Below are 72089 nucleotides of genomic sequence, written 5' to 3'. Positions count from 1 at the left end.
AAAAGCAAAAGCGAGTTATCCTCCAGGGCAGTGCCTGCATGCACGCTGCATGACACACTGCTTCCTGACATAGCCAGCGTGCTGCTTTGTTCATAAAGAAAAACAAAGACAAAAAGCCCTACACACGTATGTTGTTCACTTTTATTTGTACTCTGTGTCTAATCAGGCCTGATCTGTCCCCAAGGGGAAAACATAAAGGCAAACTTTAACTCCGCCAGCAAGGGCAGCCCAGACTTTGCAGACATCTGACAGTTATTATAATTAGCTATGAAAGACAGCGAAGACACTTTGGGGCAAATAGCTCTTACATTTGGAACAATGAAGTCGAGCAAGGTTCCCATCCCACCCCTTCCACGGGGGGAGGGGGAAAGGCAAGGCAACGAGGGGAGTGCTAGTAAAGGGTTATGGCTGGACTGAAAACACACAACTAGTGTGCAATATCTGGACTCGCTCAGCGTGAGGAGAGGCTTTCTGATAAGCAACTTTACCTCTAGATTGCAGTTTGCATTCACTCAGATTCCTGACGGGGTGGGAAAGGGTGTGGGTCTCTTTACGGTAGAACGGCAGAAGGTCGGGGTGGAGGGGGAGCGGGGACGAAGGGGGCAAAAAGAAGAGAATATCCATAGCAGGAGACATTGAAATTGTTTCCCAGAGCTTTACTGGCCATATCTCCTTAAGCCCAAGTTGCTTTCTGGGCAAGATTTATGAGAGTTCTCAAACAGAAGCAACAGACAAAGCAGCGCTTTTTTTCTCCTTCTTCCTCGGAAAACAAATTCAGCCCAAATGAATAACCGTGTAATAAACAGCACTGATTTGTATTTTTGCCCTTTTCCTTGCCCCCACATGCTTGTAAGACCTTTAAAAAGGTCTTTCCCCCCTGTCTGCACGATCCTTCTCACCCCTCCTTCCCTACTAAAAGTTCGATTCTGAAAACTACGATCAGAAGGGAAAAAGCAAAGACAATAGAAATCTGACTCGGTCCTGGCTGGGCTGGATCTCTAATAATGCATGAAGTGAAAGCAGTTTCTAAGTGAAAGATGAGCAGACTTCTTTTTTTAAAAAAATAAAAAATTAAGTGCAATAAGGAGAAATTGTTGAAAGATTCCAGACGCTACTAATTATGGCTTAAATAAATCTTCCTGGACAGATGTTTGCTTGCTCCCACTGCAGGGAAAGGAACGTTAAAAGAAGCATTTTTTAAAAAAGGATTTGACGTGAATCTCCCACATATGAATTTTTTTTTTTTTTGGTAAATACACTGTTATATTCTTTGTCTGCCCTCCTGTTATCTCCCCCTCCCCCACCCGCCGCCCACTGTGAGCTGAGACACCTGAAGGCTAGACACAATGATCAACAGAGCACTGCGCTCGCCTGTCTGGATTCCAGCCAGATTTTTTTTTCCCCTTCCACAATCAAGGAGCCTGCACGCAATGCACGGCAAGCCCCTTGCTCTGCTATGTGCAGATCAGACAGAAGTCTGAACCGTGCTGCAGAAAAGATTAAAGACAAACACAAGCCTTCCCTCCTTATGTCAGCCAGGCTCAGTTTCAACTTTGTTGTGATTTGCAACAAAATAAAAACCAAAATAAGAAACTTTGTAAACATATATACACATTATTGTACAAAACATATGCACAGGCACACACACTTTCCAACACAGTGTAACTAGGGACATCCAGTGTTTCCCATTTTACTGTGATTTTTCCTTTGGGTTTACAGTCAATGCAGTATTTTATGTTAAGTTCATGCATCACTTACATAATTGCTGTGTAGCTCAAATGTATGTAATGATTTTGTATGTGCATACGATATATTTCATAAAGGGAAGTAGCTACTGTACAGATACCCACTCCTGAATGCCCATCAAGCAGAAATCTTACAAAATACTTGTGTTTAAAGAGATTAGCAGGAGCTCTGAGACAGTTTTATGATAGTTTTAAAAGAGGCAGTAGCAAAATGCTTTGTGAATAGGTTGCCTTCAAAGCGAAGAAGGGGAGCGTGGCAGGGGACTGAGCTGGCCCTGCAAGCCCTGGCCTTGCTGCTGCCACAGCCCAGGGAAATGCCGAGTGGCCCAGTGCCATCGTGCCACAAAGTTGGGCTTGGGAATGCAGCACTCCCCAAAATAGTTACTCTCCATTTGGTGTGGCTATGGGTGGGGTTAGCAGAGACATACAGGGGAAAGGCAGATTCAAAGCCTGTATTCTATTTAATTTTTAAACGTATGCTGTGCAGATCGACCTATTTTCTAAATTCTTTGGAATTTCATTGTCTTGTGATACGAATTATGGTGTGATAAACATGATGAATAATATTTGCTTTTAAATGTGAACTTTGTATGAAAAAGACCTAAAAAAAATACATTTTAAAACACACAACAACATGCACACATGTACAGTGTTGTTAATTTACTCCCTGAAAATGCTTAAACTATATTTTAATCACTCTAACAGGTATCCTAATGGAAATATAAGAAATTTTTTAGCTTTTTTTCTCTAATATTGCTTAGAAACACTATGAGAAAAGGAACCTAGCATAAGTATCCCATAAATTTAATCTTAAAAAAACTTCCTTTCCAAATAGCAGCGGAGACATGCAAACAAAAGATTGCATGCAGTGGCAGCAATATCCACTGCAAAGTAAAAATTCCTGAATAGAGATGTCAGGAAAATTAAGTTAATTAATCAAGAGCTGTGGTCAAATTTTTATTCCTGCATTTTATTTTTTTGTAAATAAGGGATTTAATGCTTTTCTAAAGGAACAGCTTACACTGCTTATAGGAAATATACAAGCTACACAATGGTCATACATGAGGAGTATACATTTGTGAATTATATGTAGACATGTTCAGCAATATTAAGGTGATAATTTCCTTTCTATTTTTCCTGGCATGTTATGTTTTAAAACAAAATTTGTCACTTGTTTCAAAAAATGTGTTTTGAAATAATGCCTGCAGCTAAATTATGAAGTGCTCCCTTTCATTTTCTTAAGGTTATGACAAGGCAATCATATTTTTATCCTTTCCTAAAGGCTGAAATCCTATGCAAATCAGTTTCTCTAAACTTCAGAAGTGATTTACAAACTATCTTGTCTTAGAAGGGTGTTTCAACTGGCAATTTATGCAATGTTTGTCAGTGTAGAAGTAATGTCTAATCACATGAGAGATAAGCATTAAGCTGGAGAATATGAATACAGGGTCCTTGCCTCCATGTTTAGTTCAACACTGTCCCCTTCTCCCAGTAAGGTCTCTTGGGCTTTGAGAGTGCTGGGTACAAAAGTCCTGCCTACAGTAGGGAGGAGATACCTGACCAGTGTTGCTTTAAAAATGACATTATCCTCTCCTGCTGTTTTCCACATACCTGCAATTTGGAGCTGTGCGTTTCAGTTTTTTGCAAAAAGAATTTATTCACCTTGTGTGAAAATTGCTGAACTCTGTTTTTTACTGACTTCTTTAAACTTTTTAATAGTTGATGCTGAAATAATGAAATCATGGAAGCCCATGCATATTTATGACTCCATTCCTTAAAAATTTGATAAGTATTACAGCTTGTCTATTAGCCTGTGGCCTAAATTTGGTTGTGCAAATTCCACGGTGCTACTCCCACAAACTTCAAGTTCTTTCCTTTTTTTCCAAGTGATTTCCTTTTTTAAACTCTCCTCTCCCCTCTTCCCCCCATGCTTCCTGTTGCATTGGCTTGTTTGAGCCTTTCCTAGTTCTAACAGAGGTGTGACTTTTAGTCCTAGGAATAAAGCACTGAGAATTACATCCAAAACTTTCAAAAGATTGGTGTTTCACTTATACCTCTACAGAGCTGAAGTAACTTGAGAACCTACCAGAAACACAGACAGTTTCAATAAGGTAACAGGGTCAAAGGAGCTCATGCATTACAGATAGGAAGAGAACTGCACATTGTATTTTTGTAGATAAAAAGCACAGACTGTTTTAATGTATACGTATTTCTGTTCGATATTTTAGCAAACTGTTGCAAAGCTCAGACTAGAGCAAAGTCAAAACTACTTTCAGCATGGTACAGTTAGACCAGATGGCCACGTGTTCTTTTCTTATTTAGATGAGACTTTTCCTTTCAATAACATCTTTCTTCCTGACCTGCTTAAAAATTCCAGCGAATGAAATCAGCACAGGATTTTCAATTCTAATTGACCATGTGCAGAGGAAAGGCCAGTAGAGAAATCAGTAGGACCATTGTAAGGCACACTGCATCAATCTCTCCTTTGTCCTGAATCTTTTCTAGTATGAGCTAAAATAATTAAGTATATTTCATTTATATTATTTTTACAGCAGCAAATCTATTAACATTCAAGCAAAATTCATAGTGTGTTCCTCTTTTAGAAATGCATGTAACAAGGAAGATGTATGTCTGATACCAGACAAGCAAGTACTAGACATCATTTAATGGCCAAATATTAAAACAAAACAAAACCCTCTAAAACTGGAAACAGACCTCCCAAAACAAACTCAAGGAAAGAATGACCAAAAAGACTGTAAGGTGTGGGTGAATTAAAGCATGAACTGCTTTACCTTTCCTAATGAAGGAAGATTTAAAGGATATGGTACTTTAAGAATTTTTTGAAAAGCACATTTTAGAAGAGTCTGAAAAATGTATTTTTCCACTGTCCAAAATACTGACCCTTAAAACATCTGTAATCTTCAAATACTTCAAATTTATCTACATAGACTTTACGCACACACATCCCACCCACACTGCATTGGTTGTGATCAGCCTCAGTTTTGTCTGTGTGATCCACATGTGAGGTACAGACTGTAATAATTGTGTGCATCACACACAAACATTACCTACAGAAATACACACCCAGAGGACATCATTGCAGCCTTACCTACTATTTTATTTGTATTTAGTGAGATGTGTGTGAAGCAATATAACAATATTTGAGATTTAACAAGTAGAGTATGCAAAGGATGCACAAAGTCCTATCTATGTGTTTACGTGGCCCATGGATAAGGTAAGTGGGTAAAAGGAATCCTTCAGAAGAAAAGGGGGTGGGGAAGAAGACTAATTGAGAGCAATATGAAGCAACTTTGGTTGGTTAAACAAAGTAGCAACAGACTTATGGCTGTACTATTTTGTACAAATTCCCTCTACTCACAGTTTAGTTTAACATTATGCTTGAATGGTTGGTAGTTTCATATTGTCACTATAAGCTTAAATCAATAAACAACACCTGTAGAATATAAGTTCTGAAAAAGAGTTATGAAAATGGCTTCACTGAATAATCTGAAGAAAAGAACAATTTTGTTAAAACCCATATAATTTTTAAACTTAAGGTGAAAGAATCCAGGAGAAAATTCAGTGGGCAGCATGGCCTTTGCTATTTGTCAAGCATGCAGTCCAAATAACATTTGCATGAAGAAACATGCCTGAGAACATAAAACAAAGCACAGACCTTGGGTCTGGCCAGGCAGACATGGTAAAAGGTCTGATTTCAGCTCTCCAGCAAGATGTTTCATAGCCCTGAGCAAGTCATTTAACTGCCTGGCTTCTCATCTATGTCACATTATCAGAATTTAAGTTTTGAATGTGTGATTATAATTACGAGGTCAGCAATGACATACCACAGAAATGGATTCAGGAGAGACCTCAGATGCTTGAAAACAACAAAAAATACTAGACTGAACAATGCTCTTTTATTTTTGTAATTAAGTGAGATCGTTTTTGCTGGGGTATTTCTACAACAACAAAGATATAAAAAGACAAGATACAAAGTCTCTTTCTCTAGAGATCAACGTCATTCCGTACATGCTTAATTTTGTGAAAGTTCTTCATGTGCTTGGACTTTCATTTCTTATTTTTTACTAACTTGCAACAAAATATCAGAATATAGGATAAATGGAAGATACTGCTCCATCTGTAAAGATGCTCCAGATTCAACACTCATGCGAGGCCTACCACTAAAAAGCTCCAGTAATGACTTATTTAACAGACTGCCCCAAGGTACCAGTGAGACAGAGCAAGTGAAATGCTGCACTGCACGACCAGAGTTCAATCCTGGGCCCTAGACACGTCCTGCTCCTGGTGTTCTGCATCAAGGAGCTGACCCTGAAATGGCGTCGAGCGTTTTCTTACTTACAAAACCTGAAGGCCACCTAGAGAACCGCCTCGAAGCTCAGCATGTGCTCAAAGCATCGTGCTGAAACAGGCCTTAAATTTCTACAGAGCACGCTGCTCTGAAAAGTAAACACCTCTGCTGGGTTCTGCCGCTGTTAAACTGCGCTGCCACGTTCACCTTTCTGTTTCTATTGACGGTGCTTTGAGTCCCACCACGGAACAGACCAAGTTAGAAACCCTTCAGCAGCAGCGCTAAAAATCACTGCGCAGGAACAGGAATCAGAGCCTGCACTGGCCAAGAGACTTGACAGGAAACCCTTTGAGGCCACCATTTTGTGACTGAGTAATGACCATGTCACACACATGGAACTGGAAACTTTGCTTTCTCTCCCTGGGGAAATATGAGGGATCTCTGTGCAAAACAGAAAAAACATGAAACATTTCTTATTAATGTTTTTACTAATCAATATTCATATACAGTACGAAAGGAACACTCAGACTTTCGGCTATCTTGCATCAGTGCTGCTCACAAGATGCAAAACTTAATGAAAAAGACAATGTGACAGAGCTGCTGAACATCTCAGCAGGTTTACAGAAAGGGTAGGGAAGTGAAAAGAGGGTGAGAGGAAAATATCCTGCATGGAAATACAGCCTCGTGCAGTGCTCAGAACAAGGAGAGGAAGTGAGCAAAACGTGCACAGTTACATGCAACACTGATGGGCTGTATTTCACCAGCCTATTTTTACTGTTGAGGCTCCAGACTATATTAGGAGTCTATCCAGTCTGTTAAGCCATGGGATGTGGATAATGGGATCAGATAAAATGATTAAAATCAGTTTGGTCTCTTGCTTTCATCTGCTAAGTGTAATAGATGCATAACTGAAAGACTTAATTGTACAATAAAAGTACAAACACCTCTTTGTTTTACCTCTGCATTTTTCCAGTTTAGAGAAATGGATGAGGTTTTCTCTGTTTGTTTGATTGAAAAAAACAACAATGGCAAACAAGATGATTCTTCTCTTGCAGCATCTCAGCTGAAACTAGTTTCATCTATCCAAACAAATAAGCTCAGAAGTAGTTGCAGAAAAAAAACTTTACACCACATCCCATGAGATATTTCACATAGAGTGTCTGGTTAAGAGGCTTCAGAAACAAAGACTGCTTTTAAGGAATTTATAGAGTTCAATAACTGCCTTTTTTTAGAAGTAAAAATCTGATAATTTCCCAGAATATCTTATCCATACACTGAATTTGTACTACTATTTTCAAGCATTATTTTTTTCAGCTTATTTGAAACCATTTTTCTAACAGAAAAATTCGCAAAGAAAAGGATTTAAAAAGATAAGTCTAGCAAATGAAAACAGTGAAGAAAAGCAGTTCCTAAGGTTGATTAAAGGACTTGGAAAGGGTTAAAAATTCAGATCTTTATGTAAGAATTATAAATGAAAGGAGAGTTAAAAAGGGGGAGAAGCGGGGGAAGAGCTAAGCTGCTGGTGACTTGAGTGTATTTATGGATTACTATGTCCTGAAAAGAAGAAAACCAGAGTTGTAAGATGACACTGCAGGGGTTGTCTGGACTTTTCACCGAGTGTAAAGTCTGTTTAGTCAGTGTCTTAATGCCTAATGCTGACCTTTGCCCTCTTCACTCCTCCCTGCTCCAGGTGCAACATTTTTGCAAGTGCTTTAACATTATTGGAAGTTTTTGCAGGTTTCACACACTGCAAAGTGCACAGAGCACTTTACACATCCATTACGCCCACCCAATATCAAGAGTTAGTACATTTTTTTATCCTAAGTACACACAATGATTTGTTTTACACATTTCCCCTTATTAGTATTACTGCATTAAATTAATAAAAACAAAAGCTTCTTTGTAAGGGTATTTGATTTACATAATTCCATACAAAAAGATAAAAAATTAAATATAAACTCATCTCGTGCTCACCAGCACTGTGAATTATACCAGGAGTGTGCAACATATGCCGGCAATGCTATTGATCTCTCTTAAATTAATTCTCTTTGCTATGGAAATGGAAGACAAAAAACAAAACCCATTGCTTCAAAATAGTCAAGGCAATACAGCTCATTTTCCTCAGGAAAAAAAATTGATTTCTTGTAGAGTTATTAATTAGATTCAGAGTGATATAAATTTTAAAGAAAAACAACAGTTTTAGCAAGTAATGATAAAAAGAGCAAAACTACATAAGGTCTGTACAACTTCAATTTTGATTTAAAAAATAAAGAGTGCTATAAATCTATAAATTCTACAGTTTTCAGTAATGAGGGTAATATAAAAACACACACATAATTATTTCTCTATGCTTTATACTTAGTAGATAGCTGCTAAGATTTTTGAGGTCTACAATTTAACTTTTCTGAGGAGAAAGTATAATCTGGGTACCATCATGTTCTAGAGATGTTGTGTTGTTTACCAGGTACTAAATACCAGGTACTAAATGTGGGACACCAGGTACTAAAATTCATCCTTCTCCAGTGCTATAAAGTTTACTGCAAATCCAAGACTGTCCAGTCACGGTTCCTGCACTTTGTGATCCACACTAGCTAACTGTGCCCCCCAAAATTAAAAGTTAGTTTAGAAATTTAAAACTTTTAAACAGCTGACTGACTTCCACACATTCCTTCCTCACTGAGCCATGCTGACAAATGTTCATTGCACTGAGGGAAAAGAAAGGAGGAAAAGGACTGGTTAAAAAGAGGTGAATAGCAGCAGGTAGGGTTTATGGAAAGCCCTACTGGTCTAGCCAGAATAACCCAGGATAAGACATCTTCTATGCACAGCATTACTTCAAGGTGAGACTCACATAAAAAAGATCTCAGGTAAGGGTTTATATTTAGGGAATTGCTATGACAGAGATGTGTTTGCATCTGGACTAAAACATTTATTTTACTGGATTACCTTTCAGATACACTGAGCAGCTGTACTGGTTACAAGACACTGTGCCTCTCTAAAAAAATATTTTGGTGTTTTCCTATGACATCACTAAATAAAAATTAACTTAGGTCATCTTTATTACCTAGATCGTTTTACAGGGTCTGATTTTGGGGGAAATTTTTCTTTAAAACAAAATATGGATCTTAATATAGTAGTTTATTCCAGGAGTAGGCACAGGTGAAGGGGTCAAATATTCTGGAAGTGTATCCTGAAACTGTGTTCTTATGTTTTTCAATTTAATTTGTAACACTGCAACTACAAGAGAATAAAGGTGGGGAAAAAAATGTTGTTTATTGAATGACGGACTATTTCTAGAGCTGGGCAGCTTTATCTCAGCACAAAGAGTGCTCCTGTTCACAGTGCAGCTGCTACCAACTCATCAGCACTCCTTGTTTAAGAGTAGGGTACAATTAGAAGTCAAAACTTTAAAAACCTGAAAAGTTACTGCATCAAGCCATGCAACTGGATTTGATTTCTAGCCAGACTGTATCCCTTTGCTCCCAACACTGTTTACAAGACATATTTAGTGCAGGTGGTACTCTCCTTAATTTCACTGAAGGTCAAGTGTACTTGTCATAATTGTATTTTTTGCACAGCTGAGAATTCAACTACTTCTGCAGACTGAAAACAGACATTGTTTCTGTAAAGAAAACACAGAGCACTGAAGAGTTGGAATTGAAATAAACAGAATGAAGTAAATTCGCACAGTTTTCACCTACTATCTTGTCAAGATCATCACTTTTGAATCTGCTGTGTATCAGTGCAAGCAGCCATTTGGGCCCTTCACTCCCAGAACATCAGGATCTTCTGTCTAGAAAAGTGGTTTCATTTATCTTGCTTTAGGGGGCTACTTTCAATTTTTTTTTCAGGACTACAACCTATGATGAAGGTTTTGCAATATTTGCAAATAACTGACATTACAATGGTTTACAAGTATAAAAGTGAATAAAACTGAAATTAATCAAGATTCTAATTTAAGTAAATAAAAACTATATTACCAAAAATATACATTCATTTTCTGCTATTTTGGAACATCACAATCATGGCTTTCAGAAGAGACTCAGTCTTATTGTCTGTAAGTTCTAAACTGATTTGTTACAATTGTCAGATAGAAAACTAAATCTGCTGAAAAAAATAGCATGGCAGAAATAGCATACTATTCTTATGCTTCAGTTCATTTGCTCTTATGAATTATCAGTCTCTACTACGTGCAATACGTGCACCTAAAATACAAAACATTGTCCACTGAATCTTCTTTTTCCTGTGAATATGGTTCCCTCATTCTCTAACTTACAATCATTCCTAGTGCCTTCACTACACATTTTACCTGAAGAAAGGAAATTAAAGCAAAACATCTCTGAATTGTGCTTCATTATAATTTTTTTTCATGTCAGTTGAAAAAAGCCATAACAAAAAACCGTCAAACAGCCAGGTGTCTCCTTCTGTAATTCTTATGTAACAGTTCAGTCTTGCATAATACTTTAAAAATCCTCCCGTTTTCTTCAAGTAACGGATTTCCTAATATATCAGAGACAAGGAAGAGAATCATCCTTCTTTCCAGATTCTCTTCATGTCTGGACCAGGGTTCAGGTTTGCTTCAAAGCACCAGTTCACAAAATTCTAAAACTAGAGACAGATTCCTCTTGTGAAATCCATTTGCTGATTAGCAGCTTCTTACCCATCTCTTCTACCCCCATCCAATCTGCTTCTCTAAACAACTCTGCCCTGAATTGCTGTACTGCTCTGCAAACAGCAAAATGTAAAGATGTAAAATTTGAAACTAGTTACATAAATACACAATGTTACTCTACATGTTATGAGAGTTTTAAAAATTTTACTTGAAAGCATAAATGCAAGTAAAATAGTGTCTTTTAATGGAGCAGTTTGAAGATACAGAAATACTTTCATTAAATTGACAGGAAAGATCAGGATTTCAAATCTAGATTTTCATTAATGTGGAAACCTCAAAAAACTGGGTTGCAATGTGATTAGTTTTTGTTATTTCCTCAAAACACAAAATAGTACAGTAAAGGAAGCAGCAGAATCTCATGAAATTTTGCTAAGTCAACTTATAGGACACTGGTATTTCAACCTGTGGGATTCATCTGACATTTTGTTTGTAAGTCCAAGCTTCCTCTTTCCTCACCTCACTGGCAAACTTATATTTCAGTTGTACTGTAATTATCAAGTTTTACTGCTTTATTTTATAGTCAAATCTACAAAACACATGGGTTATTTTAGTTGTTTTTTGGGGTTTTTTCTAAAGAGGAGAAAATATCCGTCTAACCACTATCCCATGCCAGTTTTGTACTTATATTCAGGGAATAAATTTTACACAACTTCATTTAGTGAATCATTAATCAGGACTATTCTTTCCATATCCATATTCTAGCTGAATTTTTCAGGCTCAGTATTAAATTTGGGGTAACTTAAGGACTTTTCCATGAAAAAAAAATTAAAATCTATCGTCATGTTAATGTAGGAAGTGAAACCTAAGCCACTTAAAAAGCTGATGAAGTTCCTGTCCTTTTCGAGGAGGAATCAAGATGGTTTTTGCTGAGATACTGGTTTAAATTTATACCACAGGAAAAAATCCTGAACTTTAAGAAATAGCTCAAAGGGAACAGGGACCAGCACTGAACATGTATCAAGTTCATGAATCTACTTTTTAGATGCACAACTGCATTTTTTCTCTGAGGAGATGGCAACACACTTGTACCTTTGTAGCAGCCAGCAGAGGAATCTCCTCTAGCCTCATCCCAGCAGGCTGCAGTGGGGTAGGGCTCCATCATGTTCCCAACACACTCCTGGGGAAAGCAGAATGATGCCTTGCCTGCTCAGGTTGTGAGAACATCAAGGCCATTGAAAGGACCAGTGGGACTTGGCTGAAGTCCCAACTTTTTATTGTATTAAGAAATGGTCTCTCCTCTCTCCTCCTGCAATGCTTCTCTGATGAGTAACTCACCATGTAGTGCCTATATCCTGTCCTTTTCTTTCCTTCTTTGGGATTTACACAGAACAGACAGCAATGATTTCCTGCTGGATGCCCTCAGGATTCACTGCGTGTTTTGGATGTTGCAAAGGAAGAGGAGACAGTCAAGAAAATTTGAGACTTTTATGGGAGAGGGGTTTGTGGCCTTTGGCTACAAGATCTTAATGAGCTTCCTGCTCCTTTTTTTCCTTAGCTCTCTACAACAGGAGGCAGTAAGCATAACGAAGACTAGAATTGTGCACCCCTCCTTGCCAAAGATTTGTCATCCAGTAGCTTTAAATTTAGAAACTTAAATTGGCTGTCATTTCTTTTACTGCACAAATGTAAAATAAGTGATGTTAAGACAGCATTAAAGAGAAACGTGGGGGAGACTGCTTCTCAATTGTTCTGTTTGAAAACTTGTACTTTATTTCATGACAAGCAGTGAGATTCACTGGAAAAGGCATTCTGCACTGAAAGACACTGGGCATGCTTCATTATACGAGAATATTTCCAAATGAAGACCTTCTGTATTGTTTTCCATTTCCTTAAAGAAGGCCTCAGACTGTACCACCTGTCTAAACATATTTACAGTCTCTCCACACGCCTGCAAGCTCACTGTAGTGGAATTTTTCTAAGGGTCAAAGGTAGCACAACTGAAGAGGTTTTGTTTTGGTTTGTTTTTTAAGACACAAGGAGATATCCATGAATTTTCTGCAAATCTAGCTGCAGATATAGCTGGCTCATAAATAGAAACATTTGTTAATCTAATCTAGAGACACAAATTGCCTTGAGTGGCTGCTAACCATTTGATGAACTTTTTAAAAATTTAGTACTACATTCTGCAGTTTGCTTTTGACTTGCCAACTTTTTTCTCTGCTGCTCACTTTTTTCCAAATTTTTTTGTTTCTAAGACATTAGTTGAGCCACAAAAGCAAACCCTGTATCTCCCAGCTTACTTGCCAAGTTATTTTACTATTATTTCCTCATTTAAGGGGGAAATAGGGCTAGAGGTGAATAAACATTATGGATCAGGTGATGCATCCTTATCTGAAGACAGAAGCAAAGATGAGAGATCAAACTTGCCTAAGAAAAGATAAGCAATTACTGAATCACAAATATAACATATTTATAACTTGAATAAGTTGCTCAAAATTTGACAGTTGCAATCTTTTCTGAAATTTCTATTTGGAGGATCCCTCCCCCATTCTCCTGGAAAGACATCTGGCTACCACTGAATGGAGTTTAATGTTTGAACATCCCATCTGGTTTCATCATGTTAACACATGATTCCAAGTCATTCAAGAAGTATGAACAATAGATATTGTATTCCATATAGTGCCATGTGGATTTAATCTTTAAAAGATGGTGGCACTGTAGAACTCAATCTTTTAGTTAAAAGTCAAAACATTTCATGTATGCAAAAGTCATTTCCCACAGCCTCAGAAGCCTCACATTTTATCCTGCTCTAAGACAAGGAGACAATGTCTCCCTCATATAGCGCCATTTCTATTGTTACCTACCAGAATACCTAGCTTTTCCTAAACATGATAGTTAAAAGCAGCATTAAAACAGATTTTTCATGAGAATACTCATTATTTTTGTACGCAAATTACTTCCAGATTGATTAAAAACAAAAGCAGAAGTTTGCTGAGGCAAATGGGAGCTGGGCACTTTTGCCTTCCAGAGCTGGTAACTCTACCTTTCACTGACAATAGCAAAATTCAAAAAAGTCTCCAAAACAAAGTGCTTTAAGTGTAAGTGCTTTCCTCAACAGACCAGCACTACTTTATCTCAGTGATGCTGAAAGAACATCTCATTTCTCTATAGACTCTCAAATTAAATCCAGTTTTCAGTTAATAATGTTTCTTATTCAAATAGTTCTCTCACATTATTTTTTCATAAGGATAATTGACTCAGTGTCCTGTAACACTGATCTTGATACATTTTTTGTATTTCTTAAAGGATGCCTAGTAGGCACAAATGTTCAATAAGTGGCCTATTATGAAAACTTAATAAAAACTTATTTCAGACTAAAAGAGAATTATATAAACAAGTGTAAGCAGGTATTTAAATATTTTCTAGCTGTTCTTTAAGCCACCTAATGAAATGATATTGCTTCATTAGAGCACTTGGGAAAGTGACTGGTTTTACCTGCAAGGGTGGGAAGATGAGGAAAATATAGATATTTTGGAGGAAAACACCTTTTTAGTGGAATGAAGAACGACAGACATGCTTTATATCTCTGGAGCTGGATCATGAAAAGTTTATCCTCAAAACTGTGAGGCCAGAATCAGAGTTGTGTAACAAGTCATTGTAGACATGCTGATTACGGAAGACAATTCTGCGAAGATTGATAAAGGCAATTAGACCATCCAACTTTTTCACAACTCTGTTGATATGCATGTCTTATTTAATATCACCATTTAACTAGCCAGCTCAAAAGTTAGATTAGATGTGTAGATCTAATCTAAAAGTTGAAGTTAGATGTGTGGATCACAAGACATCAGGATTTTCACAGAAACACCTAAATCAAAAGTATTTAAGAGGGTACTGTTGGTGCTTTAATGATCAATTTGTCTGTCTGGAAAATTTCTTTACCAGTTTTACCTGCTGTGTTTCAGCTAACAAAACCTGCCTAGAGGATAGGGGCTACTATATTTAATAAACAGAAAGGGCAAAGAAAGAAAAGATGTGTGCAGATTTATGGAATTGAATGAATTCCTGTGTGACAAACTGGATAAGCTCCCAGCAAAGCAGGGTTGAAGACTAGCTCCATCAGTTGGAAATTCTTTTAAAATCTGTGAAGATCATACAGACTGTTAAGACAGTGGATGATATGCATTGAACAGAGTCACTTCTGGCTGGTTACATCAGGGAAGCTACTAAATTCCCTAAATTCAGGATGAGAACTATAAAACGCAAGATTGGAATAGAGATGGCAAACTTTGGCGATTTTAAATGTGTTCCACTGTTCTATCACCTTTAATAACTAAATCCTTAATACAGCAGTGACTATGTTCACTGATGACCACCTCAGTTTTACAGAACTAAGAGAATTGTTTGCTTCATTTGGCAGTACTTCTATCAACCCTTTTCAAGTAATTCTGGTTGAGTATTCATTCAGCACAGATTTATGCAAGCTATAGCAGACAGCCTGTGTCAGAAAGTCTTCAGAGTGTGTTAGTCTAATTCAAGTACTCTGTATAGAAAGGCATTGCTTTTGAGTACTCAAAACTTATTAATTTAATTCCTTAGGTTGGCAGGCACAAAACACACAATACTTTTCAGTTTATAATCCATCTGCAACACCTGAATTACTAGAAGCTCTTGTCATACACAGAAGAGAAAAAGGGATGCTGAGAAAAGGAATTTAAGGAAACCGAAGTCCTAAACAGAGTCTTTCTAAAAGCATTTTAAAAATTTATTTTAGTTCTGTGCCCTTAAGCCATGAATGTCTTAAAATATGCAAGACCCATGCTTACAAAGAACTAAAATTCTGTCTTCTAGAATTTAGGAAGTTTTAACAAACTTGTTGGTTCTATGTAAGTATTTTGTACTAGTGGAAAGTTTGACTTCTCAGACAAGATCCAGAATTACAGTTGGTTCTACTCAAGATCAATTTCACTTAAGACGTAGCAAGAGAAATTTGAAGACATAGTAAGACTTTCCCAGGGAGATAAAATTGATTTTAATGCTTTACTTCAAGATAGACTGTGGTGGCCCAGCTAGACCATATGAAATTGGTGCCAAGCGATCCTCAATTAGATTAGCAGTACATCCATTTAAAATGGCAGTGATACAATACCTGATAGAGCTCTTGTTATTACATCAATTCTCTAATTTACAAAAATGTGTGGGACATTAATGCTAATTTTTAGTTCTTATATGGCATAAGGAGCATTTATTTCCCAGATCATTGTATTCCATCATTTTGTCCCTACCTATGATGTTTAAATTCAAATGCTAAAGCAGATGCCTTCACAGTCCCATCCTTCTTTAGGGGAGAACAGTATCTTAGCAGTTTGACCTAAGTTTCAGTATTAAGAGAAAACTCAAGTGAGTTTATTTAATTTATCCATTCTTTTTGGATATCACTAAGATTATACATTAAAAGAAAGTAATGGGTGCTCCTAAAGTGAAATCTCACAGTGGCAGCCTGAGTTCTATGATCTGAGTTTGATTATTTGTAACTCATGTTTAGCCTTACAGCCTAAGTGCACTGTGATTCAAATAACTAAATTCCGATTTAAATCTCCTCTTCTTTCAGTAATCTAACTCAGAAATTTGTGCACTGCAGATATTTGATGTCTCACTCTCTCTCCATCTTGCTAACTCAATCTTGTTTTCCACATATAAATGGCAAGCTGCCAATTAGGGAAGTACACATGCTGCAATGCAAAGGAAAATAAGTAGATATGTCTGTATGTATTAACTACAAGTCAGAGTATTGTCTAGTGCAGCTGGAGTGAAAAACACTCCAAAAAAGCTAATTACAACTCCAGTCTTTATTATTATAAGCAAAAGCTTTTGTGAGATAGGGTTACAGTCCTCACTGCAGTTTATTCCTTGTTTTTAAGTCTCTGTTATTCTTTTTCCACTGATTCAAACTCTTGAAAATAAAATTGACTCAAAGCTATTAAAACAATAACAAAAATCTTAAAACAAGGCAATTTATAAAACTATGGTGCAAAGAATAAAATTCTCTTCATTCATTTCATCACCTTTATGGTCTTATAGTTGCTGTTATCCACATGTAGAACACAATTCCAACATAAATGCCAGAATGACAATTAAACAAAACCTATTAATGTAGATTGAAACATTTTTATAAGCTTCCTTAAGGGAAAATCAAGCTACTGGTAAAGCCAGCAGGACAGCAGGTTCATCTGGGCTCCTGTTCCAGATTCGGAATGATGTAATATGAGAAACTCCTCTTTGTTTATTCCCTGATTCCCAAGCTGTGAGAAGCTGTGTTAGGATTATTCCCTTTATTCATTCTACTATAAACCAAAGCAGACCATCTTTTGGACACTGCTATAGAGTAACAGAGAAATCCAGGTAGTTCTGTATGGTATATGATACACAGAGTTATCTATCACCCTCAAACAGCAGTAATTTAGATCAGGATACTGAAGTTAGCAAACCTAAAACCCCCCATATTATCTCTTTCCTCTCTGTACTGACTGCACATGTTCTGCAAGTATATTGAACATCTATAAGCCTGCTAAAAAATATAACTAATTATATTTTATTCATTCTCCTCTCTATTTAAGAGAGACTTAGCATAACTAAATTTTGTGGGCTCTGTAATCTCCACATGACTGTGCTGCATTTTCTCCTCATGAAACGCCTGGCATCTTCTTGTGCCACACTACTCAGCGTAAGCTGCTTTTCTGTAATTTATAGGCCACTCCAGTACAGGGCTGTTGCCATTTTTCATTTCCAAAAGCAACTATATGAAGTGATAGAACTCTCAGAAATGGAAAAAACGTGTCCTACTTTTAACTTAACAGAAAATGGCATTTCATCTTATAGCCCTGCCAGTGCACTTGCTCGCAATGTGATGTGTCATGTAGGTTGAAGAGAATTTCTTTGCCTCAAGGATCAAGTGCCACTTCTCACCAAAAACGTAAGAAGATTTCACTTCATGTTTGACTCCTTATTCACAAGTACTGCAGTCTTTGAATATCGGCTTTTCTGTCAAGCTGGAGGATGGTGATTCATAAAGTTAAAATTCATGTGGAGTGGTACCATTTTAAAAGAAAACTCCTTCAGAAAACATTTCCAGGGATTAGAAGGGAATTTATAGTCAAAAAACAGACACACTGACTCCAAAATAGCTGTTTCACATGTAGCAGTAAATTCACTATTTGAGACAGATCTCCTCATTCTTCCTAAATTTCACTGAAATTCGAAGTAGAACAGGACTAGTTTTGAACTCAAAGTTTTGTGGGCTGGAAAAAGTGAGTTTTCTGCTTACCTGTGGTCATGAAATATTTATCAGTTTCCCAGTTAAAATAGCAATGAATGGTATACAGTGATTCATTTCTTTATGTGAAGGACTTGGTATAAATTAGCAACCTAGCATTCAGTGGTCACATGTATTCAACATACTGAGTAATGCTACTTTATCTCACCCTCATACAAGCACAACAACGTGGCCTCCCACTAAGTTATTTAGTGCTTAATGTAGTGGGCCAGAAGTACCTCAAAGTTGTTTGGCATAATTAACAGCTCAAGATAGAATTAAGTACAAAATTTGTGAGGAAACTTGCAAGCAATCTTATGTGCAACAGTACCAACCTAAAAAATTTCTAATAAAAAGTTTTTAGTCCATTTTGGACACATGCATCTACTTATCCCAACTTTTCCAATTAAATATCGAATGAGACCATCTAATAAAACATAACAATGACCTAAGATCAGTCCCCCAGATAAAGTATATTCATCACATTCCCAGATCCAAAGCTAACTTTCAGGTGTTTTAATAGAGAATTGCAATTGCTATGAGTTATGCAAATTTATTCAGGGGAGGGCAAGGACGGCTTTTGGACTTTGATTAGTGCAGTTTGTGGGGGAAGAGGAAAATAAATGAGATTCAGCTCTGTTTTTAAAAATAATTCTGCTGCCAGAAGATTCCACCATCACAAAATAGGTGATACCTGCAACAAGCAGGAGAAGATAAAGACCTTTCCTTTCTTTTATGACCACAGCTAAGCAAATGTGCAGCTGACAAAGGTCCCTGAGACCCTTCTGCTGGGCCTTCAAAACCTTCATCATGGTATTGTAGATGAGAATGTTAAAGAGATGCTTCTCTTTCTGAGAAACATCTTCAGCCTTTATCAAAGTTACTACAGACTTCCATTTTCCAAGCCATACTAGTGTGGTATTTGATACTGACTGTAGAGGATTTCTCATGGAGAAAACTCCATGTTCCACGGGAATTCAGCAGAAGAGCCTTTTAGCACAGCCTTCATCTTCCATTTTAAAGCTATGAAGAGGGCAAGGCATACACATTAAATGAAATTTTAAAAAGGAGGGGGGAATGTTTCAAAGGGTCTTCAAAGATTTGACTGTTTGAGTTGCGGAATTAATAAAAAATAAAATTCAAAACCTTTAAGTATTTTGAGCTACCATCAAATTTAGGGCAAATCCCTTAAGAGAAATTTCTCATTGTGAATCATGTGCTGGACTTGCTTTTGTTGGTTTCTAACACCAGGAAGTTGCCTCCCAAGTTAAAATACTGCTTTGTTTATTGCAGTATCATAAAAAAATACTATCCAACAAAAGATGTAGTTATTTCTTTACAAAGACACAATACCATTCAATTAGAAAGGTTTATATGATTAAAAGAGAGACACACAAATATTTAACAAATATGTATCTTCCTTTGTCAAGTGGAAGCCAAGTACATGGAGCATGCTTGGGATTAGAAGGTGGAGGATAACTAAAATTTCTTCTTTCAATGGAGTCTAATAAGGTTAGAGATCTGCAGATTAAAAACAACAACCCCTACAAAAGCCTCTCCAAAAAACAAAGCCAAACACCACTAAAATCTTAATGCACACAGCTTTATATACTTCAAATCATCTTGGTATTTTAGGCTGTTGATTTTTTTCCTTACATGAATTCTTACAAAAGGTTCTCAACACATTTTAAGGCAGAAGGATCCATGTAACCCTTCAGTTTTCAAGAAATGAATATGCAAGTCTGCATTTAGTGATTAAAAGGAAAAATTGTTTTAACAGTCAATCAAAAAGAGTAACAAAATGAACACAAAGGATGTCTCAGTTCACCAAGTGAGCTGCTTGTCTTTGCAGAGAGAAATTTTGTCTAGAAGCATTCAAAATGCAGAGTCAAAGCCCTCCTCTGCAATGTCAGAACTCAGCGTCATGAGGCAAAATGTTTTTGCTGGATAGAGAGCAATTTAAAAGCTTTCCCCCTAGTTGAAAAGAATTAACATGTACTGTTGAAACCTCTTCAATGAACCAACACCACCGGCCAGGCTGTAGTGTCCGCACAGCGGCAGCACTGCCAGGCCATGCACTGCTGGGCTGCCTTTGCCAGTGCACCTTGTGCTGGAGGAACAAACAAAAGGCCAAATGGTTTCAGCCAGCCAGAACCACCCCCAGAGTGTCCCAGCCACGGCCTCACTGCAGGTGAGAAGCAGATCGAAACTCTGAAAGTGAAACAAGATGGAGAAGAAGCTTTGACAAGTACAACCTGCCCTAACTTGCAGACAAGAAGTATTTCAATATAAATGTCTATAGATGCTCATTTAATTAGTAAAATGAAGGATTGTATGACATACTACTTCAAAAAACCAACTCACTGCATACACCAAAATACTATTTGGCATATTATATACTTATGAAACAAGTTTGCCATCTCTGTCCTCTTCCTATAATGACTTCAGGGAGGAGCTACTTTACAGAGCCTGGCAAAAAAAGGGTGAAAGTAGTTTAACAGAACTCCCTTCCTGTACCATAAATGAAGGCTTCTACTACACCTATGTTAATAATACAGTCTAGTAAAAAATGAGAACTTTAAAAAAGTAAAAGCACTGGATACTTAAGAGAATAGTGCTTGTTTTTTATGAGACTAGAAAATTACCTCCTTTCAGGGGAAAAGCAGTGGAACAGCAAAGTATCACACTTTTTTATTCTACATCCTTATATGCTTCACCATAAAACCCCCCAAAATACATTTATTTAACTGGTTACATTATATTTAGGTCACCTGGGAGAAATAATGCTTCTGGAAAGGTGCAGTTCATGGTAGCTAAAAAATCCTTCACAAGAACATTTAGGTAAACAAATAAAAATCCTGTTTCATACTCTCATATTCCTATCTCCTGGTTTTTAAAAAAGACACAGGTAGCTGTGTTTAAAGGAGTGAGAACATGAGGCACATTGATTTAGTGAGTCTGAACTTAAACTAGGGCATCAAGAAATAATAGCTGCAGGTATTCCCTTACTTCTCTGCTGCCAAAAAAAGATGCAATTCTACTATTTCTTCCTCTGATTACAGTGGTGCATTTGAGTTTCTAATGGCTAAAGAGGGCATTACAGGAATTTTTTTTTTCAGTTATTGTTCTTTGTAAAGCAAAAGTTTTAACTTCCAGAACGTGCAGGTGAAGTATTGAACAATTTCTCTCCATTTTTGACTCCCAATACTGATGTCACGATAGTGAGAGCACAGTGAAGACTTGTGGGATCTCAGCCTCTCAGGGCTGAGGGGCAGAGTGAACAAGACCACCCCTGGGGGGCTCGGGAGTCCTGGAATGTTGCCAGAAATGTCTGGTGGCTGGACTTTGATCCCACATGGGAGATGACATCAGTATGAGGATAGGAGGATTTCACCGGGGTGAATGGTGAAGGGATAAGTTAATTGGAGTGTGAGATACAGGGTTTAAGATTTCTGTACAGGGGGGTCTAGAGAGGTAAGATGGAGGAATTGGGGCATGCCCTTCTCCTTCTTCTTCTTCCTCTAGGCCTCCATCTTCTGTGGTGATGTTGGCACTCTGGGATTGGACCTTACTAGGGGAACACTGGTTAATAAGGGTAGAGGGTATTGGAGAAAAATGATAAATATTGTATATGTAACTCCGAGTATAAAGATAGGTGGCCACCCCAGGGGCTCCCAGTGTGTGCCCATGGCTGACTGCTGAGCAGAACTCTGTCAGGCCAAGAGAAAATCTTTTAGATAAGCATTTAATAAACACCGAGACCGAGAAAAGATCTGAAGTCCCTTCTCGTCCTTTGGAGCGCGGGTGGCCCAAGGCCATCTTCGGGCTTTTCCAGACCATCTAAACAGCCGAAAATCCGACAAAGACTCTCAGGGCATTTCCCCTCCTTCTGAACCCTTTGTAGGATGCATGACAGAAAGACTTGGGAGAGCCAGGAGGCATCTCACTATACAGCATCACTGAATTAACGCAGCAGTAGGTGTCTGCCCCTTTCAAAGATGTTTTCTAATGTTAGCAGGTATCTTCTGTTCCCTGTTATACAAAGAAGAAACTGAAAGTCTAAACTTCTTTTTTAATCGAATCTCTGAGGTGAACCCCTCTGAAAATTGAATGCCTGAACTCACATATCCTATTGGCTATCCATGGGTTTTATTACCTGATGGCAGTTCAGAACAGTTTTTCTATTTCACCTCTGTTCTGCTCCCTGACAGCCTGGGGAGCTTTTGCACACAGTAGGCCAAACTTTCCGAGAGGCAGCCAATAGCAGCCATGCTGAAAGGAAATTTGGGGCAAATTCTTTAAGTTTTAATCCATCTGCTCGCTTCTACTTTAACACCTTCACAGTAATTCACAGTATTTTTACCCATACAATCTTTATTTAATTTAAGAGGAGGATGAATAGGCATATCCTCTTTAAATTGTATGCCAAAGTAAGTCTATTGCTCAAAAGAAATAAGCAGAGCTTCCCAACGTCTATGAATTAAAGGGATTTTCAAACACTTCCTGCAGTAAATGTGCAGCACCATAAAAATATATTCTTAACATATTTAAATAATGGTATGGAATGTAATTAAAAACTTTTACATTTGAAGTTGAATGAAAATTCATTTTCCTGTACTATTTTCTAGTTAGGTTTCTTATAAGGAGCCTTCTGTTCAATCAGAAATAAATCTTCATCTTTAAAGTAGAAAATAGGGAGAAGGGATGAATCAGGTCCAATCACAAGCACACACACAAAGGAAAGTATGCTAAAAGTAATTAAAAATCCTAGAGGACAAAAAAAATATTGTATTAAAAGGTGAGGTATAATCAGGGAACCTGCAGTTACTTTGAGCCTTGCAACTTTAACAGAGCAGGGTTTAGCTAATGCCCTATTAAAGAGTCCTCCTTCTTTTGGAAAAGGGTACAAGATGATCCTTACAATACCACATAAAGTAAACAGGAAATGTAGAGAGTAACATGGAAACTGCTAGTGATCAAGAGTTCCACTTGGAAAGTATGTACTATAAGACTAAAGATAGCAAAATGTTGCCACCAATACCTAATCCTGTTAGAACTGTAGCTTTTCATGTCAGCACTTTTTAGATTAAACTGAGGTTATATCAGGAATCTTACTCTACATTGGTCTAGTATTTCTTATAGCCATTAATCTCTCTGAAATATGCATTTAAACAACCTACATGTACCAGTGCACACAGCACTGGTAATACATAATCTGACAATTCAAAGAATTTAAACTGTTCACTGATGGATCACCTTTCTTTCTAAAAGAAGCACCCTAAACATGGAAATTTCCACCTTTTTTATGCAAAACCACGCCAAAAACTGAATACAAAGATCAGGCTCAATATAAGAATATTTTCTGGAATATGACATTGAAGATGCTCAAGTTTGGTATTAAAGAGACTTGTGTATTGTTTCTTTTTTAATTAGAAAAATTTCTAACCCTATATGCTGCACATAACCAGTCTAGACACACGATTTTCAAAGGTCCAAAATAAATGAAAAAGTAATGCAATTTTACTCACAGCTTTGCTGTGTAGGGTAAGTTTTTCATGGCAAAGAAAATTCCATTTCCAAAATAAACTTCATTGGGAGCTCATGAGTGATTACAGCTCTGAGCTAGGGAAAAAACTTGATAAAATACCTTATAGTGCCCTGAAAGTGCACCTTCAACAGTTGTCTCTGGCTTTTCCCTGTTACAATAGGCATTTAAAGTGACATCTGAGCTATTTATTTTCAGTAAGAAGCCAAGCACTTGTGTCAAGTAGCACCACATTCCACAGGTTGTCTCATTTAAAGGCTGTAAGTCTAGCTAGATATTGGCATGCATGATTCAAAGGGACAGAACTCAGTACTCAGCAGGAGAGGGAAAGGCATTTAGAAGATAACAGAAGTCCAGTTATGAACTGTGAAAATATAGAAACTTATTGAGGAAAATGGGAGAAGCCTATGCTTAAGGTTACATGCATGTGCTCAAATATCTCACTTAATCAGTCAATAAAAAAAAAAGAATAACTGCCAGGAAACATTTTAACCTGACAAGGTATTGTAAACAGCATGGTCCTCTTTTGGGATATAGTCTGTTGCTGTCATAGTATAAGCTACAGTGAGTGGAAAAAGTTATGGAATACAATGTTGGGGTGTCTTTGAATTTACTGAATTCCTTCCAGAATGCCTTATGGTGGACTATTTAGTATTCATCACCATGCTTCTGTGGAGCAACGGCTGTTAATCTTCTAAAATATACAGAAAAGGAAAAAACATCAGCTCTACAAACAAGCTTATTTTGTCCTATCTTGTCATTTTTAGCTGAAAGCCCAACAGCTCACCTACAGGGGGAAATAAAATAGCTAAAGCAGGAATTTACTGTCCAGTGTATCTAAGAATCAGTGAAACAAATTCACTTTTCTTCTCTTTTCAAGGTCAGACAAGATGACAAACAGTCTGTATTACACAGTTGTATCATGTAGCCAGCATGCCAGACGATGAACCCATAATTCAACAAGCCCAGACTTAAGGTCCAGCATAAACAGAGTTAAATGTGCTTCCCAGTACTTCTGAATATTGCATTCAGTCACTGCTGCTCCCTAGGAAAACAACCAATCCCCCAGCCACACAGACAGAAACCTCCTCCTTTTCCTGCACCTCCAACCTCCCCCTACAGGGTAACCCAAAAAACCAAAGAAATCAGAAGTATGGCAGGCAAGGGCAAGGCTGAATTTTTGTCTGTGCAATGTGGAGTTACTGAAATGTACTTAACAGCTCAGAGAGATAAACTGCACTGCTCTGGTTTTACACTGGTACAGAGGAGATGGGGGTCTAACTCCCCTTTTTGTTGTTTAACTGATTTTAACAGGAGGAATTGGGAGGGGGAGAGAAGGGTTTCCAACTACTTTCTGAAAAGGTATCTTGGAAGGGAAAATGCAGTCTTCAAAAAGGAAGAAAATGGAAAGCTTTTCCTCAGTTTCCTTTCATTTCTTATCTTCCTAAAATACATATATACAGTTTGTTCCAGGAAATGTCTGAAATGCCTTCTGGTAGCTTTTACATAAACATGAAAATCTCCTTTTGAGTTCAAAGAATTTCAAATAATGACAGGGGAAGAGTTCTTGGACTGTAACAGGGATGTAAACAAAGGTCACGAATCACTCTCAATAATTACAATGCATTATCATTACTTTTTGACTTTAGTCTGCTATCACATAACTGAATTAGACATGAGCAAAGCTCTACTGTGCCTCCAGAGCAATCTTTTCCTGTACACTAAAACCAACAGACCCCAGCTACATTTCTCAGCCAGGAGCTAATGTTTCTGGGTACATGTTACTGTTGCTGTTTCATTTGTCAGTAAAGCCTTATTTACTTGCTTCCTGTTATTAATTATGGGAAACAGGATCTCTTCAAACTGTAGGAGAGGCTCTTTCAACTCCTGTCTAGACTTTTCAAGACAAAATATTGATGAGCCCTTTAATGTTTGTGCAGTGACACAATCTGAGCAAAAAAACCCCCATCGTTACCTCAAACAGCTTAAGGCTCCTTATCACACGTTCACAAAAAAAAATCCTTTAAATCACTCGGGCTCACATCCTTATTGTTAGTCACTGAAGTAAGGTTTCCTTTCATAGTTGGATACTTTCTTCATCTGTCACACTGATTAATTAACAGCTCACAGTATGAGCCCTGAGCTTAAATAGCCTACTGAAACGAGGAGGAGAGATCAACTTTAATATTCCATAAAAAGCTGAAGAGGAAAAATGCTTTCCTTACTATGAAGGGATCTGTCTTCTAATAATAAAAAAATTAACTAATTTCTGTTCAGTTACATTACATGAGGAGATGAAAGCACCCAGCTTCCGAAGGGAGATTGCAGGAAAGGATTAGGACAGAAGTTGGAGAAGACTTAAGCATTTTAAATTAAACTGTTGGTCAGAAACAACCAAGTCTTGAACACCAGTGAAATTATTTTCATCATCATTAAGAAAAGCCAGTTTATCAACTCATAATGAGCAAATCTATAAAAACACAGTACCATTGCCTGTAAAGATCTATGGGGAAAAGGCATGCAATTACATGAAACGGAGAGCTGCTAAAACCTTAAAGCTAAAGCTGGTTTTAGCCAAAGCATTTGTTGTTCTCTCACACACACCTCTTCCCCAAACTGTTACAGTCTGGCAATTATTTCAGGAGTTTGACTTTCAACAACTGCAAGTTCTCCCCCTTTTTAAGCCCCTCCAGTACTGCTGAGTGGGCAAAAATTACAGATGCAAGAAAAGCTGACAAATGAGTGCAAGGCCCCTCCTCTCCAGTGCCTCGACAGTCAGAGCCCCTGCCAAAACATGCCTGAAAGCTAGTGAGGAGACAAAGACACAAAGATTCCATTTTTTCAGGGAAAGTAGATTTCATGTAGAAACTACTAGGGAGAAGAATAGCACACGGGCACACGTGTAATCTCAAAAGCAGAGCAGGAATGAATGTTTCAAGAAAAAGTGAAATTACATATGCTTATTGAGTAAGCTCAACAAATGCTATTTGATACACAGCTGTCTTTAAACTGCTAAGTGCTACAGGGGGTAAGAGAGGGAAAGCCCCCATAAAGACAGAAAAACATTTTCAGTCATGGAGAACCCTCAGTTTAACACGATTCAAACTAAGAGTTCACGGCTGTTCCTCTATATCATCTCCTGATAATGCTGTAGTACACAACCAAAACAAAGTCAATCCAGCTTTTTAGCTCAAATCTGTTCAACTGTGTTTACTACTAAAAGATGCTTCACCCAGGGTGTTGTTAATAAAGTTGCAATGAGTTTAAAAGCCTGGCACATAGGCACATCCATGTTTTCAAGCTTTTCATAACAAGTTTACTACTTTCATGGTGCTCCTCACTGAGCTGGAACAGGTCAGCCTCTGAGCAGGGAGAGCAGCAGGGAGGTGAATGCAGGCAAGCAGAGCAGGAGAAAAAGCAACAATAGGATTTCTTCTTGAAACTAGTCAAAGCTGGGGGAAAGTCCAGTTTATGGTGGGGAAGATTTGGGACAACTCAAGATGCTCACTAATTTAAAAATAAAAAAGGATATTCACAACTGCACATAAGATTAGAAACTATTGTTTTTAATGTGATTCCAGTCCTTTAGGACTCAGTGGCAAAAGAAACTACTTATGTTAAAAATAACATAACCTCCCACCAGATGGGCAGTTTAGGAAGTAGAGGTGTAAAATGGAGTTTTTAGGCATCAGAAAGATTTTCAGAATGCTTCCAGCTCTGATAATTAGTGCTCATCAATATCTAGCATTCTTACAAACTCTCCACTTGTAATATACTTTGTCTTATGGGAGGCTGCTTCTACAGAGGCGCTCAAATTCAGCCAAAGTCTTCCAGTCTTGCAGTAGAACACTAATGCAGTATGAACAAAACATAGAAAATGTTATATAATAAACATCCTGAAAATGTGAATAACACCCTGAATCGACAGGTTTGTGACTGAGGATAAACAACTGCTAAGAACACTCTCTAAAGACCCTCAAGGGCCCTCTGCCTTGCAGGAAGAGCCATGGGCAGAGAGCTCAGCTCTCTGCTGGGTTCACCCTCATGCTCCCCTTCCTTCAGCCCATGAGGATGTGGCACATTTCTGACTCTGAACCCCAGTGCTGTCTCTCTTCCCATCTGTATGCTTGTGAAAACTGCTCTGCCAAAAGACTTAAGAAAGGGCTGGTAATCCTTTGACTAACTAATGAATCCCCTTCAGGATATCAACACTGATTGTTACACAAGGACTGGGGATAGTCCAGAACTATTTATTAAAAAAAAAACCCAAACCAAAACCCAACCCTATTCTCCACATTACATCTGAGGTGAAGTACCAGGAACATCAGAAAACTTGAACACTGCCCATTTAGTTACAAATGCACATTTATTTTTAATGAAATTTCTTTATATTCCTTTAGTTGATCCCACTATCCTCTCACTTGGTAAGTCTAGGCATATTCTAACACTTCATAGCCTGTCAGTATCTAAATTATTTTGAGGGTTTTTATGCATTTCACCATCCAACCATCACTCAGCCCCTCCTAAATGCATAGTTGTGTCCATTTGGTCTCCATTCTCAACCAGACCAAACCACCATTTTCATTTTGTTACTACAGAGAGATCCTAGATGCTATCTCACTGCAGAGATGAAAAAAAGTCTGCATCTCCCAGTCAGATACACCCACTTTCCCCTCGCTTCAAATTCTCACAAACTAAATCCCAAACTCTTCCCCTACCCCACCACCCTGAAAGTAGAACTGCTGTACTTGTACACATGAATCAAGAATAATATGACTGCCTGATTTCGAAATTCTAAGAGAAGAGCTATATAGAAAAAAAAAGGGCTGCAGTTAATGACCTAGGTAAGAGAAAGAGCAGAGAATGAAATAAGATTTATGAACAGTTACAAACATGCTTTATCTTATACAGTGGGTAAACTCATTCTTCAGAGTATCATTACAAATAATCTTCACAGAGAAAACTCAGGTTATAATCAGATTATAGAAAGAGTGCAGCAGTGAAAAATATTATCACTTGATTTCACACAGGTTCTGTCACTCACCTAACACTATTCCTATCAAAATACTTTTAAAGATTATTTGAAAAACAAATGTTAACATTATTTCAATCCATAGAAGCTGTTGAAAGTCAACATGAAATCTTGCATCTATGTCTAATGTCTGTCATTGCCACAGAGCTCATTTTAATGGCCTCACGTCCAGGCAGTGTGTGGCACTGGGCTTGAAAAGGAAGGAGACTTATGTTTTCCTTGGCACTGGTACAGCATAGGTCCTTAGCATGAAATTTATTAGCATTAATGGGCATTGTGTAATTAAAGCACTGTGCTTTAATGCCCTGAGGGGTGATGGAGCTTTTTTCATGTCCTATAAAATAGACAAATATAAAATGTGAGACTTTTTAAAGCTATTCAAAGAATTCAAACGTGCATGTTCCCCCATTAACAATAATAGAGGAGGCGCAGCTGAACAAGATGGATCCAAAATTCTCAAAATGTCCTCCATGAAACCACAAGATGGTTAATACTAGACATCAGGTTTTTTGAGAACATTCTATGTAATTACAGTATTTTGCAAGGCCACAAGTCCTTCAAAAAGTAACCATTAGACCACTAAAAAGTATAGATTTGAAAAAAAATATTTCCAGATCTAATATACTGTACTTAGTACTAAACCTGTTTAAAGGAGTCCAATTTAACAAAGTGGCTTTGAGAAGCAACTCAAATATTTGTTACTTGAGCCCAGGCATTTTCTTTCCCGAATGCCAAGAATTTAGACAGCTTTGAGAATCCCATCACCTAACCTGCTGCACTTCAGTGACAGGGGAAGCATTTATGTAGTTCCTCATATGCTTTTGAATATCACAGGCTGAGATTGGGATAATATTCAGAGCTACTAAAAAACTGCAGGAGTGATGCAGGTTTCATTAGGATTGATGCATGCCAGCAGTAAAGGTCAGACTGTTACCTAGACCTGCATTTCAGTAGTTAAGCAGGATTAATCTTCTGTAAGAGATAAAAACCAACATACACAGGTCTAGTATTTGATTTTTCAGAAACTCATCTTGCAAACACTTATCTGTAGTACTGAAAAATAATGTTGGAGTTCATTTTCTGGCAATTTTTTATTGTATCATATGCTTGAATGATCCTACATGAACAGCAAACCCGAACAGCATGGAAAAAACACCACTGATGTAACTTTTTATGATGCTTAAACTATTGAAAATATAAGGATTACTGACAGTATTGCATCACATCTCAATATTCTGAATAATCTAATTGCACTTAGAGCTGGCTTGAAGTAAAACTTATTTTATCTGAAGAAAAAGTTAGTATAGATTCTACAAAACCACTAAGACCTTTATGGTGACACTAGCGATTTTTCCTAGGGGAATGTCAAGATCAATTATTGGCTGATCTATTGGACATATCCTGAGGTATCAAACAAAATTATTTATTTCTTTACCTTCTAGACAAATCACCCCAGAGCTACAGACCAGCAATGAAGAGAGCTGAGGGCAATTTGACCAACATCATCTGTGTCAGTTCCCCAGAAATCGACGAAACACGTGATCGGGTCTCCAAGGTACATCCCAGACCCAAGCTGCTGTGCCATTCATTAGTAAATTTTTAAAACAAGATGTTTTCTTCAATTACATTAAGATACTGGCAGCAGGGAGGACTATGACCTTCCATTGAGGAGCCTGTCTTCCCAAATTCTGTTGTTTATTAACACATCATTAACAATGTGCCACCTCAACCAAATCATCAGTGGTCCCAGGTACAAAGTAAAGATCATTACAGAACTCCACCACCTGCCTCATTTGAGCAAATCAAGTAAGTACATCTGAATCACCGACTGCACAAAAATATTCAAATGCTACATTTCATCCTCAGCTTTGTGCCTTTTTTGCCCAGCCCATAAACCTTCTTCTGAGGAATCAACAGAACCTTGTAGAGACAGAGTTAAACAGAGAAGTTCTTGAAACTAAATCATTATTCTTTTCAAAAGAACAGGACCCCAGGTAAATGATGCCTTTTAATACAGCACATGAAAATTTCAATTATGGAAATCATTATTCTAGGCATTATGTGCCATTTTATATTCCCAGCAGGATGTTTTTCATCTCATCAAGAGTTTCCAAGGCTGTTTAGTGCTCCTGTATATGCAAAACACATTTAAGGGCCCCCAAGAAGATCTGTTAATTAAAAAGCCTAGTCAAGTGGTCAGACAGATTGGAACTTGAGGATTATAGGTAAGAGGGATGAAATGAAGGCTTGGAAATTATAATTTCTCTTTCTGTGGTAGCAGCCAAAGCAGCTGTTATAAACGGGGCAAATTAAAGACGTGGCTGACTAAGCCAGCAGTCTGGAAACAAGACATGGCAAAAACATAACAGCAAGTCATCTGCACTCCACTTTTAAAAAGCCAAAAGTGCTGACCATTTCTTTTTTACTCTCTTCCTGTTATTCTGATCTGTCACAAATATCCTCCAGCTGGTACCCTTCCAGCCCTTGTTCACCAGTTCTAGTTTCCCACCCCCATCTTAGGGAGTTAGTAGTAATTCCCAGGACTGTGGCAAGTGCTTCATAGTAGGAGTAGTCAGCAAACAGAAAAGGACATGTTTAAAAGAAGAGCAGGTGAAATAACAGAGTTGAAGTTCTAGTATTTTTTTTAATATGAGAGTTGTTCATGTAAAAACGGTCTTCTCATACTGAACAATATTGATCATTCCTTGAGAGCTGTTTCATCTGCCCAGTACAGTCAGCATCTAGCTACAGAAAGGTCTCCATTTAGAAAGCCAGATTGCCACCATACTTTGCAGATACATTTATTAAGTGTCTTGTAATTTACTATTTTCAGGGGAAAAAAACCCCTAACAATCCAACCCTTTTTCTTTCAATATTTTCTGGTCTGTTTTCACAAATAGCCTTAAAAGGGCTAAAAATAGTTTTTGCCATGAGCTAATGAGGCTATGCATATTTTTTCCATATCAGAAAGTGACGAAGGATCTATAAATAAGTTTCTTAAAGACCCCAAAAGCCATCCCAGAACAACCCTTTTTCTTTTCTCAACAGCAGATACAGACTTCCTTTTAGAAGCAGAATAAACATTAGTTGCTTTGTTTAGACAGCTTTTAGGTCAGTGTTGTCAAGATAGAATTTGTCTCAATTTATATTAACATAAACCTGTGGCCTATTTTTGATCTCATTTTATACATCATGAATGACTACCTCCCAATCTATTTCCTCTATGCTTATTTGTATTCAAGACAAACTCATCATTTCAGATGTGTGGTAGATGAATTTTTAAGTGTTGCCATTTCAATACTACACTAACGATGCTGTTAATAATATTGTTGCATTGAAACATTGCATCTGATTTGAGGCACACTCAAGCCCTTTGCAAACAATTATTCATTAAATAAATTTGAAAACCGTTTATGAGATTCATACCATAAATCTTTAACAGACACAAAATTGATACAGGCTAGCTGAGTACTCCATTTTTTATCAGAAATTAATTTTAGGTGGCATGGGGCCTTTGTCTGATGTTTTTACCTGAAAAAAATCAATTGCCATTTTGCATTTTCATACAAGTCTAAGAGCATGAGAGAACAGAAGAAGAATTCTAAAGGTTAAACCCCATATTCAGCACAGTCTCTCCCCCGCCCCTCTGTTATAGTGGGGACTTGAGGAGGTTCTTTACATCTCCTCCCACACAGTTTCTCTGCTTCATAAGCAGAAAGCAGCTGCTGGTTCTTTCAAGTCTAGCGGTTAGTTGACATTTACCAATAGTTTATGGTTTTCATTCTACCTTAGCAAAAAAAGAGCTAGAATATCAGCTTTAAAGAGTGAATACTAAATCTTTATATTTCTAATCCCCTCCCCACCCCAAACAGGAGGTGCCTGCAGCCAAGATTTTTGGTGGGCCTGAAGGAAGGGGCAAAAACAATCTGTGAACCAGCACAGAGAGTAGGACCAATGGGTCCTGGCTTTACTGTTAGAATTCTTTCCCCTGGAAAACACCTCCATGCAACTCTTGACCAGTAGTGCTGATTTAATTTCCCTTTCTATCCCACTTTCTAAAAAACTGCTGTGTACAGGTTTGGTTACTTGACAAACTTGTCAGCATTATTTAGAAACTGCCGTAAAAAGAAAGAAACATCTTGCATTTATACCTAGGATATGATGGTAGAAATGGGAGTAATGAGAAAGGTCTAGGATAAGTCACAGAAAACGCTATTTTCCAGAGCAGGGAGAAAAGACCCAGCTGAAACACATAAAGAAAGATGTTATGTCCTGCAAACACTGCCTAGCACACTCTTGTGAAAGGCTACCCCCCACAGTTTAACTCCCCCTTCCAGGCACAAGCACACAGGCTGTGACACAGTCCTGATGTCTAACCTCACTCCCAGAAAAATGCACTGATATGGCTTTGTTTAAGGTTTTTCTTTCTGACGTTTGTCTTGAAAATAATGAAAATTATCATTTGTTAAATATATGAAATTAATATAGCAAAATACAGATGAAAAATAGTACTGTCCTGGCCACTGTTTCAACAGTGGAAGGCTCTTGCTAAAATAATTTTCAGATTTCCAGGTTTTTGAACTCATAATAAACAAAATGTGGCCAGAGATGGCTCTCCTTTAGGACAAGTTTATATGCAGAGGAATCAGGAAAACAGAGGTGATCTGATAAGCAAAATTCCCCTCAAATCAGAAGGTTAAAAATGCCATACTTGTAGTTGTTAACAACCTGCTAAAAGCCCCAGAAAACCTAAACTCAGAAGTCAGCTGGTAAGACTGTGTTCATTTCATGGACTTTTTCAGAGCAGAAATACAGAGTGCAAAAACCTTTTATCTGATAATATTTACTAACAAAGAATTTTAAAGAGGTAACATTAAGAGGATTGCTGTAGATGCAAAAAGGAACTTGGAACATGCACTTACTGGATGGCTCCAAACTTTACCTAATGTGTTTAAAGCCACAAAAGTAAACTATCCCACACAGCTCAGCACACAGACAGTGCAAGAAAATGCCATACTGTTTTTTCCAGGTGTAGGTCAGGACATTTGAAGATATTTATCATTGAACTGGGTTTCTTCTTCCTAAATCAAGGCTTCCATGACTGAACATTGTAGAGGCAGTTATAAAAGCCATACTGGCTCCCAACATCTGCAGGAACTCTGTAGTGCAGCAGTTTGCTGCACACGTGTTAAACAGGCAGCACTAAAAACTATAAAAACAGGTCAAAGGAAAATGAAAAAGTACTTGAAATGAAGAATTTCACATCGATAACAGGAAGAAAACATGGAGACAACCTTTTCTGCAGGTCAGCAAGCTAAAAGCAGCAAGGGACAAAGCAGTTTGCAGCAATCCACACACAATAGGTCTTGGGCATTACTTCTTTTTATCATGTATTGCACCTACAGGGCACTAGATTTTTCTAAACAGCAACCAAAGCATACTTTCAAGTCCATCCAACAAACATCTGAATGAATGACATAGCAGACTGAAATATTTCAAAGAGATCAAACATACACCAATGGCTACCTCTTGTTCCCTTGAATTAAAAGTGAAGAGCAGCTTATCTGGAAAGCAGAACCTAATTTTAAAATATCTTTTCTAAAGAATAAAGGAGAAAAGCACCAATCTTTAGGCAAGGTGGGAAATCAGCTGGAGATGGACTGCAATGTCTGTTTCTTTTTGCAAAATAGTGATTCAGAAGCACATTCAAAACCACATTTAAGTGGTAAACATTAAAACATGAAGTAATAAAAGTGAGGATCAAGGGAACATGATCCAAGGATCACTCTTCTTTCCCCACTGATAGAAGCTTTAGGGAAAATCAGATATATCTGTATTCAAGTACATTAAAAAAATGATCTGGCAGTATCTTAGCACGCATACTTTTAGACAGATATTTGACTGATTTCAATTAGCATTTGCACTTCAAAAGAGATGATGTAACTCAGAGCAGCTAAGATTTTTTTCATGTTTCTGTATGAATGGAAAAGAGATCTAGACACATCAGACTGTGACACAGACACATCAGACACATCTTCCATAGAGAGTCACTGTGGCTTTATGAAGAGGGTTTTTTTCCCCTCAAACTTGTTTACTTCTGTTTGGTTTTGAATTTTTTAAAGAAGCTCTCACATTTTCAACATTAGCTCTAGCTTTCCACTATGCATAAATAAAGTAAAATAAGTACACCTACAAGTGCACAGACAGCAAGGTGCTTCTTTGCAATACTCAGTAGAATAAACACAAAAATTGTCCATGGCTCCAGAGCTCTCCAGCCAGAGTATCCTCCTTACACACAGTTGCTTCAATTTCATTACTAAGAGCAAACGATATCCTTATCATACTTTTCTCATTAATGGACAACACGAACAATGGATCTATGCATTACTGTTAAGACTGATCAGAAAATAATATTCCTTTCTCAGAGCGATAAAAAAATTTTTGAAATTTTATTATTAGACTAAAGGGAAGTATGTCTAAGTTATTTTAATTTTCTTTTGGGAAAAGGAGCTTATCATAAAAGAAAGAGGAGGAGAAAACGTAGGCAGCACGATCACTTGCCAGATAGATAATCTGATCATCAAGACTTCCACAGAAAATATCAGAAACTCAGGTTTCCAAGCCCTTCTCCAAAGACAACAGGACTCTGACATTTTGGATGCACACCAAAACACCAGGCCATCAACCCTTCTAGGGCAGCGAGGGGGCTTTTTTTCCTTTCCTCACACAAAAGGCCTTCCCAGAAAAACTTCCATTAAAATATGAATTTCTTCAAAACCTCCTGCATTTTCCCCAGAGAGGATAAAAAAATATTAAGTTTCCAACCAGATGCAGTTACATTTTTGCATGGAACTGCAACCAACAGAATGAGAAAAACAAAAAAACTTCTATAAAGTTCTGGTAATACCTTTAATCATATTACAAGCTTAATGCATTACATTAATTTTTTAAATTAACACAGTTGGACTTTTAGATCAAACAGAAGGAAAAAAAGATTTCTATCCAACAAAAGCATGTTATAAAAAAAACACTGCTGCTCAAAACAGGTCAAATATTTTCTTGTGCCTGAAGACTAACAAATGGGAGTTTCCATAAGGTAGTCATTAGGTGTTTTGTCTTTATTTTTGTTACTTTTTAAAATGGTAATATATAATTTCTACCCCTCTATTTAATGCACTCTAATCTGTATTCCTGGGAATAGCAATTTTCTTAAGACACTTCTTTTGCTGTTAGTTGTCATAGGATAGCTTTCTCTCATGTTTGCATTTTGCAGACCGCAAGACTCAGAAGATCACTGTGGAACAAAGGCACTGGGCCAGCCCATTCTGTTGATATGACACAAAGTCCAGCCCAGTTTGGCATTCTTTCCACCCTGATGGAGTCTCACATCAGGTAGTAGAAGCTAACTTGTTTCTTTGCTGTTGAATGACTACCCATTTTTTCCCCAGCCTTCCTCCTTAGGCAAAATTAACATTTTAACATTCTGGAGAACCTTTAAATTGCTGCTGTCCAAGGGCCACAATAAGATGTGGGAATTGCACCCAGTCTGGGGGAAGAAGGGGGCTGGTTGTGCAGACCCCCACACCTTCCCTTTCTCACAGAGCCAAGCCAAGTCCATTAGAACTGACAGGGCATGCAGAGCACAGGAGAGAGGGCTAATTGAGTTTAAAAGCTGTGTAGCTGCAGTCTCATTTAGGAAATGCCTCCAGGCTGCTCAAGAGTTTAGTAATAAACCTAAACCACAAAGCAAACTGAATGTTCAACTCTACTTGCCCAGAAGGGAGAGAAGATCCTTTTCTCCACACTCCTAAGTTCATGTTGTTAGCCCCTCCAATCTTTTTCCCACAAAGTAGGATTCCAGGAATCATCACCATTTTTCTTATCCTGAAGGCAGAACTGCATGCTGTTAGCAGTTTCTATAATCTTGATTACAAATTCCTATTACAATAAAACATCAGTATCATCACATGAAATCAAGAATCTGTCTTGCTCAATTTTGCTAAAAAAAGTAATTTTCAGTCTAAACCAATTTGGAAAATAGAAATGGCCACAGAGAGTTTCAGAATACAAATAATTCCCATTTGATCTTTTCTGCCACAAGTGGCAACTATAATTGGTACATGAGAAGATTTCTGCCCTAACCAATTGATCACGAAGGCATTTAAATATTCTGTAGAGATGACTTAAAATGGGATAACTCACAACCAGAATACTCACAGTATTTAATGGAGCTATTAAGTGTGAAAGGAACCCAGGACCAGCCCCCAACCCAGTCATGAATACATTCAAGAAATTCGAACAGATACACATTTGACCATAGTAGGACATATTCTGAAATAATACCAAAAATATAGGAACAACCACAACTAAAGGTGTTCTCACATGCTTTTTTTTTTTACAGACTCTAAGCTTAATTAAGCTTTCAGTCTCCTATAAAAATAGCTCCATGAAAGAGCAGGAGAAACACCGAAGCTGAAAATCCAGAAACTCTTACATAGATACAAACTGTAATCGTGACTGGAGCAAGCAGTTGCATGATTAAATTGGAGGGTCTAGAGCCCAAGTCCATCCAGGAGAAACTGAGGGAACTGGGATTATGAAGTCTGGAGGCCCAGGGGAGAATTTATCACTCTCTATAAGTACCTTACAGGAGGCTGAAGCAGAGCATATCTGAGTATCAAGTGTCCTTTTTTCCCAAGTAACGAGTGATAGGATAAGAGAAAATGGCCTGAAGTTGCACCAGGGGCCATTTAGTTTTGATATTAGGAAAAAATTCTCCACCAAAAAGTCTGTCAAGCATTGGAAAAGGGTTCCCAGAGAAGTGATGAAGTCACCATCCCTAGAGGTACTTAAAAGACATGCACACATGGTGCTCTGGGACAAGATTTAGGTAGTAGACCTGGCAGTGTTAGTTTTGCTGTTGGACACAATGATCTCACATGCCTTTTCCACTGTGAATTATTAAATGAATGACAGGTTCAAATCACTGGCTGTGTTACCATGTACGCTGCTTTAGATAATGGCTAATTCCTTCCTTACATGACACTTAAAATGTCATAATGATATTCTTAAATCCAAGTGGTTCTTGCAATCACCTGGGCCATATGAATGCATTTAAAGACTGAAATCCATAATAGAGTTTCCTTCCTAATGTATACACACATTCCTACAGCCACAGTGAAATTATTTCTACAGATACAGCATTATCAGAGAGCCAAATTGTATCCTTGCTGTCCAACAATTACAGCACTGCTCCATAGAGCAAAACAGGAACATCTGGAATTCTGTTCTTGTGAGGGCAGCTGGGACTGCACTGCTACATCAGGAAATGAACTGTGCTCAGGTTATAAAATATACTTGGGGCTGATCACAGAAAACTAACAACCATCCTGGTACTGAAGAAATTACTTGTGTACAAGGTATAAGGGAAAATTTGTCAAAGTGCATAGTGCATTTTTCTGACACGGAGAAATTGTGCAGATTCACTCTATATTTAAATCGCATTTCAGAAATTATTTCCTAGGTAGGAAAACAGTGTGATAATTAAGACTGATTTTACCAAACCTATCACTAAGGAGAGTTATTTCACTAACTCATGCTCTTATCTAACTAAAAACAAGTTTGGGTAAATGCTATTTATTACTTCTCTGAAATTCTGCTTTGGTTTCATGTTGCTCTTCAGAGTTTGTGGCAACAAGTGCAAGACAAATTATTAGCTTCACTTCAGACAAAACTGAAAAGTACTGATTGCAGTAGCCAGGAATGGTGGCCTACATAAAGTGTTTCTTTATTAATATTATTGAATGCAGCAGTTTGAAGTGGCTTGGGTTTTGGTTAAGGGAAAAACCAAGTAGGCTGAGCCAGCACTGAACCCACTACACTGAGAAAGAAATAAACAAAGACAATTGCTTTCTGTTAGCCAATTGTACCATTTTGTATTTTATTGACTGTTCTGATCAAGAATCCTTCCAAGGTCAAAACATTAATAAGATTTCATCTTTGTACATATTAACATCGCTATTTTGGAAGAACCTGAGTTGTTCTATGAATGCAGAGGTTTAGTAGAAAGCCATTTTGATGATCACAGACTTGAAAGACCCTCTTTCTATACACTTGAGACACACTAGATAAAGAAAATGCCCAATAAATTACTTGTACTAAGATGCAAAGTTGCTAAATTAATACAAAATTAATAAGAATAAATTAATTATTCTTCTTCAATTCTATTTACCTTCAGTATTAAGTAGATCCATGTCTACTCCATACGCTTTGAATATTATGTATTATTTGTTTTTAAGTGGGAAAAGAAAGGCATACCTAACTACCCACATTCAAATTTGAGACTTGTACTATAAAGAGAAACCACTTTGCTGAAATTCCATGCCTATGCCTTTAACAACTTTTAATATTTTGTTATAGTTCATGGAGTATAAATTGGCATTAAGTTTTGTTAACACTGCATGAATATTTTGAAGGAGTTCATCCACTTAGCCAAAATTAGGAACAGCTAAGTATTGACATGGTATAGTACCAGACCTACACAGTGAACCAGTTTAAAGGGGGGGGGGGGGGGAAGCCTAAGTGAGACTTACAAAGGCATTTGATCAGGATAAAGAAATAATGCAACTATTGTAACAGTCTCCTGTTAGAAGTGGTGGAGGGAGCACTGTAAACGAGTTTTACTTACACAGCGTTTCTTCTCCTCCTTTGAAATATGCTCTGAAAAAAGCTTCACAATTAACATATTGTATACATTTTCCAAGGTTTTCAAAGATCAGGAACTGTTTCTGGAAAGACTCACTCCAATTTGGCAAATAATTAGAGCAAACATTACACCAAGGTGCATTAAATCTGTGAGGGTACAGAAACATGTGCTTACACACAGTTAAATTGAATAAGAAAAACTAAGTCAGATACAATTTTAAATGGGGTCATGAAAGAAAAAGGAAAAAAGGGAGCAAGGGAAAGGACAAGAAGTTTAAGCAGTAGAAAACATTACAACAGCCAAGTGGAAACAAATGAGATATTATAGCTTGGGTTCAGTCACAGGACTATGTGTAACTCAGTTACAGCTGAGCACCAAGAGATTCTGGTGAAGCTAGTGCTGTGTGTGACTCTAGGAAAAGGATAAAGAAGCATATTCAAAAGACAACGAGCACAAAGAAAACACAGTCATGACTATTGACAATAGTGAATTCTGTACCCAATGTGTGAACTGGACATGAGTGAGGCAAAATAGAACCAGCCCCCCTTGGCCTGGGATTTTTGCAGTGACACAAGCCAAGCAATCTAAACAGAAGATGTCTGTGCTAGGAGAAGAAGACATAAAACACCACAAAAACAAACTGCTTTCCTCATGGAGGAATGGTAACTTTGGACAACACTTGGCATTACAAGTTCAAAGGGTTATTTCATCTGCATTTTAAGTACAGACCCAGAGATTTTACAGTATTCCTGTCTCCACACTATTGTTTTGTGTGCCATTAATGGCATTTAAATTATAGACCTGCTGCAGGCATGTAGTCAAAACACCACATCACCCGATGAGACACTGTATTATAATGTCAGTGTGTCTGTATTTTAGCTGTGCTTTCATATACTCTACTTCTCTTCAATCACCCTTTTTCTCTGCCAAAGGATAGATACAAGAGACAAGTCTATCTTTAGCTCCACAGAAATTTCTTACTCAGGCAGCTGCAACACTTCATTCATCACATATCCAAGTCTCCTGTTTACAGCAATGAAATTTTTAGATGTACAAACAGTACAGAGGCAGATAAAAAAGTCATTGAGAACTTAAAATGAAAATACAGAATATGGCTAGGGAGTCAAAAATAATATGCTTCAAATTAATTTCTACAATATATCAGGTGGGATTTCTCATTTCTTTTGGGTTATTTTGAGTATTAGGTATTTTTTGTACTTACTTCCAGTGAAGTATTTCATATTTACTGAAATACTGTTTCCCAGAACCATGATATGATATGATATGTATTGACCTTTACATACAGTTATTCACAATGACAAATATTGATTAAATAACAACTTATTCTTTGACAGAACCTTAAAAGAAAATATATTGACATTTCTGAAAAATTTCATGACTAAATCAGAAACACTTCTTTTTCTAAATTATACTAATAAAAAGCTAAACTGGTCATAACAAGTTACTGAAGAGCTGGGTACCAAATTCAGAATTTTAGCCAGCATTTAAAACTTTTTTCAATCTCAAAAGCTTCAAGCAAGCTGTTTCAAGGTCAAAAAAACTCCTGAGGGTTGTGTGGGGAGACATCTGCTCCCATAAGCTGGTCTGCTGCTTGTAGCCTTCAAATGGACAATCTTCATTTGAGATGAAACATTTATATATGGAACAATCTTCAAGATTCCATTATTTCCTACTTTCTGCATGTGTAATTCATCATTTCAAGCACTCAGATTCTCAAAGTATTCATATTAAGAAAAAAATGCACAATATTAAGTTAGTCAGCTAATTTTATTCTGTATTGGCTTATTTTTAATGCCATATGCAAACCAGCATTGATTTTTGCTTATTAAAGGCATAGTCTCAATTCAGAAAAGCTAAATATCAGGAATTCCTGAAAACTTTTGTGCGTGTTCTAAACTTGCCAAGAACATCTAGGGCAACTGAATATATCTAACAATTCAACTAAACTTTTACAATTGTTTCTTCTGAGCAAGGGAAGACAAAGCAGCCTACAATTTTCTTTCAAAATCTTGAAATTACCTCACTTTTTTCCAAATGAGAAAACGTTTAATATCTTAGCAATGTAGCTTCTTTATTTCTTTGTTTTCCCCCTCAATGTGATGTGATTTATCTCCTCCTACACTCCATTTTCAATATCATCCCAAGTTACAATGATTTGGCATTGGACAGAGGACTATGGAAGCATAACAAAATTCCACCCAGCTTTTCACTCATCCTTTCTCACAGTCAAACCACAGCAAAAGGCCACCCCACTGTAGGCATTGGAGAAATTCACGCATACGTAGGAAGACCGCAAATGTTTGGGGTTTTTTTCATGTGTGAATAATCAAAAGGATACATTTTCTATTCCTGACCTTCAGAACAGAAAGCTCAGTATCATTCAGATACAGAGACACTGGACATAAGTGAGGTAGGAAGGGACCTCAGTCCCTCACCTAGCCCAGTGTGCTACTCAAACCCAAGCAAAACCTGGCCTTACCCTGTGCTGGGTGACTTGTCCAAATCTGAAGTATCATCAAGATGGAAGATAGCAGCCTCTCCTCACATGTCAGTAATAACACAAGGCAAAATTTTACATATTTGTGTGATAAAAAATGTACATAGGACCTTATATTAGCCAATGACTGAATTGGAAGAAACGCACATTTTAGCTGTAATATTTAACTATTCTTCGTGACATGTGTTCTCCTTTGTGAAAAGAAACAGCTGTGGTATGTCAGATACTACCCATGGTAACTACTGCTAAATGCACTCAATTTACACTAGACCATTAGATAATGATGTGTTAGGTGACTTGGCACAATCACCAAATCTTGATATGGATGATCCTTTTTAGATACTCTCAGTTTTTGAATCTGACCATATTTTTATCAATGCCCCACTAATATTTAATTTCTTTTCAATTCATGTCATTCACAACAACTACCTCAAAAGCTCTTAAGGAGCTAGTGGAGCCAGCCTAGACAAGATTCATTCCAAGTACTGATGGTTTGTTCTGACAATTCACACAGAAAGTCCTCCTTGCACATCCTTTCCTAAACTCAGCACCGAAATTTCCATTTAACTTCACTAAGAGGAAAGTAAAGTAACATCAGGCCCTTTTCAAAACCTGCTTTGAAGACATACTGTCTAGCCCAGAGACAGCCCTGGAACAACTCACTGTTTGTAAGCTTTTGAATGTGACAATCCCCCCAAAAGAATCTATTAAGAGATACGTAGTTTGAATTTTCAAAAACAGGAGATTTTCTGCACAGAGTTTGCCTCCTTTAGTTGATTCAGTAAACTTGATCTCTGACCTTTAAATAAGGGTTAAATACCAGATATTCTCTTCACACATCTTTTCAAAAGATGTGGTATTGCCTGGCAAACATTTCATTCTTACTCAAAATCAGCTGGCTGCAACCTGTGTTTCAGGTATAGAATGAAAGAACTTGGGAAAATTAGAATACCTTTTACTCTATGCTGTGCTCCAAGCTGGGATATCAGGTCCATTTTTAAAATTGCTGATATGTGCTATTGATGAGGCAACAGGAAATTCACTGACAAGAGGAAGTGGACTCCATTTGAACAAAAACCAAAGTGAAAATGATCAGTACCCTCTGCATTCCCTCTTACAAGTCACAAGTCTCATATTAGACTACAGATTTCCAAGCGTTTCAGGTATATTAATGATTGCATGCATTCCATTTTACACCTTGCTGTATTTTTTTTTATATCTTTTTCCTTTTAAATGGAAGGAAAACACTATTTTCTTACACAATTTAGGATGTATCACAAAGAAATGGGTGTACTACTTTTCCAATACATGGGTTCTTCAATACTTGTATAGAAAACCACAAAATTAAATGTTTAGCAGATATTATTGGTGGAGTGCTGATACAAATAAGCCTTTACAAAAAGCAATACAAAAATATTTTTCTTTTCCTCTCAACTACATAGAAAGTTTTTGCTTTCACAGCAAACAAAAATATTTGACACAGTAAAAATCCTTTTCCACTCGTGACCATCACAGAAATCTGTTATATTGTGTCTCAAAGACCCTCTTTTATTCAGACCAGTTAACACCCAGTCATGTTCTTGGTAACCAAATTTTGAATTTCCTGATAAAATATTTCTGTGTATTCATGAGTTACAAATTTTTCAGCCATTTCCCTGGTTTCTCCAGATAAACTCTTTCAACCACGTCTTCTAATTCCAACTTGCATACCATGATAGCCTGACTGTCTGGAATGCTTAATTTCTACAGACCAAAATCCAGCTGCACATGTTAAATCATTTCCTTGCACAGTCAAGAAGCAACCACCTATGTTCAGGGACATGTGATGGGACTGATGGGGACACAAGGAGGTAGAAACTATTCCTCCTGTCCACACTTTTCACTGCTCACCGTCACTCAAATCCATAGGGTTGTAGAGAAACTTCCAGCAGGCCTACCATATCTATGATTTTTAAATACTGTTATAGATTTAATGATATGAAAATCAAATAAATTATAGCAAAATTTAAGATACTACAGTAGAAAGAGTTTGCATATCAGTTCAATAATTAATTACTTTTTTAATCAGATGATTAGATATCTTCTGGAGGGAACATGAATTAGCATAATTCTGTTTTGCTGTTCATCCAGACACCTTTTTTTAAGCTGCAGGTTTGGACAAACATTTTCAATCAAATATCTGGCACATGAAACATGATCAGTTTTCATTATTAAGGGCCTATGTTTGAGTAGAAGAAATATGGAGAGAATACCTGAAGAGCAAAGAAACCTAAACCAACTCCAAAAGAAAAAAAATTTCCGAACTCACAGAAACATCTATACTTGCATTCTGGTCCTGAGAAAATACCTAATAGAGAAAAAGCTTTCTGATCATAATTTTCCCAAATTATGAAAATTTCCTGCTACGAAAAGCAGGAAAATTTGTAAATGCAATATGATGAAAATGCCAAACCTAAATAGAATCACAAGTGAACATCCATGAAAATTTCAACAAGAAATTATATAAATAGTGCACTGAATTATCTTCAGTTTATAATTACCAGCTAGTCATAAGCCACAGACACATAACCCCTTGCAATGCAATTGCCCAGCTGCCACAGTTCACAACAGAGAGCACTCCCAAGGCTATTATTTCCCTTTTTCCAGTGTATTTCTGCAACATATTTTTGAGTTTTATCTTTAGAGTCCAGCTGGAAGCACACTTCTGTTGGCAGCCAGTTTTCCCCTACAAACTCCCTCCCCATGAAGGAAAAATGCAGAATGATGGTGCAGTGGGAGGAGAAGCAGGAAAGTAAAGGGGGAAAACACATTCAGAAGCAGTAGTTCTACCAGACCTGTGTATTAGGCAGCATCTTTTTAGTCATAATAACTCTTCAAATGCACCTCATCATAAGCTATTACACACCACACCTCTCACAAGAATAGGCATGTTTGCTATGTTTCTGTGCCCTCATTTTACATAAGCAACCTTTGTTCTCCTTGTCTCAAAGTAACGAATGCAAAATCAAATGAAAGTCAGCAAGATTCATACTATAGCACATTTGTTCAAGTAGTTTTTCCAACTATGCCCAAAAGGCATCTAGAGAAGAGTAGCTAAATTAATTTCAATTACATGATCTTCTGAACTATAAACAAAAATCAGCATAAAGTTTCAGTAATAAAGCAGTCAAACATGAGTAAGGAAGCTCAAAACTCAGTTCACTTCTTTCAAAGTCAATTTAAAAGGAAAATACCTTAGGAAATCCCCACCTGAAAAGCAAAGTACTCCTTTAATTAGGCCAACTCAAGTTGACATACACAGAATAGAAGAAAATTGCAGATAGAAAAGGCTAAAACTCTCTTACACTAAAGGTAAATTATAGCATCCGAAATAAACGTTATCAAAGGAGAAAAACTGCCTTAAATGTCATAGGTTGCTCCCACTAGTAATTCTCCATATTAGTAATCTTTAAACAAGAAATTTCTCTCAGAGCTGTTTTCCAACATTTTATCTCCAAAAAAGAACTTGTAAGATGCAACAAGCCTTCTGGTTTTGTCTGCCTTGTTGACAGATTAATAAACCCTACAGTTTGCTACATATAAATATTATTTTTGTTTATATTCTCAGGTTTAACTTTCAGTGTAAGATTTAGCAAAAAGTTAATTTGCATTCTAAAAATCCTTTTCAGACCCTCAAATTCACGTGCTAACATTTTCAGCTATCAAAGTCATATGCATAAATACTGGGCTCATGCCTTTATATTTCCAGAATTAGCAGCTGAAGCTAAGATTTTTGATAATGGAAACAGATTTTGGAGTTCTGGTTTACCTGCTAAACCTCTTCCTGGAAAGCTGTGGAGCTGGAGAAAACACATCCTGCATGCAGATTTCTCGGTTGTGCAGTGTCACACCTCACCCAGGAACTGTCATTTCAGCAGAAGGAGCAATATCAACTCAGACCTAGGAGGAAATCACAGCACTCAGCAAAGAATACATTAGCTTCCTAGTTAAGGACAAGAGGAGTCAACCCACAGTCATTGCAGCCATTTCCTAATTAGAAGAGTCCTGGAAATAGAGCAACCAAAGTTCTGAACTCAAAGATCAGCTAAACACTGCAGTTATCTTCCAAGCATCCATACCCAAAATATCCACAGAGATTTATATCTAGGCAATACGTAGAGCTGCCTAAAAAACTGCACACAGAAAAATACTCTCAGAAGCCAGCAGGTTGAAGGTAATCCTCCTAAACTATTTGGGGGACTAATGAGAGCCAGAGACCTAGAACTGCAGCCTTTAAACTTTTGCTGGCCTTATAACAATATGGCCAGAAATTCTCTCCGGGAATTTGGCCCTGAAAACACTTCTCTGCCAACTGACAAAGGAGCAGGCATTTGTACTGCCTCTCTCTGAAGAAACCACATACCCAGCCAGGGCACAGACCTTGGATTGCAAACCTAAACCCACCCCCAGCTACAACAAGATATTGTGACTGAGGGGTGCTCCCAAATGTTTCCTCAAGAAGCAAAGAGCAATTCAAACACTGATTTGGCACTAGAGAATACACCTGGTAATGGAGTCACCATTTTCCCTTATGTTTAGGATTGCTCTGATGCCTGCTGAGAGGAGCAGAAAGCAGAGGGGAAGGGAGCTGCACACACTGTCAGCCTGCTGTGCAAGACACGCTGAAGTGAGGGCTGCAGGGCACCTCTGCAGAGGGGGGCTCAGCTCCAGCCTTGCCCACCCAACAGAGAAGCTGTCTGGCAGATATCTTTGTGCCCAGTGGCTTTGGGCTCCTCCATGGTGAGGCAAGCCCTGAATGGGCTGTTTTAAGCATTCAGATTTTTTATTTTGGTACTGCGTGCTAATTAAGCACCTAACCCAGCTGTGGAGTACATTTAACAGAAATACAGCAGCTTGATCAGTTTTACAGTAAGCTAATTTTGTTGTGATTGTTTTAAATGCCTACTAAAAACTATCTGCATAATTTAAGTGAGATTGAAAAATTAATTCTATTTCTTCTTATACAAACAAATGGCTCTTAGCATTTTTAGAAAGGTCCCTGGATTCTATAGAAACTGGAAATGCCATGAAGATGCATCTGCAATTATGAACAAATTTGTTTGCACATTTGCCATCAGAATTACTTTTTCCGAGATAATTTTAATATTACACCATTTTAATTTTCAGCATGGCAACTGTGCACAAGCATCATCTGTGTGGTGAATGCTGGGGTAGCTGAATTGCTTTATGGGAACTCTGCTGGGTGGTTTTCTGTGCATGTGCAAGGCAGTGTGATACTTGCCTTGCTTAGACTTGACTGCAAGCAAACCAGTTCTTTAAAACAGAGGAATTTCTAAAATCACAGAGCTAAAGGTCTGGCAAGTGAAGAAGTAAATGACAAATACCACATCAGCTGAACATAAAAGCATTCCATGTAACAGAAGATACCCACACTTTAAGACCAGAGACCAGTTTAACTCCTTAACCATGCAGGATGGCAAAACATTTGTTACATAACAGCAACTTCACATGGCATTTTTACATCCTGCCATCTTTTCACAGGAGAACAGTAGATTAGACTTCTACCGACTCTGAGAGACGGGGAGTGGAGCCAGCAGCAATATTTAGCAGAGTGACTGATTTCTGGCACCATCTAGCTTCTCTGCAACAGGAATCTGGCAGCCTGGTAGGTGCTTTTCAAAGACACTGATTGAATAATTGATACTAGTGCTATACAAATGCTCAAGACAGCACAAGAAAGAATAAGAAATAAAGTAGTTTTGGGGCTTAAGACCTACTCTCTTTTTTTTTTTCTTCAAATAAGGATTGTGAGGCAAAAATCCTGGGCAGAATACCAAAGCCAAGAGAATGCAGACTCTGTTCATCATTCAGCTTCTGACTATGCAACTCTGCCAAATATCTATAATATATATAAAAGTATTAGACAAAAAGAAGCCATAATGCAAGCAAGACTATTAATTGTTCATTTTCATGAGATATGGTATAATCTGAAAAGATCAGATTTTTTTGACCAGTGGAACTATTCCTAATTCCACTCAGGAACTGCAAAATTCCAATGATTATTCCTAACTATAAGACAGTGGATTTATTTTCATTCACTGCGCTTAAGGGGTTTTGAACACTGAAAACTTCAATCGCCCACCACCAGCTCTGTATGGAGAACTGCTGACCATTTGAGAAAAGCAGACATGTTTTGTGCTGAACGTCATCATTCATTAACTGATGAGATATACAGATTTTACAGCTTGTGCTCTGTAAAATTTTGCAGAAAAACATTTACTTGTCAGCATGGGGACATGTTTACAGACTCACACTTTGGTAAACTAGAAAGGAAGACAAATAAGGTTGGTTTATATCCTCAGTAGAAGAGGAAATGCAGAGAAAAAGGAGGAAAAAAAAAAAAAAATCTTTCTGGACTATACCAGACCAGCAAGCACAGTCTCTCCAATTCCCACAGTGTAACTTTCTTTCCATTTGCCTGAAATCACCTGCAATGTGCTTTAGGAGCTAATCCCTACACATTTGGTTTACTTGGCATAGGCCCAATAAAAGCAAGGATTCTCAAATGCCTTACAAGCCCAACCCACTTTCTCACTTCGTCTTTTCAACTGCATGTGACCACAGCTACTGAAAATAGAAAATTAGCTACATTTACATACAAGTAATACATAGGAGCCTCCTAGATGGAAAAAATGGAACACAGTTACATTCTTTTTCCTATAATCCACTTAAAGTAATATTTCTCTCCCTCAGGGTTGTAATGTATTCAAGGCAGTTTCTCAGTAAAGAGGTCCAGGGCTATTCTGCTGTCGATTCATTCATGATCAGCTCTGATTTTGTGATATCATTGAATAACTGAAGTGTAAATGCAGGACAGGCATAGCTGTCTATGTGTTTTAATGTATTTCAAAGGGTTTTTTATTTAAAGAAGAGTCTTATGCTCTCTTCTCCCTAGATATGCTGGGTTTTTAGATTCCACATTTTCCAATACTTTTGGAAATGTATTTGGTCTTTGGTTATACAAGACTAAGAAGGACCATGTATTTTTCATGAGATGGGGACATGGGATGACTGAAGATTAAAAAGTATTTGGTATGGCATGAATAAGAGTATCCAAGTGGAAAGGAATTTTAAGATTTAGATCTAAGAACTCAAATGCACCCAATGAGAACCACAGGCAGAAGTCTGAACCAAAATTTGAAACTACCCTCAAAGTCAGCACCCGTTATTTGAAGACGTTTTATACTCATTGAACAGTAACAGATCAAAATGAAAGAGCAAGCAAAGCAAAATGAGATAATGAGAGCAAAGCAGAGAACATGCTCAGAGAGGGGAAAGGGAAATTGAGACATCTGTCATTAACATCTGACTTGGATGTCTCTTAATGGGTTTATATTGAGTTCTATGCTACTCAACTGTGATTACCACAAAGGAGGAGTTTTTATATCTCAGAATATTCTGGATGGGAAGGGACTTGCAAGGATCAGCAAGTCCCACCTGAGTGAACAACCCATAGGGGATTGAACCCACAGTTTTGGTGTTTGCACCACACTCTCACCATGCGTAGAACTAAAGTATCTTAGGCTATTGCACACTGTTCACCTGAGAGACAAACTGCAAGGAATTGAACAGATTTCTGCGATATTCCTACACTCAGATTTCAATCTTCAGTGATGCACAAAAGAAAAGCAGTGGGATTACCAGAAGCAATTCCCCAGAGCGTCAGGGAAGGAGAATTTTTAAATCCCTTGGTCCTTTTGAAATTCTCTGCATGCCATTTCAGAGTAATGTATTGTTTTAAAAAGCCTGGTAAGGAATTCTCTAGAAAGCAAAAAGTTAGATTTCCTGATATGCACATATGCAAACCTCTGACTCCTGCATTCTCATATACCAAAAGGTTGCAAATTTAGTCAAAAAAACCCCAAAAAAACAAAAAAAACAAAAAAACCCACCACACAAAAAAACCCCAAAACAAAACAAAAACCATAGCCACCAGAATGTACTACATTTATGTAAATATTTTCAGAGGACACATTATGCAGGTAATCCAATATATTCATAAAGAGCTGAATGAGGTTCTACTCCTGACATTAAAATACCCAAAATAGCTGCTTCAAGATGGAAAAGAATGCAAAGAACAGAGGAGACAGTTAAAGTGCTAAAAGCATTATAGGAACCTTTATATTTTATATTCAGGTGGAGTTTGTCATGAGCAGCCCCCTCCCTTTTGGCACTGAATAATTCCCAGCATTTTCATATCACATCCCAGATACACATATCAAAGACAACTTTCTAATCTTGTAAGTGTGTTTAGAGAAAAGGAAGGAGAGCAAAAAATACCAATAAACTCCCCCTTTCACCCTTGTCCTCACCTTACTGGCCAATATTTCTTGTTTTTGTCAAATATCTGAAGAGTTCTCCTCCTAGACAGAGGAGAAGACCAAAAGAAGGTAACTGATTTGTAAGTGCATCCTATTATGCTTTTATTTGATAAACTAAGATAAATTTTATATATATATAACTAAGAACAATTTTATATATATATTTCTCCAATAACAGGCAAAATTGCAGCTCTAGACAAAAAAGTGTCTAGGACCTGCTACTTATATTGGCTTAAATGAATTTTACATTAGAGAGGAAACTAGATCTCAGAAATAATTTGTCTTCAAATTCCTCCCAGTTTTTACCACAGAAGTAGGGTGAGTAAGTATTTGAGCTGTTTGTTCTCCTTCCTCACCTCATTGTGTTTGACATTAGATTAGTAGTGCTGTGAACACCATGTGACAATAATACTGAGCTCAAGACAGGGACCTTTATGTGCCAAGAAAAAAAAATTAAAATCTACATTTCTCAATATGAAAATTCAGTTTCAGAAACATGAGACTGGTTGTACCTTTGTTTGCCCATATTCTATTCTTCCTTCCATCCTATTCACTAATTTATTTCTTCGTCAGTCTTGTACTCCATCTCCCAAGCCTTCAGTGACAGCTTTTAGAACCTTAAACCAGTGTCAATCAATAGGTTCAGGTCAGCTGTCAGATCCATGGGATCAGAAAGATCAGAACACACTTATCTAAAGTCCAAGTGCAGTTCCTTATTCAGACAGCTATGCTGCCTGCTAGTTATTGGGTGGAATTGAAAACAAAAGTTATATTAAAAGACAGCAGGATCATTATTTCTCCTTTCTGCCCCACCTCCTCAAGTGCCTGAGGTCATTTTCCACAACAAAAATGAAAGCCCTTCTTGAAAGTGTTTTTGTGCTAAACAGCAGTGGTTAATTTCTTGCAACTAATTAGTTATTCAAGTGAAAGTATAATGATCCTCCAACATGATTGAAAGTGCTTCAACTGAGTTTCCTGCTAACAGCATACTTCTAGAAAAGATGCAATAAATCAGCAGGGTTATGGAAATCTTTAAACAAAAGCAAGTCTATGACAGGAACCCATTAAAGATACAGCCATGTAATATTTATGCACCTAGCTGACTCGTGCTTTTAACCCAGCACTTTCAGCTATAGCTTTTTAGCACCTGGGTCGTATTCAGTAAGAATGAAATTCACCCTATCTGCTAAGAGCCAGCACAATGTCTCTGCTTTAGGTGTTCAGAGTATAGGGCTTAAGGGATGGAACTTCCCTCCAAATGGAATTTCATCCAGATATTTCTAAATAAAAATACAAACAGAACACCTTTGAACAGCACAGAAAATGTCATCTGTGAGCCTCAAACTCCCTGATTACCTTTAGCAAGAAAAGAGGCAGGCACTGACACAAGAATGGTTTATAAATCCAGGGAGGTATTGATGCAGAAACAAAACTCCTCAGAATAGCCAGTACCACCTATGATTGTTCAGATCATGATTTGTGATTAGGAGTGGTTACAACAATGGTGATAGGGGATCTCTTGAGACTTTTACAGAAGGTCCTGACTGTGTAAAATGCCATCCACTTACTCCTGAACCTACTAATTCATTTCAGAATTTTTATTTAAATGTGTTGGGTACTGCAGAAAAGCAAGACCCTGCGGCTGAAAAACCCATTTTGATAATGTTTGAGGTTTCTGGGTGCTACAGTTGTACTGATCTGTTTAGATCTCCAAAACAAAGAGATATTTCCCTTCCTTTTTTCACATTAAAATGTCTGCAGGTATGCTTGCATGTATTTTTAAGCTACACAAGTGCATACGAAGCAAAGAGAATTGTTTAATTTATTAACTTATTTGGCTGTATATGCTCTTCCTCATCCCATTCACTCATTTATTTCATTGCCCATGTCCCAGTCAGTCTTCCCACAGTTTTAAAAGACTGAATTTGGATTCACAAACCAATTTGAGTTGAGGACTCAAATACAATTTCCTGGCCTACCTTTCCTTGCTGTAGCAAAAGTCTGCAAAAAAGGGAAACCTTGCTGCTGTGAGGTTGGGACTCTGGGAGGTGGGAATTGAAGGACAGAGAAAAGGAAACCAGACATCACTCCCCCTTTCCCACTAAAATCAACTTTGTCTTCACGATAGGTTTTTGGGCCAATGACCACTTTCAACTCACACCTTCTGTTGGAAAAACAAATTAGGAGTCCAGCTTTATTTTGTCAATAGAAAGTTTAAAGTGGTCACTGGAGCAAAAAGCTTTTCAAAGGGTAGCTGAGCTCAACAAGGACAAGGAGGAGGATGTTGAGAAAGCCACAAAAACACAGGCAGGTTACAAACCATTAAAGGCTAGGCCATTTTCAATAATAAAGATAAGGCCTTAGAACAGTTCTGGTAATTTGTATCTATTTATTTCTTTAGAAGAATATGTATTACTTTAAAAAGCCTCTGTCAGAGCAGTAAAAGGTATTTTGTGTTTGTGTGTGTCAGTCTTGATAAAAAAAAAATCCACCAGAAAACAGTAAACCAACCAGGCATTTGCTTCCTGAATACATGGGATTATGCTTCACATTTGTGCTGTAAATCATTGGATCCTGTACAAGTAATTGTGCTGCAATGGGTTTTGCTATGCTAAATATTTAAACTGTGTGCCCAGTCCTTCAAAGTCTGAGCTTATTCTGTGTTCAGAGCTTTTTAGAGTTGAGTCAATAGCATAGTTGTTTTGAATGGCTGCTCCTAGATAACAGTAACAAAAATCCAAAACTTGTTTACATCATTTAACATGCCTAAGAGCTTAGCCTGAGACATTAAAAAAGCCACACAACAAGCAAGCAGAAAAATGCAATCCTTTAGAATAGTCTCTACTGGTGAAAAGAAGTTACACCATCAAAAAGCAAAAAGAATGTTTTGCCAACTCTGGACCAAGAATTGCTTTGTTTTTAAACTGGAGCAATGACTGGCATAAAAAGACTTCAAGGAATTTCCTCTTCTCCCTGAAGATAGTCATGAGCCTTTCTACTGCCCCAGAGTTTGTGTTGTAGTGATTGCAAGGAGAGGTGCCTCTTGTGGGTCCTAAGCAGAAGCCCTTGTTTATCAGAGTGTGCAAAATGTGGAAAAGAGTCAAAACAAAGCAAATCAGGCAATTCCATCAATCCTGGGAAAACTGTTCCCATCTGAGCAGTACCTTCAGCTCTAACAGGCTCTAACATCAGCTGTGTGGCAAATACCCCTGGCCTATTTTCTTAACTTGAATTGCTACCTTAAGAACAAGGCTTCACCAGCATGTACACACCAACACTCATGGGGTGTTCTACACATTCTCAAATTGCATTTGTGCTCTAAATTCTGTAAGTAAGGTGATGTTTTTGGGAACAAAGATGAAGCATAATTTCTCATCTGTTTCAAATTATACATGAAGAATACCGAGGCTGTTAGTAAGAAATAGATTAGCATACAGAATTTTCACAAAGCAAAAAAAAAAGCAGAGACGCCAAAATACAATTACAGCAAAGGAAATAATGCAACCAGGCAATTATTTACCATCCACACATTTTTAGAATAACAGTTCTAATTGTTAGAATCCAGTGCAGAGTAGTAGACACAGTATTTGAAAAAACAAGCCTTTCATATCTCTACCTCGAGAGCTCCTGCTACCTAATCTGGAAGCAGACAAAACTCAAAAAGGTGCCTCTTTTCCAGTGAAGATGTGACTTCCCCTCTGAGGGCCTGGGGCACTGTGCCTCAAATGCTAATAGCTTGAGTTGTGTGCAATAGCCCTATATTGTTTATATAGCACTTCACATGTTCAAAGCACTATGAGATATCAGCCATCACTACACTTTTATGAGGCTGTAAGTATTACCCACTAAACATCAGGGTTCAAATGACTCGCTCTTGATCAAAAGAAACTTTGTGCAGCAGGACTATAATTATTTGAATTTGGTAATTCTCGCAGACCATTCCTATGGCAACACAGAATGAAGAGGGGGATGGGATATTAAAGCCAATTGCTATCGCACTCTGCGCCGGCAGCGAGATGGACACATGGAGGATCTCTTAGGCAAACCTACACTCACAGCACCTTTTAGAGAAAATTATTTAAAAAAATCAGGAGCAAAAGTTAAACAAAAGGTTTTGAAAGCCCACAAGCATGTTTTTCTATATGTATCTATTTAACACGTTCACTGTAAAGAACATAAAAGACAACAAGTAAATGGTACTGAAGTACTCCAGAAATCCTAAAAGGGGGTTCTGAATTCATTCTGAAGCAGTTTGGGAGGTTTTATACCAAGATTAGTAGGTAACTTAAAAGCAAGTCCACTTTCTGCAGAAAAAGAACTACAGTCTCCCGTCCTATGGCTGACTACAGTAGGACTCAACTTTTAAAAATATGGAATGTTTTTGCTCTCCATTTTTACACATATGTTCTTCCTATGAAAATTCAACTATGCTGACATTTATATCGCTAGTCTCAAAGTATCAAGTCTCTGCTCCTGAAAAAGAATACAAACACAAAGGAGATGCTGAAAAACAACCAATGTATCCACAGTATATATGACAACCAAATAAAGCCATGACATAAATGCTAGACAGGATAGTTGCTGAAGATTCTTCTCTTTACAACTGCAATCACTTGATCCAAAAATCCAAACACTGAGATTGAAGACTGAATAAGAAAACTCTTATCCTCTGCCTTTCCATCCTGTGCCCATCCTATCCTACAATATTGTCTTTCCCACCTCTTACATTTTGCCTCATACACAGCCCTGGTTTCCACACACACCATATGTTTTCAGAGCACAGCTTCACAGTTATTGGCCGTAGAACCTTGCCTGCAGGGTCACGTGGGAAATAGATCATACTACTAAGACAACAATGTAGACCACTACACACAGGCCAGATTCATCAAATGAGAAAAGGGTGCCTGTTTAAAGCTATCACATGAAGGGGGAGGGAAAGAAATTCTCTTCAAAGGCAGCAATGAGTGCAGAGAGAATTACTAACAGAACCTTTTGTGTTTTAGCCTGGTTGATCATGTTGCTGTGAATATTTACCCGCTATCTTACAACTTTCACTTGGCATTTTTCAGGTACAGGCTACACAGAATTCCATGCCAGACTATGCTTGCAATTTCTACTGCTTTGATTAATATTGCTTGAAAAGTTAAATTACTTAAATATTTGCTAGAATATTAAAGTATAACATCAATAGGTGAGCATTACTAATGGCTATTAATGTAAGAACCAGTTACCATACTCCATCTACTGATCTAAAGAACAGATGTTTGCATATGATTTATGGACATTGAAATATGTGCATATCTTCCATAAATGGTAATGTGTTCCAGTAACCAAGAGTAGAGAATTGTGATCCATAAGATTGGGAAGTTCCAGGCAGTATTAGAATTTATTTACCAATTTCTTGGCTTTAAATAAAAAGCAAATCTCATAGAGCCAGGGCCTGAATCCTGTATGCTGGAAAAATGCTTACAATGTCAAACAGGACTAACAACATGCAGTAATAAATTGCAGTTGGGCTCAAATGGGCAGACACAAAAGTCTGTTTAGAACATGAGTGCAACTATGATTTGTTAAGTAAGAGTAACAATTTATATTGATTGAGATGTAATAAATCTAAATAGTAAGCAAAAAGCCAATATTACTGTGTGTGCTTTCACATTAAATATGGGCTTGGAAGTTTCTTTAGTATCAAGATTTAACAAAATACCAATCAGGTAGAACTCTAATGGGCAAAGCATAGTTTTGAGCTCTGCAATTAAATTATTTCTGGAAGCGCAATCAAATATCTGATTGAACTAATATCACTGCTGCTTCTCACATTTGTTCTGTTCCTAAATTAGCTTGGCTAATCAGTATCCCACCTCATAGCATGTGTTGTAAACATGTAATATTAGCTGATGGGTTTCATTTCAAGAGCAAAGTCAATTTTTGGACAGAAAACTTACTCAAAAACTTCGTCAAAGCCTACAAACACACAAAGCAGCATGTTTGGAGATGTCACAGTTTCTAGGCCACCAGAACACTGATAAGACAGTGAACTTCAGATCATTCTGTGATGGCTGTGCACGTCAAACAAGTTTGATTTCGTTTAAAAACCAGTTTTGTGGACAATATTTCGCCTGAAAGTGTTTTCTGTTTTTCCACCCTCTTATTCTATGAGCAAGAACCAGGAATGTACAAAAAAGCAGCCTTGTAGAATGCAGAATTTAAACATGGCAATCACAACTTTTTGCTCCTGTCTCAGGCTGGCATGCACTAGCGCTTCAAGATGTTACACAGCTGCTCCTCTTCCCCAGAGATGGCTGTACTCCAGTAAATGGTGAAATACTCCCTCAAACTTTTTTTTCCAACAGAGGTTAACAGAGATGTTTCCATAGGTCTAAGGCAACATGAAAACATGGTGATTGTGTGTTTGGATTTCTTGTAAAACATTAGCCTTAGATATACTGCATTAGGAGCTGATGCTACACTCCAGCACACTGCAGAAACAACTGCAGTTAGTGTCTGTAGAACACAGTCAGAGTCTTAGGTTACAGTGATTGTTATTTGCTTCTGTTCTTGCAGATTTTTAGATCACAGAAGAAACAAATACTTTTCATTTTGTCCTGTTGATAGCTGCACAGATTCTTCACTTTCAGCATACAACTCAAAGTCATCTAAGAACAAATTGAATTTCTAATAACTACAGTCAACTGGATTTAATTCCTTTCAGTGGAAGCACAGCAGTGTCAATACTTACTGGGATTTAGTATTACTGCTGATTTATTGAAAGTAAAATGTCAATACAACATGAAAGTTTGTCATTTTAGAAAGGTTTAATAAAAATGATGAACACAACACAAAAATTGAAAATATATGAACCAATAACTGATCATTCTAATTCACTTTTTTCCAGATGAGCATCCAGGTGTCAGCTGGTGTAAACCCAGATGCCACTGACGTCAATGGAGCTGTGTCAGTTTACTCTAGCTGAGAATCTGATCCCAAGTGTGCCTCTGCCATTTTTAGACATTGTCCCTGGAATTCACTTTTGCAAGACAATTAAAAAAACACATCCACACACTGCATTTCTTCCTGTCCCCAAGTGTTTAACTGGAAGTCTGTTGACAGACTGTGGGAGAGGGCAAGTGGGAGGTGGAAGTAGCCAACAACTGCATCCATGAGATAACTTTGCAGTATCAGCATGAGCATAGTTCCGTTGTCTTCCTTTTATACAAACGAATATTTGGCTCCAGAAAGTTTTGACTCCACCTTCCACTAACAAACAATTCCATGTCAGCAAAAGAAAAACGATACTGTAAAGCACGTGAAGTATCTACCTCATAAATTTGCTAACATAGTATTTTAAGCAGTACACATAGATTGTTTTAATGCACCATTAGAAAAAGCACCTAAAACTACAAGAGCCTCAAGGCTGAGTTCTGTGTATTCACCTAAGCATTTGTTCCTAAGCAATTTCCCTGCTGTACTAGCAGTAAAGGTGGTAATGGTTCTAAGGCAGCTGTTTGAAGTGGCCTGCAAGCCAGACTGTGATCTGGCTGACATCTTCCATATCTCATCTCATCTGTGTGGCTGAGAGAGGAGGAAGAAAGGAAAAGGTGGGGCAATAAGCAGGGCAGAGTAGTACTTGACAGCTTTTCTAAACTGGGAGAGGGAGCTTTTGACTCTATTTTACATAAGGCAGTTGTTAACATGAGTGCATTGTATAACAGCTTCCCAGCATTAACCACTACAGTGAAGTTGGAATGTTGGTCTTTTGATTCAACATAGCAAGGTCAAAATGGAAAAGGTAATTAATTAGAACTGAAGATGCAGCTCACATAGTATTGAAATAATTGTCTATTTGTGCAAGCACAACAACCATATCTTCAATTTAGGTCAGGCCATCAAGAGGAGGAAAAGGACTGAAGACTGAAGATGAGATGCTCTACTTCACACAGTTGCCCTCTGGAAGGACTTGCAAAGGCAGTCACTTAAATTAAGTACAGGTCATCAGACAAGATATCTAATCTATTCCTAAGACAGGCAGCTCCAGCAGTCCAAATCCCCATGGCCTTTGCAGTGACACGATGAACTACTTCCTCATGTACCTCTGTCAATTCACGTTAGATTGCAGTTTTTTTAAAGCGATATTTCATGTACATCATGGCCCTATTGCTCAAAGCAAGGAAAGTGCTTTGGTTTATTTATGACCTACTAACCTTAAATAAAAAAAAAATACATCCAATCTGAATGTTCACATAAGCCTGCAGATCTGAAATTAAATTTAAAATAAAGCTGGCATTTGTAACAGCTAGCTGAGCCCAATAAGGGATTTTAAAAAAATGAAAGCCAGATGAAAGAAGATGAAAGCATATTTACCCTGCATAACCTGCACACATCAGGAATCAGGGCTGGAATCCAGAAATACCTTTTTTACTTAGAAGTTTCAGCCCATTTCACAGGCTAGGTGACCAAGGAAATACTGAGGATTTCCATTATGGGGGGTGGGGAGGCATTAATAACAACCTGCCAAAGTAATTCCTTCCAAGATGCAATCCACCCAGCCACCAGCTCTACACAGCTCCTCTCCTTCCCCTGCACCCCATCCCAATTGCCAGATATCAACCAGGCAAGCCCTCAACTGAAATATGAAGTGACAGATGGAAGCAGGGAATAAGGGCATAGGAATGAGTACTGAAAGAAATGGATAACAGAAAACAAGCTTATAATAGGGTAGATCTTAAATATGAGCAACCCTTAATCATAAAGTTAATTCATTTGGCTAGAACAAAGTTGAATAGATGCATGTAAGACTGAGTTGGAGAGCCTTATTCTCTCATCACTCATGCCAGTGTGCAGAGGTCTTCTCCTAACATCCATGGAATTAAACCTTGGAAATTTCAGTACAAATAAATGGAGAACTAAAAATAATCACAGCTAAAGGATTGGCAGCAAATATCCTGTGCTGCTGCATTGGGAAAGGAAGGTGGGCTGCCACATTTAATTAAAATGCATTTGATTTAGCTATATTCATAATCAAAGTGGCCTTCATAAACAAAACACGTCTAAGCCACCATAATAGTTGATTCTGTTCTGGTCTAGTTCTCCAGTAGGCTATATTAATGACTTTTTCTTTTAGCTGTATTCGATGGAAAATACAGTTGAGTCAAATATTGCAATAAATACCTCTACACGCAGAGCAATTCATTGAAAGAAACAGTTAGGACCAAGTCCTTGTCATAGTGTTGTTTGCAAAATAGGCTGGGGCAGCACACTGATCAACTCCAGTTCTTACGTGTGGGTTCCCTTAACACAGGTACAGACAAAACCCAAACATTTATAAAGCCTTATAAATAACAACGGATGGGAGACACAGAGAGCATCTTTATCCACAGGATAAGGTAAACAAACAAACAGCAATTCACGTAAGTCAATGAATCAGTCACGGAATTTCAGCACAGTTAAGACTGGACCTAGCAGAAAAGAATTCTGACAAGCTGAGCTTCAAGAACACCTGCATAAGAACTCTGCTCACAAATGAAAATAAGGTAAAATTTCTGGATTACCATGTTTTGTCTTCTTATCTGGCTTCTAAAATTCTTCTGCAACACAAAACCTACAACCTAAATTTTTAAGTATTATTTATTTTTCATAATAATCAGGACAATTGAGTTGGAAAGCTCAGAAGATTAGGAAAAACTACTGTGTTACTGTGGAAGTTTTTAAGAATAAGGACTTCACTGTGTGATGATCAGCTGGATGTGCACAACATGATGACACAAAAAAAAAAATTACAATAATATAGGTCAAGCCTTGACATACAGTCGCCTTTTTTCCTCCTGAAAACTATCACAACAGGTTCTGCATGTGTGAAAATTTGTAAGGAAAAAAAGGCCTTCTGTCTCTGAGATATTTTTTGAAAAATTAAGCCTTCTTTAAAGAAAATTTATTTTTATTAATCCTAAACAAGTTTTTATCCAATTGAACCACGTCAATAGAAAAAATTTTTCTCAGTTGAGCAATCTCTAATTGTCAACACTAATTTTTAAAACTCTTAGCCAGCTCTGTTCATTTATGGGATCTCATGTTTTGTTTTTCTGTGAAGTTCAGTCTTGTGAAATAACAGACAACATTAATCCACTCATGCCTGGATCTCTAACCTTTATTTTTAAAGCCTGAGTAAGAGAAACATATTTTCTTTTCATAGAAAGAAGTCTGGGAAACTGCCAGCTCCTTGCAGAAAGACTGAAACATGATCAGCAGAGAAGGGTGTTGGTGTCGGTAAGAGAAAAATGATTCAAGTTGCATCATCTGTATAATTAAAATCACTGTGTGAATTTTGATTTTCCCCCCCTACTTTCAGAGATTTGAGGACGCAGTCAAGTCAATGGAGTTCTGTTGTAGTGGTTGCTTCAGTGAACATTCAACGCTGTCGGTGAGTTTGGAATTAAAGTGAAAACCATCGACCGTTGATTGTACCCTCCAGCTAACCATCCTCCTCCTTACTTCATGCTTTCAGGCCTTAACACCGAAGATAGCAACCTAACCATCTTATGATGTTTCTCCCTCACCCTGCCAAGCTTTACAAAAAAGGTCACAATCAACATTCATTGCTGTCGGTGGGTTTAACTATGTGGACAAGCTCACTGAACAATGAATGCAACTGTGGCCCCACATTGTACAGTTGCTGTTAAGAGGAGCAGCAGCTCTGAAGGCAATAGTGAGAAGCAAACACTTATAAGCTACAGTTCTCTGGTCAGAAAAATAGCTGGGGGTATCCACTTTTTGCTTGCTTGGTTTTGAGTGTGTTTAACTTAGCTGACTAGGAAAAAAAACTTGCTGCCTTTTTCTGGAGTATTGTTCTCACAGGGTTCAGTACCATTGAAAATGTGAAAATTCTTATTTAGTATGTATGCAGAAAAAATGACAGGATAGGAAGCTCTGTATATCCACTCCTAAGGATTCTGATATAAGAGGAAAGAATATTTAATTGCCATTTAACTAGGCAATGTTGAAGAGTTCAAAAGTTTAGTCTATACTTATGACAATACAACTGGGAACAAATGGGATTTAACAGTTATGAATAAAAATCTTACATCAAAAAATATGAATTAATTTTACATTAAACTGATTTTAAAAACAAAAATACTATTGCATTGGCTATTTTTAGGGATCTGAAAGATGACAAAGAAATGTAGATCTAGAAATAATAATGGAAAAGTGGTTAAATTTTAAAGTTACTGTAAACGGAGTACCTATGTCACGCTCTGAGTTTTGCAATAAGAAAATAAAGTGTAAATAAGCTCACAACTGTGTCCTTATTTCTTTGCAACCTTTTTTAACCTGGTCAGACACACAAAAGAACCAGTCTACATTTCTCACTTCACACAATCATCCAAGGTAAGTTCTACCTTTAGACTCAAATACTCTGCAGCAGAAATTGCTTACAAAATCAGGAAAACTCACAGCATATCATCATATCACTCATATCATTCTTCTCATTATGGGAATGTTTATAAACAGTACTTTAGTGGGACTATTTACAAAGTTTACTCAGCACATTAGTCACACAAGTACTCTTGTGTACTAAGCTTGCTTGGTCTATCCGTGCTTCTCTGTGTAGGAACTGAACAGAAAAGTGTCAAGGCTATCACAGGACAATACATCTACAGCCACTTCTAGAACTGTTATCAGTCTAATTAAATAGTAGGAATGCATTTCAGCAGTTCAATCATGAAAGAGATCAGTCCTCTGTCACATGTGAAACTAACATTTATAGACTCAGAAAACATAACCACAATAGCAATATAAATCCTGAAATTATTTGGACATTATTTAAAAGTGGTATTTGGGAAGATTATCTTTTTTCATTCCAATATTTACTGGAGAAGAACCCACATGCTCTGTTGCTCACTGGATACTATCCTGGTCAGAGACAGAGGAGTAAAGTATTAAAAGGAAGAGTTGCTATGGATAAATGATTTCTCAGCAATGCTGTTCACAGATAAGCCTGTATCTTTATGTTTACCCATTTCTACAAAAATGGGAATTTGAATTACTACAGACTTACATATTGCAGGCAGATAAAGATCATATTAAAAGACTCAGAGGTATACATTCTGTCTTGAAAGAGAAAATTTCAAATGAATTTGTAGCTAGGATGTTTTTTGCTACAAAACAAAGTTCTTTACTGAAACTTAAAAACCAGCTCTTCATTTTGCAAAACACTTATTAATGCTTGTTGTAGATGTGTTATGTGCCTTTAACAGAGAAAATACTTATTGAAACAGAAGAATCTGGAATTTCTCAACACTGGGAAGAGCTAATATCCTGGAACATGAGTGGTTTCTGTATATATATTTTCTCTGCTAACTGATAATGCCTAAATGATTAGCATTGAGGAGGGACAGACTCCACTGCAAGAAAAAGATAATGTTACATCCTTTTTTAAGGCAGTGCTTTCCCTCAAAACACACATCTCTCCTGATTTCAGTCATCATTTTGTTCCATATACTTACTAATGGAAGAAGAATTATTCATACCCCACTAAGTCAGGGTGCAGAAACCTCAGCCAGCATTGACCTAGGCACAGATAGCAAGATTGCAAATATGAAATATTTCCACCTTGACTGCAAGTTTTTACTGGTTTCTGAAGAGAAGAATGACTTTTTAATGGTGCCTAGCATGGGAATTTATCAGTGATTTTAGTTACACTGTGTTTTTGTATAGAAATGGAAAAACGTCTCCTTAGTGCACAGACACGTAGTACTTCATACAACCTGAAATCAACTTCTACAGACTAGTTACTTAATATTCACTGGAAAACAATTCCATTATTCCACTCCCCACAAGAAATGTTGGCTTGCACATATGTTTCCCTATGCTCTAAAGCCACAGAACAATCCCAATTTGGCGACGATAACTGTGATATACTGTGGAAAGGTTTCATGGTAATTTTCATGGGTTTTGTTAATAACATACATCTGTACTCAGTACGATGCCCACGGGCTACAGAAACATTCTAGAAAATTGCTCCTCATTGTCATTGTAAATAATTCACTCACAGCAATATTTTTAGGTCAAGCATATCAAAGTTGCAGTAAATGCAATGGACCTTGACATAATAGGAGCACTGCTTTTACCGCAGTGGAGGAAGAGGAGAGGGAATGCACTTCCCATCCATGAGAGATCAGTTGCTGCTCCCCAGTGTGTCCATCACCGTGCTTGAATACGGCAGAGATGGAACTAAGGGCTTGTTATGAGGTTTGGAGTTGTTGGGATTTTATATTACCTCTAAGCTCTTTTTTTCTCCCTGGCTTCTGGCATAAGATGATTTAAAACATCCAACCCAACAGCTTCTGTATCAATTCTACAACTTCTGCTTAGCAAGTACAGAAACACACTTGGTTGTACCTCTAAAACCACAAGTCAAAGAATTTCTATGATAGAAATAGTCTGTGATATTCAGGACCATGGCAGTATGAATATGATAGACTTGCTTTTTGGCACAGCTGACACCACAGCATTAACATCTCTTGCTTTACAGATGGTGAAGTGACACAGTAAGTTAAAGAGTTAAATACAGAAGTCATTTATAGTTGAAATAGAAGCAGTATAGAGACAATTTTAGACTCCAACCATGTCTTCTGGGAAAATAATAAAAAAAAAAGAATGCTCCTGCAATCCTGACTTGTACCTCATGTAAATACCTGTTTTTCTTGCCAACCACTTTTTTTTCCCTATTAACATATATCTTTGTTCCTCGCCACAGTTACAATGGTAACCAATTATTTTTCCAAGCATTTGAATGGTCACACCCATTACAGAATAATTTTTACATCTTGCCTTCTCTTTTATTTAGGTTTGTGTAATTTTGTTTGAACTTTAGTTGTTTTTTTTCTTCCCATACGTCCTCCTTAAGTGCAAGTGCCAGAAACTTCAACCACATTCCAAAGAGCCCAACCAGAGCTAGCTGAAATAATCCGGTGTAATCTTGTAAAATAAAATCTTTATTTTACAAGAAATCACTGATCCTTTTCAGCCAAAAAAAGCATTTGTAATGGCACCACACAGTTAACACATTTAAATTTATCTAATATTATTCCATAGATACAGAGTCTACAAGTTCTTTCCTAGCTTAAAATAGATTATTTCATCCCCTTGAAATGCACTACTTGCAATTTTTTTTTAATTTAAGAGGTTCTTTTTCACAATATAGTGCCTCTTCCTCCTCCCTCACCCTCCCCAAATCACTAATATTTTGAAAATTAGTCAGAAATTACATGGTAACACATAGAAGCAGAGATGAACTTAGAATACAAGCAGAAACCTATCAAGATTTAATTTTAAAAAATTAAACTTTCCACTGCACTGCATTTCTCCCACATTATTTTAAGAGTACAAACTGAAAAAGAGGCAGCAGAAGCATAATGATTAACTTCTCCTGATGTCTGCACCTAAAGGGTATTTACATGCTCAACATAGCCCTAAAATTTTTGATGTTTTAACAAATCTGCTTTAATCTAACAAGTTCACAAAGAGATTATAATGAGACCTGATAATATAAATGTCTGGGTTGAGTTTTGTTTGGTGGGGTTTTTTGTGAGTGTTTTTTTAATAATCTTTTTTTTTTTTTTTTCACTAGGAATGTCACACTACTCTTTATAATGAAAAAAATGTCAAAAATGGACCAGATAGCACAAATCTATGATACCAGTGTTCAGAAGGTTCAAATACCAGGTCAGGTAAAAAGGAGGGAGAGCTGGAAAGCAACAGCCTAGCTTTCAAGATAGTGGAAGTTCCACCTTGCACTCAAGAGAAATGACAATACACATAAACTGCATATCTCAGCTATGGTGTCACCTCTGGGTACCAGCAATTTGTCCAACTAATCATACTGTTCAGCTAACTGATTGCATGGATCTATTATTTAGTGATTAAACAGTTAAAGTATTTTACTACAGGCATTTTGAAACATTGAAACAAAAAGAAATACAAAAATATTTGTTTTAGCTAGTGAGAGTTGAGTCCAGGTGGTTGCCCTCAAAAGTCAACATCACCATCTGATGTGTAAAACATTCCTAATTATCACAGAGCACACCCTGTGCTAATTACTCTGCTTGCCTCAAAATAATGAGCCATAGTAAGCCTCGAGTTCATGACAATAGATTTACATTTAAATGCCATCCAGTTCACTCAGTATCAATATGCTGCTGGTTAGCAGACAGAGACATGAGGAAATTAGGCTCTCCCACAGACAGGGACAGTGAACATGCTTCAGGGAGGCCACAAACTGCTAGAGGGACAGCAAAACTAAAGAACTTGGAGAGATATTCAGGATATAACTGTAGGAGATAGCAGGAGAAAAAAAAAAGACATGACTTTATAGAAAACAGCCAGCTGTGGCCTACAGCAAATCTTAAAAGAAATCTTTGCAGACTCTCCAGGAATATCTCTGTACATCCCCAAAACAATAGCAGGAGATTGTTCCAGAAGTTCATGTGGATCATGGTCTGCTACCTAATGAATTCAGATTCCCTGCTGGTTTTGGAGTCAACAGTTTCAGTAAAATTATGCCAGTTTGTGCAAGCTGAGGATTTGGTAAGCCAACATACAAGAGAACTGTAAAAGAAGTATGGTCCCACACATCCTACACTAAGGGAAAAAATGCAGAGGTAGATGTCACTCTTGGGGGAGGAGGAAGAGGAGAAACAAAATAACATGTACTTGAAAAAACACCAGTTTCCACCTACAGAGAGAGCATTTCTGCCCACAGACAAACTGTGGGTGCCCCACACAAACAGCTCTTGGACACTTCACTCTCCATAGGTGCAGATTACTGCTCTGCAGGTACAAATAAGAAGCTTCAGAACACAACAGGTGGGAGAGTATTTTTGGGCAGAAACATCTCACCCACATTATGATAATCTGGCCTTTGCCACCACATGACAGTCTCCTCAGCTTCACAAAGCTCGAGCTATGTGGGTGGGAAAGAGCTCGCGGCTTATTTTTGGCTGGCAATGGCTCCCACAGCACAAGTGTATGTGTTTGAAGCAATGGCAGCCTGTTTCCTCTCCCTCCCTTCACATTGTGCACTTCCATCATTTCCCATTATTTTGACACAGAGCTAGCCAAGTAAGCCACTCATTGGTTGCATCTGAGAAAAAAAAAAAAATCAAAGCAAAACATTATCACATCTTTTAAAATATCTCCTGTCACAATACCCAGGGGCTTCTTTATTTTGGGAGCTTTTTGGCATCCCTCTCTGGCCTAGAGCTACATATGGACTTCAAATGTGTATCAGCCTTCACCAGACATGATTGATGTTCTGCACAATTTAGGCAATGCAGGTACATGTACAAATGCTGCTAAGTGCTGACTGCAAGTGCCTTCTGGAACTAGCTGACATGTATCAAGAGTGAGATAATCAAACCACAGGTCTGCTCAAATTGAATACCACAAACTGACTGTTAAGGGTGAATTCTAAAAACAAAACCAACCAAACAAAAAAACCTCCCCTTCTTTCATCTCTCCATTGCTACATCACCCATCCCATCACTGCCTTTTGTGGAAGCAGACAAGCACTTAAGACACTTCATCCTCGCAGGAGAAAAATAAACCAAACCAAAACCAAACAAAACCTTACGTTTCCTTCCTCCTTACAGAGATGCCTATCTATATGGGAACAGGATTTCAGCTTTAAACCTTGTATTGAGATTCTGAGGCATTGCTGTGTCTATTGCTAATTAGTCAGGAGCATTGCTGAGGAGTAACCCAAGTCTGAGCCTTGCATGCCTGTGCAGAAGGGTTTGTTGCTTGAACTTAGGAGTGTGCCTTTCCCGTCTGAGCATCTAGCACTAGAGGCTCCTCTCTACTTAGGTGAGCACCAGAGTTATATTTTCCCAAAACAGAAATCTTTCTACCTCATTCATTTTCTGTGAGGAGGTCAGATTAGCTCAGTATACTCATGACAGATTTGCCAGGGGGATATACTATCCTTTGATGAACTGAAACTAAAAACTGATTTAATCAAAGTGCCTACAAATAATAGACCGTGTTTTAACGACTATTTGTAGTTCTCAAAACAGATTATTTTGCCTTCCTTCTACCAGAAATAAAGTGTTATATATAACAAGTGTTTATATATATATACATCTATAAGGTCTACAAATAAATTTGGAGTTGGATCCCAAATCAGTAAGATCACATTAGCAGCTTCCTGCGGTTGAGGTCCCAGGTGCTGGCACCACTACCCTCCTCTCAGAGGAGGACTCACAGCTGAAAGGCAGAGAAAAGAACTCAGTATCTCTGCACGGCACCCAGACATGGGTGGGTTCCTGAGCTGCCTACAGATGATGTACCTTGATCATCATCAGAAGCTGTAAGAGCCACTGATAAAGTGAGCACAGAGCCTGCACACAATGCTGCAATGTGAGCTCAAGCTCTGGGCTCACTTTAAGACTGTTGGCTGCTTCATTTTATCAGCTCTTTTGGAAATAAGGCTGCTCAGTAACTGCTTTCCAAGCTCTCACATATGTACAATTCCCATCAGCTACAAGTGTAAATTTGCAAGCAATGGGAACAACACACACTCATTCTGATGGAATCTGAGAGAAGGTAAAGCTGTCACCAGATGGCATTTTTAAGTTTTGTAGAGCCAGATATTCAGAAAGAACATCTGAATTTTGAATGCTTCATTGTTTTTCGGGTTTTATTTTCTTAAAAGCTCCCAAACACAGCATTTGCTCCTTGAAGTAATCTTGTGATATTCTGTGGCTAAACCTCCAACAGCTCATTTTTCATGACTACATACCTAGACTATAAGAGCCCTAAATTAGTACTTGGGTACAGACTGCTCAAAAATTCAGTCTAAAATGTCAGTAAATAAACTTCTTATGAATATAATTTTGAGTCAGCCCTAACAGTAGAAAAAATAAGTAGGTTGCCTGTTCCTTTCCTACAGGGAAACATTGCCAAAAATATATAACTGTCACTTTTCATCTTTGGAATAATGTTAGCTACTGAAAAAAAAAGATTCACAATGAGCAATTATGTCTTCAGCTTTCATGTCATTTTACATCATTCCACTATCAGCCATGCTCAAAAGCTTAGAGGCAACATTCTAGGTCAGTGACTTTTGCAGGCAGTGTATTCACTGTTTGGTAATTAAATTAGATACACTTTAAATAACCAGATTCTGAAACAGACAGCCACTTATAAACACGTCACCAAATGTATCACTGCCACTGATGACACTGGATGTGGAAAATTATGCATGTTAGCAATCATTAACTATCACTGAGGATTATAAATTTAAGGATTATGATATTAAGAATAACTGGATCAGCAAATCACTGCAGAGAAAAATCTTTAAGATGTAGCTAAAAGCCATACTGAAGGACTGACCTACTTTTCATCACCAAGTTTTATTTATACGTGTAGAGAATTTTTTCTTACGGTTAACAAAACATCTCCCACCAAGAAAGCTCTCAACTACTAATAAAGCTAAATAGAGAATGAAATATTGCAGTAGATGCTCAGCTTTTAATAAGATTTTAGCCTGCCTCTCAGGCAATAGCCACAAGTGCTGTTTCAGATAAAACTTTAAACAGCAAAATACGGGCACTAATTTTCACTTTATGTGGAATTTTTCTGGATAAATTATTAACTCTTGACATAAAATTGGAATGTTAAAAAGCTACTTCATATCAAACATAGCTCAGAGGCATCTATTTGTAAAAAATACATTGCTTTGCTGTTTTTTCAAACCTCGCGTTTGGAAATTAACATTTAATAAGTCAGAAGAAGATCTGGCAGGGGCTATAAGACATGTTCTTTGTAAGAGCAGATCCTATAATTCTTCAAGGGACAAATAGACCTTCAAAAAACAAAAAAAACCCTGAAAAACCAACAACACACCAAACTAAAACAACCAAACCCACAAACAGAGTAATTTAGAGAAGTACTGTAAGAGGATAAGCAGTGATGTTAATGGACCAAGGCATGTAAATGATAAGAACACAAGTTGAAGCCAGTCTGGTAATTCATGTGTTTTCACTTATTTCTCAACAATAGCAGAAGCTATTGCTATTCCATTATTTGAGAAGACATTCTGCATCCACGAGGTGCAAATCACTTTTTGTTACCTCAGTTCCCTTGCCCCTAATAGACATTCATATGAAAGTATTCATTTGTGACAATCGTGCAAAAAGTTCTAAATTTACAATCAGTTTTTTTTTAATCTGGAGAAGGAACCATTGGCTTTTTATTTCAAGATAGACACAAGCTACAAGACACAATCCACAGCCACAGATTATTAAAATACCCTGTCCACTTATGCCTGCAGACCACTACAAACACTGAAAGCAGCCCCACAAGCTAAAGATGTCACTATTCCATTGTAGCATTGCTATAGTTACTTCCAAAGTCCTGAACTGGAAAACTATTCTTTCTGTTTGCAGGTCTTGTGTTGGCTGAAACACATGGAAAAACTGGCTTCAAGGAGGAAAATGCAACCCAGCACATGTATATTTCTGACTATTACAAAACATGAGGCTGAACAAGGGGTTTCTGTGTCCCTTCCTGTGCCACAGGTAGAGGTTTGCAGGGGTGTCACACTCAGCTGCCAGCAGGTGTTGCACTGGGCAGCCATGTAAAGCCCCTATTCACTGAACTCTGTCACTGCAGTTATGTGCTCTGTATGGCAAGGAAAACAGGGAAAACAAAGAGCCTGTTATGCTTTAACTTCAAAGCCTCACGCCCCAAGCTTCAGCTCTATACCTCAGGCAGTGCAGCCCAGAAGAGAGGCAGTACAGTCTCAGGTAAAGATATTTTTCTGCTCTAATAATCTAATCTCTGTAGTACTTCTAAGAGATTTGGAGAGGTTTTTTTAAATCTTAAATATAAGCATAGTAATAGCAGAAGGTCATCTGACATTTGTCATTTGACTGACAAGTAAATTTTACTCTGAAACTTTCCAGGTTCACAGGAAGGTTTTGTCTGAAAGGTCATAGAGGAACCTTAAGTTTACCAACAAGTGCTGCAAGAATCTTGCTGCACAAGAAGTTAGGAGATAGTGATCTTCCCAGGTTACAGTTATCATTCTCCAGTTGCACCAATTTCCTCTCCAGGGGTAGAGCTTTTATGAAATCCCTAAAGCCTGTGTGCAATATTTATTCTGTTAGTCTAATTAAAGGTATTACTATGTACATAGTTACTGAAGTTGTCCCCAGTGGTGCTTCACATCATAAATAACAGATGTGAAATGTTCTCCTATTGGGACAAGCACTAGTATCAATTCTTATGCTATCTCTTTAACCATTACATCACCTCACTATTTCTAAGGATTTTTCTTAAAAGGAGAGAAAAAAGTGCCATGAAAATAATATTAGTTTGGAATAATTAAATTTACTAGATCCTCATGAGCCCATATAAAGATATAAGCATTTTGATAATGTAAAATGGCACAAGGGAGCAGTACCAAATTTCTGATGTTTAATTGCATAGGACTGTCCCAAAGATTAGTCCATGAAAGATGGAGGAAGACACCTATGTTTCCCCAACATACTTGCAAGCTCCCCTTTCCCAATTTTATCCTTAATTCTAAAGCTGGCCAAGATACTCAAACACAACATCAGGTTCTCAGAGTACTTGTTGAATAGTCCTGACTTGGAACAGAAGCTTTCCCACCCCACTCAATGGCTTTTTATTTGGAGGGCAAATAACTCACAACTGCCTTGAACCTTACTAGTGCAAGCTACATTATTGGTTCTCTCTTTTCTCAAGACCTATTATCCCATTGTACTGGAAATTTTACCGTCTGCTCCTTAGAAATCCTCAACACAAGTCATTCTCCTCACATCCCTTGAGATTTTTAAAAGCTGGACCATTTATTCCAATATTAGTCCAAGGAATTTAACTTCAGCCAAGAGACAAACAATGATGTGACTCCCCTTATCCTGGTCCCACTTCTTAAAGATGTAAAAGATTGTTCCTCTTTCCAGGCATCATCAGTCCTCCTACTAAGCTTTTCAATCTTTCCTTGGAACCACATCTTTCAGGCATTTTTTCAGGAAAAAGTTTGCAGAGAGATTAGAAAGTTTCACATATGATTGACACTGTCAGCACCAGGACACTTGGCAGTAGAAAAGAAAACCTCCTTGAGCAGAAGTATACCACAACTGAAGAAAGACTTGTAGACAAGAGTACATGTCCCCTTTGTCACTGCAGACCAATAGTGGAATGGAACAAGTGACACATCTCACGGTGAAGCCTGCAGGCATCATTGCTGGTCCCTAGGCAGCTGTGCTTTGGGACAGCAGGGATGTGCTCAAGTGGCTCGGGCACTGTGACACCGATGGCACAGGTGAATGGTGTGCATGGATTAGGTCAGGCAGAAATGGGAGGAGGATTAGGGAATTGTAGCACTGATAGATGAGAAAAGAGCACTTCATAGACAGATTCCAGGAAGAAAAGGTTTAGAATGGTTGTGTGAAACCAAAACTTGGAAAACAAAATGTAAAAGAGACTACAGAAGCATCAGATGGTGTCTCAGCAGAGATTAAAAATATAATTCAACAAAAGGAGGTGAGATATTTTGCAGGAATGGGGAAAACAGGCCAATACATGTCTCAGAAAAAGGATCATGGAGGGACACCAATAACTGGCATGTAGCTGTTTGAACTCTTCCTGCTCACATCCATGTTTGCTAACAAACCTTTGCAATCATTAGTGCCCTTGGTTTAGACAAAGATGGCAGAATGAGAGCCAGCTGGGCTTACCCCTGCAGCAACAGGCCTACCAACCCAGGCACCCATCTTTTCCAGGCCCTCATGTTCTAAGCTAGCAATCTGGGCCCATTGCCTTGCTGTGACTCTGGGCTGGAGTCCACTCAAAGGTGGGCTTATATGGACCAGAGACTGGCAGTAGCTGACATGTCACTGGCCTTAT

At 37.7% G+C, this 72089-nt stretch overlaps 1 long non-coding RNA gene across 2 annotated transcripts; it reads left to right on the top strand.

Annotated features, from left to right (window-relative positions):
- The first annotated feature begins 35832 nt into the window (after positions 1–35832).
- LOC128943302 (uncharacterized) lies at positions 35833–61438 on the top strand. 2 transcript variants are annotated; one of them, XR_008483685.1, is made up of 5 exons: positions 35833–35947; positions 47320–47443; positions 58037–59689; positions 60349–60422; positions 60505–61438. It is a non-coding gene; the product is annotated as an uncharacterized LOC128943302 (long non-coding RNA). The 2 variants fall into 2 exon arrangements; XR_008483684.1 differs by having other exon boundaries at positions 60349–61438.
- The last annotated feature ends 10651 nt before the right edge of the window (positions 61439–72089 follow it).

Source organism: Melozone crissalis, unplaced genomic scaffold (assembly GCF_028551555.1).
Source record: "Melozone crissalis strain CALT ecotype California unplaced genomic scaffold, PUWL_Pcris_2 ptg000045l_1, whole genome shotgun sequence".
In the NCBI taxonomy this organism is placed as follows: domain Eukaryota; kingdom Metazoa; phylum Chordata; class Aves; order Passeriformes; family Passerellidae; genus Melozone; species Melozone crissalis.
Note: the sequence above shows the minus strand (reverse complement) of the source record. Positions and strands in the feature narration are given on the sequence as shown.